The sequence below is a fragment of the Piliocolobus tephrosceles genome, chromosome 4 (genome assembly GCF_002776525.5).
Source record: "Piliocolobus tephrosceles isolate RC106 chromosome 4, ASM277652v3, whole genome shotgun sequence".
Taxonomy (NCBI): domain Eukaryota; kingdom Metazoa; phylum Chordata; class Mammalia; order Primates; family Cercopithecidae; genus Piliocolobus; species Piliocolobus tephrosceles.
The window spans coordinates 95286722-95358810 of NC_045437.1; the positions used below are offsets into that span (position 1 = coordinate 95286722).

Sequence of the window (72089 nt, forward strand, 5' to 3'; positions counted from 1 at the left end):
AACCTCACATTATTTTGTGTCTGCCTGAGACCTTAGCGATACAACTCGTGTTAGAGATGTGTCCATAGATTTCTAGTCAAATCTAAGTAGGAAATTATAAAGACAATGAACCTATTACTTATGAATAAGTGCATTTGCACAATAATTGTGTTGAGAAGGTTACATTATAGCGATATATTACTCTCTGACACTATTTGGGCCAAGGTTATTACATTACAGTCAAATGACTAGAGTAACAGTAAGATGCTGTTTGATTTTCTAATTATTATTAAAGAATGCCTCCTGAGCCCAGCCTCAGAGGCTTCTCTTTTGAATCATCTGCAACTCACGCTGCTTTGCATGCATTATACATTAAACCCATATGGCCATTTGAGTGGAGGGTCTCTAGAGGGAAGTTTCATACTGCTTTTTTCACTGCAGGAGGGAGAAAGGTAGAAAAAACAAGAAAGAGAGGAAAAGGCTGGGGCTAGTGAGAAGGAAGGAAGAACGTGACTGGGCAAAGATCAGGATTCAAGCAAAGGTGAGTCCAATTAATAAACATTAAATAGAGATGGGAGCCAATTCTAGAAGATATTGTTTACATTTTTGTTGCTAAACTTGAGGGAGCTCCTGAGCAAGGGTGCTGTTTTTAATCTGTCAGTTTTTAGTAAGCAACTCTACCCTATCATTTCCTAAGATGAGAAAGAGCTGGAGCTGTTTGTCAAAAATGTATATATACAGTTGAAGTTTGACTTTAATGGAATCATGTTAAAAATTACTATTTAAAAGGCACCTATGCAATGTGGTACATCCAAAAATATTTCCCCAAGTTTGACAAAATACATGTAATTTTACTGAAAAATAATATCCCCAATATGCTCAGAACTCCCCCACTTAAAGTTCCCCTTTGAGAGCATATAATAAAGTAGTAATTCCTCAGAAATTAGTCACAGAATTCCTTCATCCATTCTCAACAGAGTAATCCACTTGTACTTTAACTTATGCAAATCCTAAAAGTAAAACCTATTTATTAGTCATATTCATTCTTATTTCTCTGCTCTGGAACCAGTTCTATTCTTCAGCTTCAGCAGACTATGAATATCACCTAATACTATCAAATACAACTAAGCACTAATCATATGTCAGGCATTATGCTAAGTATTAAAAATCCATTATTTTATTTATTTGTTATAACAATCTTATCTGATATATATTCATATTATTGTAATTATTTTCACTTTACAGATGAGAAAACTAAGGCTCAGAAAGATTTTATATTTACATAATGTTCAGCTCTATGTTAAATTTTATAATTTAAATATTAAATTATATAAAAGGCAATTTTTAATTTTTGTTCTTGCAATGTATAGATGGATTGATGCAATTTAATCTTTAATTTGATTAGTCATCTTGCCCACAGAAATATATTTAGCCTTCAAACTCACAGGTCATTTTCTCAGATTTTCTTAAGAGAAAAACAAAACTAAATGACAAAGACAACAAAACTATGTGAGATTAATTATTAATGATATTTCAGCCAATGGGCTGTTAAATGTCCTCCAACTCACATTTTCATGATCTAAACCTTCCTATAAATGGAGTTACATTGTTTTTTGATGCAAATATTAATTTCCCGACTAAATATTTATCATTTAAAATATTTTTTAAAGAATCTGATATAGGTTAGTAGCACAGTGTTGATGGAAGAGAAGCATGCAAATAGCTCTGAACAGATTCTCTGTAGTTTTAAATGAAGCAGGACTCCAAGAAAGCATTACATTTTACTATTCCCATAAAGGTAGTGATTTTCTGTTTATAATTCTGGCATCTTTTCCCTGCCCCTATGTAGCAAGGTGCCTAAGTGAGCTCCAGATCTTATTTTCTCACCCTGGCTTCCATTAGTAGCAGACAAAGTATCTCCCTCATGGCCAATCTATGACTAATCCATACGTGGCACATCATCTATCCCTTACTAATCAGAATGAGATATGCATCTGTTTTCCCAAATTATCAAGCATGTGAATTACTACATGTGAATAAGAACTGAAAAGAACCAGTTAAAATATAAAATTGCCCATTATGCAAAATCTTGAGCACTTCCCTTTCTGAAATAATATAATCAGAAATTGTTCTATTTGTTTTCTTGAGGGCAAATGGTCCTCAGGAAATATTCATTCAATTACAATTAAAAAGGAAGTTTTAAATAAATGCCTATCAATATTCCATTGCTCCACTTTAAAAATTAGGAAAATAGGGCCTTAAAACTTCCTTTAATAAATACAATTACATGCAATGTACGTATTTGTTTCTATCTGTGTTTTCCATTGGATTGAGTCAAAACCAAGAAATATTTCATTTATCTTTGCAATTTGCCCCACTGATAAGTGCTTTCCACAACACCTGATAAATAGAAGAGTCTCAATAAAATTTATTAAATGATGACTGAATAAACAGATAAATATGTAAAAGAAAAAAATTCACAAAATAATAGAAGGGAGAGCTTTAAAGTTTATGTAGCTCAACAAATGGGAAAATTAAAGGCTTTAAGTATAAAAAGAAAATGTCTGAAATCTGGTTAGTGACAGAACCAGAACTGAGTCCCAGCTCCACTCACCATGCTTCCTGCTATTCCACACTTAAACTCTGAACTATGTCCACATAACTGTGAGATATAAAAAAAGGGATTAGTGACTAGAAATGTATTTGTGCAGACAGAAAGAAACAGACAAATGGGAAAAAACATAGGGAGAAGCACAGAAACACAGTAAAATAGACTCAAAACTACATGGAATATAAAGACTCAAACCCAGAGATAGACTTATGACCCAGTATCCCCACCTATGAAGCTCTGTTGCATTTTCGTAACTTTAAACAGTGTTGTTCACCAGTTGGTATGTCCATCAGTAGGAAGTTGGTTAAATCGTGGTGCAGGCATATAATGAAACATTATATAAATGTTAGGTGAAAGATATACATATCTGTATATGTGTGTATATATATATAGATATATATGTATCTGTATATGTGTATATATAGTATATATTTATATAAGTATACATATATGTATATGCTGTATATATACTGAGATAGACCAAGTTTTTTAAAAAGTAAATGTAAAAACAAAGTGCACAAAAGTAAGAATCAGATACTACTAAGGGGGAAAAAAGGAAGAATAAGTTACAGATATTTACATACATGATGCTTGGAGAGACTAGAATATCTCGGAATATGTATACACAAGAATCCAAAATCTGGTTGACTTCAGAGAGGAAGCTAAAGGACTAGAGATAAGAAGTGGGCATTTGTTTTGTTATATGTATTCTCTTTGGCAGTGTTATAATTTCTTACTAGATACAGATGACTTTTTAAGAGAGAAAAATGAAAATAAAGGATTCGCCTGGCTCATAATTTACTATAATACCATTATTGACATTCTTTTATGAAATTCTCAAATTTTACCATGATTTTGGAACCAATAGTTATTAATCAACAAGAATTAAAATTAAAATTAAAGGAGATTATATTAGAGGTTATAGATGGAAAGAAACTATGCATTCTAGTTCAGAGCACAGTGCTAGACATCAAATAGACAAAAAATCACAAAACCTGATGCTAATAATCAGTAAATTACAGAGAAAGATCACTTTCTTCCTTCTCCCTTCCAATCAAACCTCTCTCCAAGATCTACCTATTACTTCTTAGAGATTCCAAGCCAAAAATCCAAAAGTCTTATGACTTATTTTCAGTTTTGAAAGTACACTTTATCACCCTTTGATTAAGCCTCTGAATAGGAGACCTAGTAACACTGTTAAGCATATGGTTTGATATGGGCATTTGAATTAAACCACAAGACCAATTACACTAGACACTTTTTCTCTAAGATGGCAGGCGTAATTCTTGAGAAAATATATTTCTGACAGGGAGCAACTGGAATAATACAAATTTCATAGGTACATAGTAGGTGTATATACTTATGGGGTACATGAGATATTTTGATACAGGCACACAATGCATAAAAATCACATCAGAGTAAATGGAGTATCCATCACCTCAAGCATTTATCATTTCTTTGTGTTAAAAACATTCCAATTATTCTCATTTAGGAATCTGTAGACAATACATTTATGTTGACTTAAGTCACCTTGTTGTGTTGTCAACTATTAGATTGTATCCACTCTATCTAAATACATTTTTGCACCTATTAACATGCTCAACTACCCCACACTTCCCTTTCCTGCCTCTGGTAATCATCATTCTATTCCCTGTTCCCATGAATTCAATTGTTTTCATTTTTAGCTACCACAAATGAGAAGAATATGCAAAGAAGAAATGCCTGGTTAATTGCACTTAATATAATGTCTTCCAGATGCATCCATGTTGTTGCAGATGACATAATTTTCTTCTTTTTTATAGTTGAATAGTACTCCATTGTGTGTAGGTATCACATTTTCTTTATCCATTTGCCTGTTGATGGACATTTTGGTTGCTTCCAAAGCTTGGCTATTATAAATAGTGCTGCAATAAACATAGGGGCATAGATATGTCTTTGATTTATTTATTTTCTTTCTTATGAATATATACCTACCAGTGGGATTGCTGGGTCATATGGTAGTTATATTTTTAGTTTTTTGAGAAACCTCCATACTCTTTTCCATAGTGGCTGTACTAATTTACATTCACACCAACTGTGTTCTATGGTTACTTTTTCTCCACGTCCTTGCCATCTTTTCTTACTGCCTATCTTTTGGATAAAAACCATTTTAACTGGGATGAGATGATTTCTCACTGTAGTTCTGATTTGCATTTCTCTAATTATCAATGATGTTGAGCATCTTTTCATATATCTATTAGTCATTTGTATATCTTGAGAAAAGTCTATTCAGATCTTTTTCCCATTTTTTGATCTAATTACTGGAATTTTTTCCTATAGAGTGGTTTGAGCTCCTTATATATTCTGGTTTTTAATCCCTTGTCAGATTTATAATTTTCAAATATTTTCTTAGCTATTCGAGTTATTTTTTGGTTCCATATGAATTTTCAAATAGTTATAATCCCTTTGAATAAACTTCCTACTCCTATCTCTTTCTCTACCTCCTCTTTAAGGCCAATAAGTCTTAGATTTACCCTTTTGAGGGTATTTTCTAGGTCTTATAGATATGATTTTTTTTTTTCTTTCGTATCCTCTGTGTATTTTCAAATAATCTGTCTTCAAACTCACTAATTGTTTCTTCTGCTTAATCAATTCTGCTATTAAGGTATTTTGATGCATTATTCAGTATGTCAGTTGCATTTTTCTAGAATTTCTGTTTGATTCTTTTCAATTATTAATATTTCAATCTCTTTGTTAAAGTTATCTGAGAGAATTCTGACTCATTCTCCACACCACACACCCACTGATGGTGGACAGGAGAGTGGTAGTGTTGGCAATACAAGACTGTCTCTCCTACCCAATTCCATGCCTCTTTCAGTCATGTGAAGTTAAATCCAGGTACTGTGATTGCTGCCCCTGATATTGAGTCTTGTGATGGTGCTTTTCTCTGTGCAGATAGTTGTTGAAATTTGGTGCTCCTTTCAGGCAAACCCTGTAGGCTTCTATGGCACCATTTTGGTCTGCCACCCTCCTCTTGATACTAATTTCCAATTTTATTCCATTGTGGTTAGATAAGATACTTGATATGATTTTTTTTTTAATTTTTAAAGACTTGTTCCTTGGACTAATATACAGTCTGTCCTTAAATATGATCTGCATGCTAAGTAAAAGAATGTACATTCTGTAGTCACTGAATGAAATGTTCTGTAAATGTTAATATCTATTAGGAACATGTGGTCTATAGTGCAGATTAAGTCCAGTTTTTTTTTTATTTCTTTTCTCTCTGGACGATCTGTCCATTACTGAAAGTAGGCTGTTGAAGTCTCCAGCTATTACTTTATTGAGGTCTTTCTCTCTCCTTAACTCTAATAATATTTGGTTTATATATCTAGGTGCTCCAGTGTTGGGTGCATATATATTTACAATTGTTATACCCTCTTGTTGAAATGACTTATTTATCATATACAATGACCTTCTATGTCTCTTTTTATAGTTTCTGTCTTGAAATATATTTTATCTGATTAAGTATAGCTGCTCTGCTCTTTTATTTTTTGTTTGCATTGGCATGGAATATCTTTTTCTATCCCTTTATTTTCAGTCTATGTGTGTTTTTATAGGTAAAGTGCTTCTTGTAGGCAACAGGTCATTGGATCTTTTTAAAAATGCATTCAGCTACTCTATTTTTTAATTAGAGACTTTGGCTCATTTACATTTAATGTTATTATTGATAGGTAAGAACTTTCTATTGCCATTTCATTATTTGTTTTCTGATTGTTTTATAGTCTTCTCTTCCTCTCTTCCTTTCTTTTTCTTTTTTTTTTTTTTTTGTGAAGAGGACTTTCTCTGATCATGTGTTTTAGTTTCTTGCTTTTCATTTCTGTGTATCAGTTGTATTTTTCTTGTTTTGAAGTTGCCATGAGACTTGCAAACAACATCTTACAGCCCATTATTGTAAACTGATGACAATTTAACTCTAATTGCCAAAACAAACCAACAAGCAAATAGAAAAGTAATAACATCTTTACACTTTAATTCATCCCCCTGACTTTTTAACTTTTTGATGTTTCTATCTATATGTTATTATACTGTCTATGTCTTGAAAAGTTGTTGTAGTTATTATTTTTCATAGGTTCATATTGTAGTCTTTTAACTCAAGATATGAGTAGTTTACACACAATTACAGTGTTATACTATTCTATGTTTTTCTGTGTGCTTACCATTTCCAGTGAGTTTTGTACCTTTCAGATGATTTCTTATTGCTTGTTAATGTCCTTTTCTTTCAGATTGAAGAATTCCCTTTTGCGTTTCTTATAGGAAAGGTCTGGTATTGATGAAATCCCTCACCTTTCATTTATCTGGAGAAATATTTAATTATTTTTCACTTTTGAAATATAGTTTCACTGGATTTACTATTCTAGGACAAAATATTTTTTTTTTCTTTCAGCACTTTAAATATTTCATGCCACTCTCTCCTGGTCTGTTAGGTTTCTACTCAGAAGTCTGCTGTCAGATGAATTGGAGGTCCTTTGTATCTTATTTGTTTCTTCTCTCTTGCTGATTTTACGATTCTTTCTTTATCCTTGAACTTTGGGAGTTTGATTATTAAAAGTATTAATATAGTTTTATTTAGATTAAATTACTTGGTGTTCTATAAGCTTCTAGTGGCCAGGTTACCAATGGTTAGGGAAGTTGAGGTGAGGGATATTGTTTTAAATAATCCTCCTATTTTTCAGATGTCTTGTTCGTTATTTAGGTTGTGGATAATAGATCTGGAGCAAATGAATAATATAGCTTTAAAGAAGGCATGAGTGCAGATGTGTAGGAATGCTGAGTATGGTTGGTTGATGCCGATAGTGACTATTATTAGTCCTAGTTGGCTTGAGGTGGAGAAGGCTACGATTTTTTTAATATCATTTTATGTTAAAGCGCATACTGCTGTAAATACAGTGCTAATGGCTCCTAGGCATAGTGTAAGGCTTTGAATTAATGTATTGTTTTCTATTAAGGGGTGGAAGCGGATAGAGAATATTGATATCTTTTCTTGGATTGTGAAAGTTCTCTGTTTTCTCTTTGAATGAATTTTCTACTCCCATCTCTTTCTCTACCTTCTTGTTAAGGCCAATACTCTTAAATTGCCCTTTTGGGCCTATTTTTTAGATCTTGTAGGCATGCTTCATTTTTTTAAATCTTTTATACAATCTATGATTGTATGTTTTCAAATACCTGTCTTCAGACTCACTAGTACTTTCTTTTACTCAATCAATTCTGCTGTTGAGAGAGTCTGACGCATTCTTCACTATGCTAATTGAACATTTCAGCTATAGAATTTCTGCTTGAATTTTTAAAAATAATTTTAATTGATTTGTTAGATGTATTTTATAGGATTCTAAATTTCTCTCTGTTACTTTAAATTTTATTCAACTTCCTCAATGCAGCTATTTTGAACACTTTGGAGGATCACATACCTCTGTCAATCTGGGATTGGTCTCTGATGCCTTATTTAGTTTGTTTGGTGAGATCGTGATTTCCTGGATGGTCTTGACACTTTTGGATGCTCATCGATGTCTAGTCATTGAAGAGTTAGGTGTTTGTTATAGTCTGAGCTTGTTTTGTATCCATTCTTCTTAGGAAAGCTTTCCAAGTATTCAAAGGGAATTGAGTGCTGTGATCTAAGTCTTTGGTCATTGCAGCCGTATCTGCATTAGAGGCCTTCCCAAACCCAGTAATGCTGTGACTCTTGCATACTCATAGAGATACCCCCTTGGCTGTCTTGGGTAAGACCTGAAAGAATTACCTAGATTACCAGACAGAGACTCTTGTTTTCTTCCCTTACTTTCCCCCAAACCAACGGAGTTTCTGTCTCTCTGTTCTGAGCTGCCTGGAGCTGAGGGAGGGGTGACAGAAGCACCGCTGTGGTACCACCACTGGGAATCTGCTGGATCAGACAGAAGTCAGCACAGTGCTGGGTCTCACCCAAGGCCTGCAGTGACTATTGTCTGTTTTCCACTGATGTTTACTTAAAGCCCAAGGGCTCTTTAGTCAGCAGGTGGTGAATCAAGCCTGGATTGTGTCTTTCCCTTTAGGGTAGAGAGTTCCCTTCTAGCCCAGTGTGTGTCTAGAAATGGTGTGCAGGAGCTAGGACCTGGAGGTGAGAATGTTAGGAATCTACTTAGTACTTTATTTTACTGTGACTGAGCTGCTAGTCAGGTTGTTAGACAAAGTTCTTTTTTTTTTTTTTTCTTTCTCTTTTCCTCAAGCAGGAGTCTCTCCTCATGGCCACCACCGCCTCTGTGGTAAGTACTGACTGGCTACTACTGATATTCTTTTCAATACGCAAGGGCTCTTTAGTCTGCGCGTGGTGAATTTTGCCAGGTTTGGGTCTCTTCTTTCAGGGAAGTGGGTTCCTTTCTACCCCCGGATGGGTCTAGAAATGCTGTCCAGGAACTAAGGTCTGGAACTGGGGATTTTAGAAATTTGCTTGGTGTCTTATTTTACTGTCGCTGAGCTGCTACAAGTTGCAAGAGAAAAACATTTTTACTCTTCCTTCTTTCACGAAGCAGAAGGACTGTCTCTGTGGCCACTACAACTGGGAATCCACTGTCACACCAGAAGGCAGCACAGTACAGGGTCTCACCCAAGTAAGCACCCATGGCAAGTACTTCTTGGATACTGCTGATGTTTATTCAAGGCCCAATGGCTCCTTAATAAGCAGGTGATGAATCTTGAGGGAACTGGGTCCTTCCTTTCAAGGCAGCGTTCCCTTCTGGCCCACGGTGTGTCTAGAAATGTCATGTAGGAGCTAAAGCCTGGAATGGGTGCTTCAGGACCCTGCTTGGTGCCCTATTCCACTGTGGCTGAGCTGGTAGCCAAGTGGAAAGACAATGTCTTCTTTGCTCTCCCTTCTTCTCTCCTTAAGCAGGGGGAAGGAGTCTTTCCTGGAACTACGAGCTCTGCTGCCTGGGGTTGGGGGAGGGGTTAAGCAAGCACTCTGTTGGCTTCTCTAGCTGGTGTCTCACTAGGTCATGTGTACCCCAAGTCCACTGTCTCTGAGCCCAGAACAGCACCAGGACTTACAGTCCTTGTGGCCTAAACTGCCTTTCAAGTTTATTTAGGATTCTAGATCACTGGGATCACTTAGGATTCTAGCCCATGGTAGTGAGGCTGGCTGGAACTCAGTTCCCAAGCACTGGAATGGGTGATTTCCCTCTGTCTAGGGCTGGTCTAAATCCTCCCTCCATGGGCACCAGCTGAGTTCTGCCCTGTATTGCTTTCTGCTGTAACAGGTACTACTGAGTTCCAATGCAAAGCCCACAATCACTGCACTTCCCTCTGTCAAGCGCACAGATTCTCTCTCAGTGCTATACTGTGCACTGGGAGATGGAAGAGGGATCGTTCAGGCAATTCAAGACTGTCTTTCCAACCCTCTTTAGTGTCTCTTTCCTTAATGTGATGTTAAAACCAAGTACTGTGATAACTCACATGCTTTTTGGTTCTTATAAAGGTGCTTTCTGAGACAGGGCCTTGCTTTTTCACCAAGGCTGGAGTGTAGTGGTACAATCTCAGCTCATTGTAACCCCTACCTCTGTGATTCTCCCACCTCAACATTCCAAGTAGCAGGGACTACAGGCACACACCCGTATGCCTGGATGATTTTTTATTATTTGTAGAGATGTATTTTTGCCGTGTTGTTGCCCAGGCTGGTCTTAAACTCCTGGGCTCAAGCCATCCACCTGCCTTGGCCTCCCAAAGTGCCAGGATTACAGGTGGGAGCCACCACACCTGGCACAAAGGTGCTTTCTTTTGTGGATGGTTCCATCTGGTGTTCCTGCAAGGGGTGGGGGATGATCACTGGAGGATTCTATTTGGCCCTCTTGCTTCACCTCCAAATCTCCTAGCACATATATTGATAGCCATTCACTTCAATCATTGAAGTTAATATATTTTAAAATTGTTTTCCCATTTTTTCTTTCTCATCCCAGATTCCCTTTCTAAAAATGAATCCAATCATGCTCCTCCCTTCCTGATAAACAGCCATCAATGTTTCATATATATGTCTACAAGAAGTCTGCATTCATAAACTACTTGGCATTCCTCAGCCTCAGTATGTGAACTGTGTAATACATACATATTTTCAAAAAATATCTTCTGCTTGTTTCTATGACAAATTAGCTTACTGTCGATATACTGAATCAAGAACAGTTTATTTATAAGCTTCTTTTTATCTATTATTGAGCATTTAAAAATCAAAACCTGAACTGAGTAAAATCTTTTTAAGTGCTTGGCTGCCTCAGAAATGAGGACACTATGAACAACTTGCTATAGAAATGGGAGGAGCCTATGTGAAGATATAGATTTCTAACATGTTATATGTGGTTAGAAAATGTTGCCTGGTAGCATCATTAATCAAAGCTTAAAATTTACCTAATGGAACCCAGCAGCCCCAAACTCTAGCCATTTCCTCACTGGTTTCCTATAAAAACATACCAGTGTGAATTTGATTAACACCTATCCCTAACTTGTCTGTTCAGCCCTACCACCTGTTTTACAAATTATTATCAATCAGGGATTGGGATTGGTTTATTTGTCTTCAGGAAAGGCAGAACCAAAAAGAAGAGTTTTCTGGCCTAATTACATGTTTTTTAAACAGGCACACACACACATTCCTGTGGACTTGGCAAGCCTTTTGCCTGCAAATTGTGATGCTTTGATATGCAGTAAAATTATTTTCACTCTGATGAAAATGGCTAATTTTAGATTGAGCCATTTATCACAGAACATCAAGGACTGTCTTAAAAGATGAAATGAATTGTCCCTCAATTGCCTAGTTAATTTCCTAAAAATAAAGGTTCCTGGCTGGGCGCGGTGGCTCAAGCCTGTAATCCCAGCACTTTGGGAGGCTGAGACGGGCGGATCACGAGGTCAGGAGATCGAGACCATCCTGGCTAACACGGTGAAACCCCGTCTCTACTAAAAACTACAAAAAACTAGCCGGGCGAGGTGGCGGCGCCTGTAATCCCAGCTACTGGGAGGCTGAGGCAGGAGAATGGCGTGAACCCGGGAGGCGGAGCTTGCAGTGAGCTGAGATCCGGCCACAGCACCCCAGCCTGGGTGACAGAGCGAGACTCCGTCTCAGGAAAAAAAAATAAAATAAATAAATAAATAAAGGTTCCTTGTTTGTATTTAGCATGAGGATAACTCATGCAAACATTTAGTCTTCCTCATTGGGTGACTCTAAGTCCCTTAAGGTTAGGATTCCTGCCACACTCAAGACACACAAACACATACACACACACACACACTCTAGCCCAATGTCATGGACATAGTGAACACTCAGCATATCTGAGAAATTAATAATTCAAATTCCCTACCTTGTCTTGTTAGTATGTGCTAGATATTGTATACAATTCCAACTCCCAGTTAATTTTATCTTTCTGGTAATAGCTTGTTAGATTTGTGGAATTATATAGCCCACAGGGAGCTTCAAGGTTCACTGGATGCACCTCTTTATTTCCCAGATGAGAACATTGAGGTTATATGGAATTAATAAGAGAGTTGTCTAAAGTCATGCAACTAGGGAGTAGCAAATCTGGAACTAGTCTCATTCCTGAGTTCCGGTGATCTCTTCTCTGAATCACACTGACCTGTATCCTATCAGAGCCATCTAATTGTGTGGTTAAAATGCAACCCTATGAACCTTGCTATATCTGTTTATTTCCTTGGATACATCCTTTTTGCCTTTAAGTGGAAAATATGAATATTTGTCCAAGACATACATGGAACAATCTGAACATCCCCAAAGAATGTCCTTGATTAAAAAACGCCAACAACTTTTGGTATTATCACAATAAATAATGAAGAGAGAGAAAGTCCTTGGATTTTTTTCTTAAGTTGATTAGTGCAATGATTTCTTAGCCAAATTTACTATCTTACACATAATTTGCATTAAGTACAAAGACATGAGCAAATAAAAAATAATACATTGGATTCATCTAGTCTTTCAGATACCTTGATTGAGAATTAGCTTTGCCAGACTCTATGTGGAATAGAGATAAAGAAACCGGTTTTCATTTTCAAAGAAGTAACGTGAGATTTGATTGCTCACACTCCGTGAAGCACACGGGGACATTCATCACAGTCTACTAAATAAAGAGCGATTTTTTCATTGCCACACCTTAAATGCATAATAGCATCTGAACATTAAAAATTTCAGTGTTTAAGTAACTGATAAGCTCCTCTTACTCCTCAAAGTGTTTAACTGAGAAGATAGAAAAAAAATGTTTTCAACTATAGTTATAGTAATTATAAAAACCAAAGAGAAGCCTCCAGAGTCCCTTAAGCTGGATATCACAGACAAAGCAGACGGTCCTCTGATGAGCTATGATGTGATCTTTGTGTGGCTAATGTTTAAGAGGAATGATGGAGTTCACAAGCTAGGAAAGTTTGCCGTGAAATTCCTCAACTTAGGGAGAGAGGAATGTCAACAGGAACAATGAAGTCTCTAGGAAAACCAAGGAAATAATTTTCACTCCCAGATATGTTTCTTCTCTTGGAAATCCCAACAAACCTGAAGAGGGAGTTTCTTGTGGAATTCGGAAGAGGCGGTGATAGCAATAACCAGGTACAACTAATGCACTGCAGGTGTTAAAAATCTACCATGCCCTACTTATGTATTGATTTGAAATCAATATGACTGATTTAGTCAGTCCTCTGACCCAGTGAATTCAAGGCAATCAATATAGCAAATGCAGAGAGCTACACAAATGTGATCATTCTTATTTAAATAAGCTACACTGGAAAATAAAAATAGCAGCAACTATAAAGATGAAAATAACGATAGCTAATATTTGCTGAAACTTTGTCCCAGTTGCTCCCTGTGGATTATATGTTGCATTTAATCCTTACAATACCCTCTCTGAGATATATATTATCTGGCAAAACTCATGCTACTACCGTTTTCTGTTTGAATAAGCATTCCAACGCACTCTGTTGGTAATCTTTTCCAAGGCATTAAGCATATTCTGCCTTGATTTCTGAGTTATGTGCTTGCTTATCTCTTTTTCCTGATTATAAACACCTTGAGAGCAGGAAGCATAACAGCAAAATAACAGTGCTTGCTATTTAAGTGAGAACCAATACATATTTACTGGATTGAACTGAATTAATTTGCATTGAAATGTAGATTGTAACTGTGCAGGAAAAATCCAAGTTATATAGGAGTTAATTAGCAAGTCACTGCTCAGACTCCAGGTGTTTATATCAATTACTAGAAGATGCATATGGTTTTAAATTTAAGCCAATTTGCTCTTTCTACATTTCTATTCTACCGTAATTGAAAATATTATCAACCATTGCTATCCTGTTGAAGGATAGAATGGCTAGAAATCAGGGTATGAAATGAGGAGCAGACCCCAAAGCATATAATTCCATGTAGTCAGATATTGCTATGCAAGATTATTGATGCAGTAATTAATGCAAATATCACAGGTCATGGGAAAAATGTATTATACTGAATTCATTAAAATGTTACTCTAACATGCATTTTTGATGTTCTCTTTCTTACTATTACTTTCATTTTGTAGATATTGTCCTGGATCATAGCTTTTAATGACTTTGTGTCATAAAATATAGTTTACTTTGGACTGCATTGAAAAGGTGGATAATTAATTTGTTGGCAGAGAAACATACCTAAAGAATAAAGGTAACTTTCTCAGGAACTTAACGGAAGCATACTGCTGAGCAAGGCTAAGTATGCTGGACCCACAAGTCATTCTAGTCATTTTCTGTCACATACTGCAACAATCTTCTGAAAAGATATTTACTATTACTTTTTTCTTATATAGTTTTAGATAAAGAGACTTGCACAGGAAGTGTTGATATTGTTCTCCTAAGGTCAATAATTATATCATTTTTGGAACTAATGTTGGATTTATGAACTTTTATTTTGTACAGGTCATAGAACAATTTACAGTAGTGTGAAACTTCTTGTAGCTGCTCATATAATCTGTTTCCATTTTCTATTATCAACTATTACTAATTTGAGATAAAAATTATTCAGAAAATTACTACTAAACTGGAAAATCTTTTTTTTTTTTTTTTTTTTTTTTTTTTCTGGAAGGATTTCTGTGGTTTTTTTTTGGACAAAAAAAAAAAAAAAAAAGCCACTAAATTGTTTTGTAGCTGGAGAAATGGGTAAGGGGCCCAGGCAGTAAACTCCCTGGCAGGTGAGCTGAGGGCTAGGGCTGAGCCTCAGGTGCGTCTCCCATTCCCTGTGCTACTCCGCAAGCGGCCTCCCTCCCAGGCTCTGGGGCAGCCTTAGGAGGGGTAGGCTGGGAGGGGCTGCCACACCTGTCACTTGGGCAGGACGTCAGGACGTCAGAGGACTTGGACACCAGCTTCCCATCGCGGGTTTCAATCTTCTTCACAACCACGGTCCTGGTGGAGCTGGTGCGGCTGAAGAAGCTGGAGTCCACGCCAGAGCCAAAGCTGGAGCCCAGGCCGTACCTGGGGCCCGGGCTTGTGAGGGACCCCATAGACCGAGCTCAGACCACTTGCCGCTGGTGGTCTTCCTATGGATGAATACTCATGTTCTGCATCCCAGACTCCAGCCAGCTCTCTTCGCCCTCCAGCAGCTTCCTGTAGGTGGCAATCTCGATGTCCAGGGCCAGCTTGACTTTCATCAGCTTCTGGTACTTACGCAGCTGCCACGCTATGTCCTGCTTGGCCTGCTGCAGGGCAGCCTTCAGCTCGGACAGCTTGAATTTGGCCTCCTTAATGGAAAGCTCCCCACGCTGCTCGGCATCTGCAATGGCGGCCTCCAGGGAAACCTCTGGCCTTTGAGCCCCTCCGTCTCAACCTGAAGCTGGCTGATGTTCTAGTTCATCTCAGAGATCTGAGTCTTTGTGCTTTGCAGGTCATCCGCGTGCTTCCCAGCCCGCGTCTGCAGCTACTCATACTTGATCTGGTACATGCTGTCAGCCTCAGCCCGGCTGCGGTTGGCAATCTCCTCCTAATGTGCCTTGACCTCAGCAATGATGCTGTACATGTCCAGGGAGCGACTGTTGTCCATGGACAGCACCACAGACGTGTCCAAGATCTGGGACTGCAGCTCCTGGATCGCCTCTTCATACAGCTGCCTGAGGAAGTTATCTCCTCAGTCAGCCCTTGCAGGCGAGACTCCAGCTCTACCTTGTGCATGTAAGCTTCATCCACTTCCTTCTTGATGAGGACAAATGCATTCTCCATCTCTGTACGCTTATTGAACTCATCCTGGTACTTGTTCTTGAAGTCCTCCACCAGCCCCTGCATATTGCCAAGCTTCGCTTCCAGCTTCAGCTTCTGTGGCCTAGAGTCTCCAACTGCCACCTAAGGTTGTTGATGTAGCTCTTGAACATGTTCTCCATGTTGCTCTGAGCTGTCTTCTGCTGCTGCAGGAGGCTCCACTTGGTTTCCAGCAACTTGTTCCGCTGCTCCAGGAACCATACCTTGTCTATGAAGGAGGCAAACTTGTTGTTGAGGGTCTTGATCTGCTCCTTCTCCTGGGTGCACACAGCCTGGATGCTGGGGTCCACCTCTAGGTTAAGGGGGCTCAGCAGGCTCTGGTTGACCATGAGGGCGGTGATGCCTCCCATGCCGCTGGCCCCACCATAACGTCTACCCAGACCACCCAAGAAGCTGCTGTTGCTGCCCTCTCGGGAGAAGCTCGAGGAGCTGGTGCGGGCACTGGGCCCACTCGTGTAGGAGCAGCTACTGAAGTCCCGGGGGCCAGAGGTGGACACCTTGTAGGACTTCTGGGTCACCCTGATGGACAAGGTGGAAGCAGGAGTGGAGGCAGACAGGTGGGCCAAACCAGACGGAGATCCCAGAAGGAGCAGAGAAGCTGCTTCTTGGTGGAAAATCATTTTATATTTTAGGATTTGTATTCCAAAGTATCAGTAAGCTTTCAAAAATGGTAACTATGACCCATGATAAGAGGTAATATTACAGTGTGACCCACACAAAAACAAACATATATAAAACATGAATCAAAAGCTTTATTACATAGTACCTATCCTTGCTATACACCACTAATTTTGACATTTTCTGTTAAATACTATTTTATTTCATGTTTTAAAAATGCTTATCATAACATTAAATTAATTTCACAACCATTAATAATCACAGCCTTCAATTTTTTTTAAATGTCATGAACATTAGAACGATGATATAAATTAGAAGTGAGTTATTCTTAAATATATCCTTTTCTCTAGCAATTCCTTACAGATTTCCAAAAACTCTCACTTAGCACCTCAGCTACATGATTAGATTTGTGGTTATAGACATGAATACTTGCCTGTAAAGGTGATGTAAGTACTTCATCTTTTGGGTGTGTGGTATGTTAGTTTTGATTCAGAGCTGTAGACCCAGGCAACTGTTAGGTATGGGCAGAAATATTGATTTTTTTTTTCCTCCACAGAGATGAGAGTTCTTGAGAAAAACAATGAAGTACAGGATAGAAATAAAAAGGAAGACTATGAGATGCAGCTGAATAAAGATTAAAGTAATAATTAGTCTCTCCTTTCCCAGTCCCAGCAAATGGGATTATCTGGCCAGGTCGGTATCTATCTTGACAGAGAAAAGTGAAATTCCTTCTCAGACATCTGCTTGTAGTTTCAAAGTAGAAATTAACAAACAACAAAATCACCGAAAGAAACTATAAAGGAGAAATACTTTTCTTCATTTTCTTAAAATTTTTATCTATAAATTCAGAGGATAATGAATTATTTAAACTATTTAAATTAATAATTGCCTCCATGTTGCCGACATTGTGTAAAGAAAGATTAATAGTAATATTTGTTGAATTAAATTTATTAATATATGTCCAACTTATTAAAAAATATTTTTAATGAATGAATAAAAATCTTCTCAAAGACTTATGAGAAATGTTTAATATTACCTAGTCTTCTAAAGTAAGTTTATATTTGAAAATATGTGAAGTACAGTTTCTCTAATGTATTTTTTAGTTCATTCATATTTACCATCTGCAATTATTAAATTATTCAAACAATTTCTTCATTCCAGTGTCTTCTTACTTCTACTTCATTCAATGTCTAATCACTAGATGAGACAGTATTCTGGAAAACCAATATGTATTTCATTATCCTCTACCTCATATAGCCAGTACCTTCTAGTTTATATCCAAGGCCCTAAAATTAAAAATAAAGGTTTCCCTAACCTGTATCTAGCCAGTCTATCTCACCTAACTCCTTACTTCACTGTGTGTTCAACACTGTGGACAAATGGAAGCCAATGATAATCCCGAAAGACACACGCACAAACACCATAAATCCAAATGTTGAACTCACAAAAGATGAAAATCCCTGACACCATAACTCTGCCGAAAGTAATTTAAAAATTATTTAAAAGATATTTACATTTTTTGAAAGGAGATTTATTTGAGAAACCTACAAAAACACAGCAGAACACTCATAAGCCACTTTACCCAATAACATAGGCAGTAATAACACAGATTTAAAGTATGAACATTCAGGTATACTGATAGTCACACTGATACAACAGTTATGGGCAGACGAGCTACATTCACAAAAAATAGGTCAAGGCCCGGCGCGGTGGCTCAAGCCTGTAATCCCAGCACTTTGGGAGGCCGAGACGAGCAGATCACGAGGTCAGGAGATCGAGACCATCCTGGCTAACATGGTGAAACCCCATCTCTACTAAAAAATACAAAAAACTAGCCGGTCGAGGTGGCGGGCGCTTGCAGTCCCAGCTACTTGGGAGGCTGAGACAGGAGAATGGCGGGAACCTGGGAGGCGGAGCTTGCAGTGAGCTGAGATCAAAAAGGTCAAAAAGCTAAATGTATGAATACCTATCACTATGGTTGGTAATAGTGTGTTTTAGGACTGCCATCCTAAATACTGTGAGGAACAAACTAAGTCTTTTGACATGATTGATCGAAAACCAGGATGGGTTACAATTGCCCCAATCACCCAAGGAGCCACGATCTCAAAAAATTTTATCTTTCACAAATGCAGATGTACAAAAATTGTCTTCATTTACTGAGGAAATTCCAATGGTTTTGCATACATGCCCCAATGCTTACACTCAAAGTCAATGTTGTGATAATGCACTTTCACGGAATCATATTTGCAAAAAATGCATAAAACAAATTAGAAATTTCTAGAAGTCTCTACACAATCTATACCTCCAGTACTGGAAATGATGCAAAGATAGAATACATATCATAGAGAACTGCAAAAGAAAAAAATGCCAAGAATGTAAAATACTGGGGAAAAACTGAAAAAAGAAAAAGAAAAAAACTCCAGAAAACTGAAAAGAAAATTTAGCATTTGAAAATGTGTATTACAAGGATAGATTATGAGCAATTGCACAGAGATAGTTCATAAGAGCTGGCTGACTTTCACGACTTTAACAATATTTTGTACCCTAGCATCACAATAAGTAGCTGATTTGTTTTCTTTTACAACGTGGCTTTTCTCAAACAATATGTTCACCTTCACTTTCTACATGGTGCTGCTCTTTTTGAAATGCTTCTATGATTTGATATACACAGACATGAAGATTTTCTATTATATTTTCCCATCTTCTGTGCCATGTTTCTGTGTTGTTTTGCATACACAGAAATCTATTCCACAGGCACTTATATACAGACCACAAATTTGGCAGAAACGATAATGGTGATCAAACAGCAACACCATTGCTTAAGTGTCTTCTTATCCTACCATGCATATAATTATTTATGCAACAGTCAGCAACTTCACGCGTTCAGACAGCTTCAATTCATTAGAAGCTCCTGGAATATCATCAGCTGAAGGAAATGCCAACGCAGGCAATGACGCATTTTTAAACTGAAGTTCTCATTGTTGCTGTAACATGTGGCCAATCCTCTCCTCTGAATTTTCTGCCAAATGCATTGGCTGAATGGAAAAAAACAAACTTTATTGGTAACACCTTGAAATTCACTTTTAAAGCCTTGATTGCACCTAGTTCTAAATCCATCATTATGGCTTGGGGATTCAATTGAAATTCATTTTCTTCTGCAAAAAGACAGTAACAAGGTAACTGTTCTGCCTAACAATGCAACTATCCTGTGATTGTGATTTTCAGGATTTTAGGCGTTAGGAATTTAAACTTTAGGGATATTGATCTTTAGGAAATTGGATCTTTTGGTATCTTATGGCCTCAGGATGGTGTCTTTCAGGATTATGACCCAAACCTCAAGAAATCTGTCCCTTTAAATATAGATGTATCTGTCTTTCTGCCTTAAGTAATATTCATCCCTCTTTCAAGAAAGGCTTCTCATTGTTTCAGCATCCAGCTAAATCCCACCCTTTACTTAAGGAGAAATTCAAGTCTCACCCAAACTCTCCTCAGGTCTTTCTATCTTGTGAGTAAAAATGGGGTTCATATTTCTGCATAGCCTATTCTTCTATAACTTAGTGGTTTTTTTAAAAAAACTATTAATCACACTTATTAGTATTTCTCTTTGTTTCTCATATTAGGAATTTGGAAGAGGGTTGTCTAAGCAATTCTGGCTCAACATCTCATGAGGCTGCAGTCAGATGTGGGTCAGGACATAGTCATCTGAATACTGACTATGTGTGAAAGACACTCTTACTCACGTGGATGGCAAGTGTGGGCTTTTGGTGGGAGGTCTCAGTTATCCTCCCTGTGGGCCCTTCCATAGGGCTGCTTGGTTTTCCTCAAGACATGGAGTTTAGTTACTCCCACAATCCAAAAAAACAAGGTGGAAGTTGCAATGCCTTTTATGTCCTAACCTCAGATATCATACACCATCACTTCCACAGTATTCTATCGGTCGCATGGGTCAGCACTAATTAATGTATATGGGCTCTACCCAAGGACATGAATATCAGAAGCCAAGGACTGCTGGGAGGCCTTTGGGAGGCCAGATACCACAGCATTAATTGTAATAAATGGCCTATTTAGGGTCTGCTTCTACCCATTATTTGAAATACCTGGAGTCCCTCAAAGTTTCCCTTTATTATTTCTAAAAGTATCTCATATGGATTGAAGCACAGAGTTATCTCAGATACCACACAATCACTGCCATGTTTTTCTCTCTTTTGGCTTCAGGCTTATGAAATCCCATGAAAGCCCCTTTCTTCAATACCTGGCACAAATCCTGATTATTGTGACTGAATACACACCATGCACATGCCCCACTGGGCCAAATCCTCTCTGCTGTGCCAAACATGATGTGGTGCCCAAAGTTGCGAACCTTGGGAGGCCTCCCATATGTTTGATGCCCTCAGGTGGCAGGCACACTCTGTTGTCTGTTCCCTGCACATGTATGGTAGAATGAATCCCAGGGAGTCAGCCCTTGTGGCACTGTACATTATATGGTTATGGAGCTCCCAGTGATTTCAGATCTTTTGATAAAAGAGCCCCTTCATGTGTTACCTCAGTTTTCCTAGCACTGGACCTAAGTTGTTTTAGGCTGAAGGATGAGCTGAGTGATAGGCATTATTCTATATTAAAAACAGCTCTTCACTTCCAGTACCTATCATATTATGGCATAGCTATGTGCCAAATTTCTTTCTCCCTTGTAATAATTATTTCCCAAGAGGTTTGCTTTCTCATAAAAATCTGTCTCTATGAGTCCTAAAGTCCATTCAATTTAGGTTCAATTGGGACTCCAACTACACTCCTCCTGCTAATATTCTTAAGAGGTCGCTAGTCCCAGAAATGCACAATCTTTTTATTGGAATAAACAGAATCTTTTCCTAGGCTTGACTCTGAGGGATGCTGTTATCTAGATAACAAATAGCCAAGAGCCACCTGTGTAAAGACTTTCCAGAAGCTCTAATGACAGAAGTAGTGTAACAACGTTGATTTAACATCTCTTGTGAAAAGTTAATTTAGAATAGCTTTATCTGTTCCCTCACAGTATCACTTAAGGAGGCAAAGAGACTAGTGATATACTTCATAGGTTTTGAAGAAAAACAGGTTGAAATTAAAAGCCCAGTTTATCCACATAGCAGCAAAATATATTTGGTAAGTTACTAAGTCTAATTTTCCTCATCTGATATCATATGGTTATCATAAAAATTACCTAAGACTGTTCAAGTCTGTGTTTAAAAATAAATGATAGGAATGTTCACTATTATCATTAACATCCTAATAATTACTGATAATGTCCCATAACAAGACTTCTCATCATTCTGTAAAACTCCCTTTTGTAGCTTTGGGGCTAATAGTGGACTGAGGTCCAGCCTGTAGCTGATTTTCCAGGTCATACCATCAACAGTACCCTCTTTTTCCGCAGAGTCAAATTTTAATTTTGGATCTTCAGGGCACAAGCAAATGGGAGACTGAATCTCAACTTACTTCTAGTCTTTATTGTGGGACTTGGAATAGACAAAACTCTATTGTTAATATCAAATTTGAAATCAATTTGAAACGCAAATTCATGGAGTTTCTGACTACATTCCCTGCTCTGGACTTTCCTTCTTGGTGGTTGTCTTCCTCCCCCTGCCTTTCCTTAGAATTCATCAATCAAAATCTCCCTGGAACTATGCTTCTCAAAGTACGGTCCCTACAGTACTTATCACTTCAAGAAGGAAAGCATAATAGTTGAAGTTAAGATTCCCAGGCTCCAACCCCAAATCTCTCTCTCTCTCTCTCTCCATATATATGTATATACACATATATATACACACACATATACATACACATATATATACACATATATACACACATATACATACAAGTGTGTGTATATATATAACATGCACATAAATATATATATATATATGTGTGTGTGTGTGGTTTTTTTCTCAACACACTTCTGAGGTGATTGATGTTCAGGGAGCTTGGATCCAAATTTTGGGTAGCACCACCTGACTGCACAAAATGTTTGGGAGCCATGGTATCAAACCATCATTAATTAAGCCTCATGTTTAAAAGACCAGAAAAGCTAGGCTTGACATGGCTTACCAAGTAAAACTGGACTTTAACATTACTAAAATTTTGCTTTTGCTGTGGTTGTGTGCCACAAGAAAAAATGGTATTAATGAAACAGTAATGAAATGATTGATTCTTCCAATTCACAGTTCTATATGTTTATTACACACAATATTAGGGAAGACCTTAATGATCAGCCACTAGTTTGGGTCACCTCAAAGTTAATTCTAGGATAGTGAAATGCTGGATAACTTGGTAGCTGTTCCAATGATTAGTGCTTTCCCATCTTGGGTTTTGCCCATCTTTATGCTGTAAATGATTTTCTATTTCTCCTCCCCTATCAATTTGTATTAAGTGTGGGAATCATACTTTCTTTCCTTTTATCCTGGCCACCATTAAAATATTTTACTCTAGCAACCATTTGCTTAGAGTGAACCGCATCTCACCTACTGCTTCTATTACTGTCGATAAAAAACCTTTTTTTCCACAATTACAGGCACAAATGTCCTACAGTCTGATATATCTTTAAAAAAGGAATCCATATGGTCATGGGGCTTTTTCCTTGGTTTAAAACACCTATGTACCCATCACCAAGCATTCCCTCACAATTGTAAGACATTCTTTGCCCTGATAGAGTAGATGTTATTCCCTATGGGTCCTGTAGGGTTCGATCAACACACTGTTCTTTCTATTTTCCATCCCTACTTCCTTTTACATAATGCCTTGGTGGAAAGTTCCTGCTAGGGTCAAAACGTTCTTTGACTAATGCTGGCAGGGACCCTCTAGTCTCCAGGGAAGACCATAACTCTTCCCTTGGAAACTAAACAGCCTTTTCTACTAGCTGCAACAATATTTCTAACCCAGTTTTCTATTGCTATGCCCAGGCTTGGAGATATATAAATAATCTCTGGCAGTACACATTTTCTCTATGCTCATGCTATTATCTGTTTAATACAAGGCAGTTAGTTCTCATCTTTGGGTAGCAATTAGTCCATGCTATGAATAGATGCTATACTAGAATTACTAATTACCCAGAGAAACCCAAGGAATATAATTTCTGTTTCACAGAGCACACCAGCCTGATGATTAAGAAAAATCATAATGGCAGTATATTATTTCTCTAATTTGGCTCCATTTCATGACTGTGGAATTTGCAGGCTTCCTTTTCCTTGGTGCCCACACACAGAAACTTCCGAGCTCCCACATTGCCTCTGTCAGTCCCTCCTTTCCTACTTTGGCTCTGACACACTGTGGTAGCCTAGATGGCTTCTGTCTGTGAAACCCCTTCCAGGCCCCTCTCCATAGGCAGGGAAGGTAGTGCCATTTCACACTTATGCCCTCTGCAGTGCAAGGTACTCTTAATGCTCCAATCACCCAGGGAAGCCCCTCTTCCTCATAACAAAGTTACACCCTGGGAGCACAAAGCAGAGCTGCTTTGTGGTCAGTGTATCATCTTCCAGAAATTTTGGTAATGTTTGTCTTTTCTAGAAAACTTCATTTTTCTCAAAGCAGCTTTCTCCACATTCCTGTTTGTCCAGGATAAACAGTCCATTTAAGTACAGCATCAAGCTGTGTTCACTCCTTCTCTAACACTAGGACTTGACAAATGTAACAAATCTTTTTAGGAAGAGTTTATTCCCAGGATGCTTTTAAGTGTTCCATGCAAATGTATTCTCAGCATGTTCACTTTATCAGTGTCATAGATATACACAGTCCAACTTTTAGGGTGAACACAGTTTTGCCTTATGCTCAGCTCTCCCCTTCCTCCACCTCTGCCTTTGCTAACTTCCACGAAGTACTCAAAATCCAACACTTGGTTGAAGGTACAGTCTTGAGTAGGTTACTAATTTTTTTATGAGACTTTAAGATGCTCAAGGCTGGTGTATTAGTTATCTATTGCTGCATCACAAATTATCCCAAAATGTCATGACTGCAAACAACAAGGGTTTGTTATCTCACAGGCTCTGTGAGTCAGGCATGTGGGAGCAGCTTAGCTAGCTGGGTCTATCTCAGAACCTCCCATGAGGCTGCAATCAAGGTGTTGGCCAGGGATGCAGTTATCTCCAAAGTCAATTCAGAGACCTTTATAAAAAAAACATTTACAGTGTTATGCCAAATTAGATATTGATTACATATATCATAAAATTAATAAATCAAGCAGATTTTTCTACTTCATAATTCGTGTCAAATTTAATAGTCTCTTCACTGATTCTTTGTACTGAGAAAGGGCATTTTCATTTTCCCCCTCATTCTTAAGACTAACAAAGGACATTCTGTAATCTTCAATTTCTTGGGTACCAAGAAGCTCTTATTTATTCCTTATATTTCTCAGCAGCTTTAATTTGGATAAATGTTTTCAGAATTTTTTTTTTCAATTTGCTTCCAACCTCACGCTCAGGTCATTGTTGACTCTAGACTGAAAACACCAGTTCTTCCTCAAATGAATCTCCCCCTAAGAGTTGCTCACAACATGGTAACTGGCTTCCCTCAGAGTAAGGACTCAAAAAAACAGAGACAGAGAAAGAGGGAGAAACAGATACAGACGGAGAGAGACAGAGAGACAGAGAGACAGAGAGACAGAGACAGAAACAGAGAGACACACAAAGAGAAAGAAAAAGAAGGAAGGAGATGCTCAGAATTCCTATGCCTGGTTACATGGATTTTGTGTATGTGATTTTTTCCATTGTAATTTAACAATATTTCAGGGTAGAGTCATTTTATAGTGTTTATTAGGAAATTCTAATGAGTATTGGGCTCAAGGAGAACTCTTTAGAAATGGCATGTGACAACTATGTGAATATTAATTCATTGCCATTACACTGAACACAAAATAATAAACATATCCAAAGTAATTGGCTGTTTAAAATCACGTTTGCAAAACAGCCTGTGGCTAAACTGCTTGTTAACTTGGCAGTGGCAAAATAGGACAATTTTATACTGAAATGGTTTTTATATAAAAGGTCTCTGCCAGAACTAAGGACTTTCCTGGAAATGATTTGTAAAAGGCTTTGCATAAAGACATACTGCAAATAAGGCCACCAACTTCTTATTTCTACACTCATTCTTTATTGTTGTAAGCTGAATAATACCCACCCCCCCCAACCCCAGATATGTCACATTTTAATCCTTGGGATCTGTGGCCTTATATGGAATACCTACAATTAATAGGTGGCCTTACATGGTAAAAGAGGCTATAGACATGATCCAATTAAGGGTCTTCGGATGGGGAGATTATTCTGGATTATCTGAATAGGCCCAGTGTAATCACAAGGGTCTTTATAAGAGAAAGAGGTGTGGCTGGGCATGGTGGCTTATGACTGTAATCCCAGCACTTTGGGAGGCCAAGTTGGGCAGATCCTGGGGCCAGGAGTTCAAGACCAGACTGACCAACATGATGAGACCCCCACTCTACTAAAAATACAAAAATTAGCTGGGCGTGGTGGTATGCACCTGTAATCCCAGCTACTTGGGACACTGAGGCAGGAGAATAGCTTGAACCTGGGAGGTGGAGGTTTCAGTGAGCTGAGATCGTGCCACTGCACTCCAGCCTGGGAGACAGAGTGAGACTCCAACTCAAAAAAAAAAAAAAAATAGAAGAAGAAGAAGAGAGAGAGGTGTCTCAGAGTGAGAAAGATGACCAGGTGGTGACACAAGCAGAGGGACAGAGAGAAAGAGATTTGGAGATGATGTACTGCTGACTTTGAAGATGGAGGAAAGGAGTCACAGTCAGGAAATACTCTGGCCTCCAGAGTATTTCTACTTGCTAGAGAAGGCAAGTAGATGGATTCTCCCCTAGAGCCTCTAGAAGGAACCAGCCTTGCTAACACCCTGACTTTGGTCCAGTGAGACTGATTTTGAACTTCTGGCCTCCAAAATTGTAAGAGACTAAATTTATGTTGTTTTAAGCCTCCAGGTAATTTGTAGTAACTCATTACAGCAGTAATAGGAAACTAATATAATTATAAAAGAAATAGTGATGAGTCTGTCAGCATTTTTAGAAGTATTCCATGATAGGTTAAATGTCTTGAAGCTTTTTTAACAAACATGTAGCCAACCCAGTTCTCCAAATACAGAGAGAAGCATCATTTCCACATGATGGAAGAGCTAGACTAAGAGGGCATTCCTCCTCAAGAAGACCTTTCCCTCTTCCAAGTGGAGGTGGGGCTGGGAGCACAGCCTGAGCATCAGCTGGGGTAAAGATCCTCTACCAAGGGACACAGACGGGGAGAAACCCTGGCAGCAACTATTCCCTGGGATCCCCAGTGGGCAGAGCCCAGGGACTGCAGGCATCATTGTTTCCATAGCAACCCATGGATTTTTTTTTTTTTTTTGGAAGATTATATGGTGGCTCTATTCCTGCAGAAAATTAGGATTATTCACCCATTTCTACAAAGATATACAAATTAAGAAATATGAAGCATATCCGTGTCTCCCATGGCCCAAGTCAAGCACTCTAAACCTTCCCTGAACTTTTCATTTCATGCTGAATTGATCATGAAATGAAATTTCAAACAAGGTTCTTAGAGCTCATGTTAGAGTTACTTGTAAGACAAAAGTACTTATTTTACAAAATATGTATACCTCTCCCACAAATATTCCACATAGTTTCAGATTCAAAACTAATTTATGAGACAAAGGTTTAACATATTTCTAGCCACTGTGGCTTTGTTTTATTTAGAAGACATTTTACTATAGCATTTAAAGAACCACTTGTGCATGGGAGATGAAGAGTTGGCAGACCTCCTTCTTACAAAAAAGGAAGCCGTCAAGGGGACTTTGTAAAAATCTCAGAAATGAAAGTGTATGATAGCTCATTGGAGGAATGCCACTAACTACTGGGGAGTGATGCTGGTAGGCAGAGGGCATTTTCAGCTCATAATTGGGTTTCAGTGGCTTGGCTTGGGAGACTTCACTGAGGAAAAGACTCAGGGCTCATTAGGCAAAAAACGTATAAAAGCTAAAAGTAGTGATGTGTACAGTGCCTCCAGCTGCCTACCCCTTCTTCTAGTTGACCCCAAAGAGGGGCTCACTGGCAGGGAGGGCTGCTGTGCCTATTCTGTGGCAGGGCAGGCACTCCAAGTGAACATTCCCAGCATGAATACCACTACATAAACTAAAACAGATTTCTGTAATTTACTGCTCAACAAAGAATCTGGCAGAGCCTTGTCCTGAATCCCACGGCACTCTATTCCTTAGTCTTCAAGGGTAAGGAGAAGCCCCTGGTGACTCCACAACCTCCCACAATCAACCATATTAAACTCAAGTCTCTGCCAACAGCACCTACCTTCAGAAGGACCTGTCCCTATGTAAGTGCCCACATGAGGACTCAGGGGGCCATAATGCCTGTCCACCAAGAGTTTTCCACATTTTCCCTGGTCCTCAATATCTCCATACTAGACAACCATGACATCATCCTCACCTGAAGGACCCACAAGCTAAAATTCTTTGAGCATTGCTGTCAACACTGCCTGCAACTCTGGAGGAATGCAATCCCCAGTTCTTCTCTTCTTTGACCAGCCCATTGCAGGGCAGATGTGCTGCCTCCCAGGGGGTATGTTCACATACTCCCACTCCCCCTATATCTGGACAGTAATCACATGATAGACCTAATAGTGATACAGACTTTTTTTGTTTGTTTGTTTTTTGGCCAGATTCAAGGACATCTGAAGACACATAGCTCTACCCTCTGCAGACACAACTGGGAAGGGGTCTCAGGCACTCTGTCACTTCAGTTCTTCAAAACCTAGAGAGCTTCATCTATGCAAAATAACCACAGCCCAATGAGATAACCAAGGGAGAGTCCTCATGGTCCCCATGAGTCCCAGCACCTGAGCCTATAGAGCCCAGCGACACATGAAACAACTATATTGAATAAAACAGTTCAGACTTGCAAACCCATCAAAATAAAGAAGACACTCTTACAGATTTTTCCCATGTAGTTTGAGTAGATTTTCATACAGTTTTCATGTAACCTCCAGATAACTTTAAACGAATGAAATACTATCTTACCTCCTGGTCCATGGCCACATCTAAAACTTAAATGACATTTTAACAGAGTGGATTGATTTCACCTCCCTCAAATCCCTTGTTCAGGCCACTCACTCACTCAAGCTAGGTACTGAGACATGTATATTCAGGACTATGAAAATTGAATTTCTGCCTTGCAGTGTTAGCGTAGAGATTTACATGCTTGTGGACAAGTTACTAACAATTCTGAATGTTAAAACACCAAACAATCAAGGATATCCAGTGGTTCTTGGATTTGCATTAAGTGACCACCTTAAGCGCTCAATTTATCATGCAGCTCACAGGTTCTTCTGAAAGGAAAGAGATTTATTATGTATTTACACAAAGACAAAATATTTGAGTAACTGGAATCCCTGTCTGCCTCACCATGATTTTATTCTACTCTGATCCAATCCAGGACACACAAGATGAAACTGTTTGCCCCAACATCAGAGTGGAGGCCATCCTATCTCCTCACTGGTGGAGATAAACACTGGGCCTGCATCTTCAAGATGTTGGTCTCAGACACGGACAACTGCCTTATGAGAAAGAAAGAGTTTCTGGTCATTAGAGCTAACTTTGAGACATGAAATTCAGATGGTCTTTCATGGTGGCACAATCTTATCACTGCAGCCTTGAGTACTGAGGCAAGGGCAGACACACTGAGTCCCCTATTGGGTAAGATGGGAATGATTTTTAAATACTTCTGCTCTCAAATTATTTATGGGTCAGACTGCATAAACCATTAGGGAAAAGCAAAGTTTCACAAGAGACAAAACAGAGTGGAAGAGGTTGCCCTACAGTCCCCATTTTCTCAATATAATATCCATGGAATATTGTGGCTGCTTGCCATCCTGGCCAAGGACACAGGTGAAAGCACAAGGGCTAACAAAACTTCTTGCTGTCACTGCTTGTTCCCAGGTGATATGGTTTAGCTGTATCCCCAACCAAATCTCATCTTGAATTGTAGCTCCCATGATTCCCACGTGTCATGTGAGGGACCTGACGGGAGGTAACTGAATCATGGGGGCAGGTCTTTCTCATGCTGTTCCTGTGATAGTGAATAAGTCTCAGGAGATCTAATGGTTTTATAAAGGGGAGTTTCCCTGCACAACCTCTCTCGCCTGCTGCCATGTAAGACATGCCTTTCACCTTCTAGCATGACTGTGAGACCTCCCCAGTCATGTGGAACTGTAGTCCATTAAACCTCTTTTTTTTTTCTTTATAAATTACTCAGTCTCAGGTATGTGTTTATTAGCAGCGTGAGAACAGACTAATACAATAGGATTTGTGCGGAGAATTTGCCTCTCCTCCATGACTTGCTGGCATCTGGGTGGTGGTGAGCCACTCATCAACATGCTGCCCCTTATCCCACACCTTGCCTCCTTCTGATCTAGCCACTGCTACACTGTTCACCAAGGAAGTCTCCTTCTTCTGTGTGCCATTCAGACACCTGGGCTATTACTATGACTCTCAGTTTAAAAACTACTATTAAAAGCATTGTTTGAATTCTTTAGCTTTTGTATTCTTCTATCTGCTAACGTTTAGATACAAATCTACAGCCAGATGCAGAAAGTTAACCCAAACACGTGGCTGAAAGAGCATCCACTCAAGCTAACCCCATGGTCAGAAAGAAATGCAAACTATGTGGCTAGAAAAGCAATTATTGCAGGACTGGCTACATCATTTATGGGTCCAGTGTAAACTAACAACGTGGGGGCCCAAAACTATAAGAATGTCAAGGTGGTGACAGCAGAGCATTAAACAGAACATGGGGCACTTCTAAGCACAGGGCCCTGTGCAGCTACACAGGCTGCACACACAGGAAGCAGCCCTGATTATGGGAAATCATTTCCCACTGCCCAAATTAGGAATTTTCACCAAGAATCCACCAGAACATGAGAAGCCTTTCTTCTCAACAATCCACAAGAAGCCTTGGCACACTCCAACTGGAGAAGAGAGCCTATAGATGATGGAACCAGCATCTGTTATTCTGCTGAGCCTGACCCAATGTGGCTACACCTGGGCTGTTACATTTTTTAAAAGATCCTGATCTGGGAGGAAATTCTAGATACCTCCCTTCTATTCTCACCTTGCTTGTGCTTGTTCTAGTCTTTGTAGTTTCTGCTTTCCTGGCTCCATAGCTCAGCTTTGATATCTGATTCTGCTGCCTTGAGCTTAGTAATCATCCAGATGCCTCCTTCTGACTTCTCAGAATCTAGTTTCAGCTCTGGCTGGTTTCAGCTTTCCTGGCTCCCCAGGTTTTGATATCCCACATATCACATGAGACACTCTCTCTTTTTGTTTCCTTCCTAGTTCATTGTAATCTCACTGGCCAGACTAGCCTTCTTTTCCCTATTACATAGGGAAGGGAAAAACTAGAATCAGAAGATAGCATATGTAACCATTACCTAGTAGTTACTTTCTTAAAAAATCGTCACTACTTGACTTCAAACTATACTACAAGGCTACAGTAACCAAAACAGCATGGTACTGGTACCAAAACAGAGTTATAGACCAATGGAACACAGCAGAGTCCTCAGAAATAATACCACACATCTACAGCCATCTGATCTTTGACAAACCTGACAAAAACAAGAAATGGGGAAAGGATTCCCTATTTAATAAATGGTGCTGGGAAAATTGGCTAGCCATAAGTAGAAAGCTGAAACTGGATCCTTTCCTTACTCCTTATATGAAGATTAATTCAAGATGGATTACAGACTTAAATGTTAGACCTAATACCATAAAAACCCTAGAAGAAAACCTAGGTAATACCATTCAGGACATAGGCATGGGTCAAGACTTCATGTCTAAAACACCAAAAGCAACGGCAACAAAAGCCAAAATTGACAAATGGGATCTAATTAAACTAAAAAGCTTCTGCACAGCAAAAGAAACTACCATCAGAGTGAACAGGCAACCTACAGAATGGGAGAAAATTTTTGCAATCTACTCATCTGACAAAGGGTTAATATCCAGAATCTACAAAAAACTCAAATTTACAAGAAAAAAACAACCCCATCAAAAAGTGGGCAAAGGATATGAACAGACATTTCTCAAAAGAAGACATTCATACAGCCAACAGACACATGAAAAAATGCTCATCATTACTGGCCATCAGAGAAATGCAAATCAAAACCACAATGAGATACCATCTCACACCAGTTAGAATGGCAATCATTGAAAAGTCAGAAAACAATAGGTGGCTGGAGAGGATGTGGAGAAATATGAACACTTTTACACTGTTGGTGGAATTGTAAACTAGTTCAACCATTGTGGAAAACAGTATGGCAATTCCTCAAGGATCTAGAACTAGAAATACCATTTGACCCAGCCATCCCATTACTGAGGATATACCCAAAGGATTATAAGTCATGCTGCTATAAAGACACATACACACGTATGTTTATTGCGGCACTATTCACAATAGCAAAGACTTGGAATCAACCCAAATGTCCATGAGTGACAGACTGGGTTAAGAAAATGTGGCACATATACACCATGGAATACTATGCAGCCATAAAAAAGGATGAGTCTGTGTCCTTTGTAGGGACATGGATGCAGCTGGAAACCATCATTCTCAGCAAACTATCACAAGAACAGAAAACTAAACACCGCATGTTCTCACTCATAGGTGGGAATTGAACAACGAGATCACTTGGACACGGGAAGGGGAACATCACACACCGGGGCCTATTGTGGGGAGGGGGAGGGGGAAAGATAGCATTAGGAGATATACCTAATGTAAATGATGAGTTAACGGGTGCAGCACACCAACATGGCACATGTATACATATGTAACAAACCTGCACATTGTGCACATGTGCCCTAGAAGTTAAAGTATAATAATAAAAAAAAAAGAAAGAAAAAAAATTAGTCACTAAAAAACCTTTGCATGAATCAGGGAACACTTTGGTATTCTCTGAGATCTCTTCTCCTTTCTATGGCATTTTCCCTAAGTGTCACATACTTTCTATAAATTAATGATCCCCATCTCTGACTTCATCGAAAATTTCAAACCCCTACATGGGTTCTTAATGACTATTTTTTAAGAAAGTAACTACTAGGTCATTGTTACATATGCTGCTTTCTGATTGTAGTTTCTTTCTTTACTTGCCTGTTAACCTCCTTCTTGTAATGCTGTCTTTTAACTTTACCATTGTACTCTCCTCTCCTTCCTCATACCCAGCTGAAGTTCCTTCTCTTTTTTCTTTTCTAATTAGTCTTCCTCTTTCTACTTTGCTTCCTCCATCTCTAGCACCACAACTACCATGATCTTACTTTACTTTGCTGTAAATGTTGACATGGCACAGTGTACATTCCTGTGCTCTCTTCTCTTTTGTACGACGTTTTCCCTAAGTGTCACCACATACTTTCTACAAATTAATGACCTCCATCTCTGGCTTCATCTCAAATTTCAGGCTTGCATATTTTACTGCTTTCTTATATTCATGTATTTTGCTTACCAAACTGGCATATAGATTCCAAAAAGACTATTATTCCCTCAGTCTTTCCCATCTTGGTAAGAGTGAATGTCAAATGTATTAAGCTAAAAACCAAGCAGGCATTAGTTATCCTGTTCTCTTCTTCACTCATTTATTACTATCAGTAAGGATTAATGTAGAGTACTACTGAATATACCTTCTGTCAATACACTTCCCTCCAAAGCCTCTGCTATCTCCTTTATCTGAACAATTATAAAAGAATAAACCTTATTCTTATAAGGTTATCAACTGCAAAGAGTTGAAATTCTCCTGGCTTTAAGTCTGCTGTTGGAATCATATAAGAATAGAAGCCTAAATCTTCATAGTCTGTATGTTGATAGTTTCAATACCATTTGTGGCCAATTGCTTTGACGGTAAGAGAAGGGTTGTTAACCTCATCTGTTATGTACAGAATACATAGATGGGAGGGCAATTAAAATTAAGATAATGGCGGGTAAAATAGTTCACACAGTCTCCATTTTGGGGGCATCTATGGTGCTAATATGAGTTAATTTTGTCGTGAGCATTAGGGAAATAATGTATAGGACTAGGGAACTAATTAGGAAAATAATTACAAGAGTGTGGTCATGGAAAGTGAGTAGTTCTTCTATCATAGGGGATGTAGCATCTTGAAGGCCTAATTGAACTGGATGAGCCAATAAGTCATATAAGGTTTAACCTATAAATTTACTTTGACAAAGTTATGTAAAAATCTTACTAATATCTTATCAAGAGAGCCACAGAGGTTATGGGATTGGCTTGAAACCAGTTTCAGGGAGTTCAATTCCTTCCTTTCTCATTTAGGTTGTCACATAGGCTGGCTCTTCGAATGTGTGGTAAGGTGGTGGACACTCTAAATTAGTAGATGGTTGTTCAATTGTTAGTACTTTTTGTTTTGAAACAAAGGCTTCTCAGATCATAAAGATTATTAGCATAACTGCTGTTAGTGAGATAAATGGGCCTATAGATGAGATAATATTTCACGTAGTGTATGCATCGGCATAATCAGAATAATGTCGAGGCATACTGGATAAGCAGAGGAAGTGCTGTGAAAAAAAGGTTAAATTAACACCTACGAATATAAAGGTGAAGTGGATTTTCGCATAGGTCTGATTAAGTGTATAAACTGAAAATAGGGGAATCAGTGGACAAAGCCTCCTATAATGGTGAATACCACGCCTACTGATAGAACATAGTGGAAATGGGCTACAACATAGTATGTGTCATGTAAGACAATATCTAATGATGAATTAGCTAATACAATGCTGGTTAAACCTCCTGCTGTGAAAAGGAAAATGAATCCTAGGGCTCAGAATATTGCAGAAGATCATTTGATGTTACTGCCTTTCAGGGTAGCTAATCAGCTAAAGACCTTGATGCCAGTAGGGATAACAATAATTATGGTAGCAGAAGTGAAGTATGCTTGCGTGTCTACGTCTGTTCCTACTGTAAATATATGGTGAGCCCAAGTGATAAACCCTAAGAAGGCAATAGATATCATGGCTCATACTAAGCCCATGTATTAAAATTGTTCCTTTTTTTCCAGACGAATATGTTATGATGTGGGAGATTATCCCAGAGCCTGGTAGGATAAGGACATAGACTTCAGGGTGACCAAAAAATCAGAATAAATGTTGGTACAAAATAGGGTCACCCCCACCAGCAGGGTAAAAAAAAAGTAGTGTTGAGGTTACGATCAGTTAGTAGTGTAGCAACAGTGTAGTAATGCCGGCGGCTAGGACTGGGAGGGAAAGGCGTAGAAGGACTGCTGTAATGAAAATTGATCGAATGAAAAGGGGTGTTTGATACTGGGATACAGCTGGGGGTTTTATGTTAATAATTGTGGTAATAAAGTTAATGGCCCTTAAAATAGAAGAGACACCTGCCAAGTGGAGTGAGAAGATGGTCAGGTCCACAGAGTGTCTTGCATGTGCTGGGTTTCCTGCTAAAGGGGGATAAACTGTCCAGCCTGTCCCAGCGCCAGGTTCTACTATGGAAGACGCAAGTAGGAGTAGAAACGATGGAGAGAGGAATCAGAAACTCATATTATTTATCTGGGGGAATGCCATATCGGGTGCACCAATTATAAGAGGGACTAGCCAGTTGCCAAAACCCCCAATTATGATTGGTATCACGGTAAAGATTATAACGAATGAGTGGGCGGTAACAACAACATTATAGATCTGATCGTCTCCTAGCAGAGTTTGGCCTAGTTCTGCTTGAATTAGAAGGCTTAAGGCGGTGCCAACTATCCCCAACCATGTGCCGAATAACAGGTACGGTATTCCCTTATCTTTGTGGTTAGTTGAAAACAATCAACGATTGATGAAGATAGGTGGGTGGTGGGGGTTATCTTATAAAACAATAAGGTTTGTAGGCTTATAAAGAAAAGGCTTATAAACTTATTCTTTATTATAAAGAATCACTTGAATGATATCACTTGAATTATATCACAAGTGGTATCGCTTGAATTCTGTGTATAATAATTCTTAAAATGTCCAGGCATGACCCTTTCTCCCGTGTGAAGGCACCCAGGTGATCATAGGCCCTTTGGAAGTTGAACTGGGAGGGTCAACAATAGGTTTATAAGCCTATTCTTATAAAAGAGTAAATCAATTCTTTCCAGAATTACAGCAATAGCCTTCTAAATGCTCTCCCATCTTAGTTTTCCCCCAAAATCCACCCTTCAAATAGAACCAGAGTTATCTATTTAAAAACATAAATCAGAAATGTAATTTCTCACTTAGAACTCTCCAGTGTCTTCTCATTGAATTTAAAATAAAATTAAAATGCCTTACAATTCTCACACTTTCCTCTCCCACTTCAAGTCCTACCGCTCTCTCTTTAAGTCAATTTGTTTGACAACACTGCACTTCACTCTCTTCTCAATCACACCACAGAGACTTTGAATTTGCTTTGTCCCATTATTGGAATATTTTTCCCAGATGTTGAAACATTCTCAATTATTATTGAATGTGGAAAAGTATTTGCTGGCAACGCTATCAAATGTGGCCTATCCTACCATCTGATTTCTCTATCTCATCCCCCCACGACTGCTGCCTTTTATTTCTTATTATTTTTTCTTGCTTATTTGCTTGTACATTTTTTGCATTCCCTATTTCTTTTTCTTTTTTCTGTTCTTTCTCTTTTCTTTCTTTTTATGTGCACTTATTTATTGTTTGTTTGTTTATCAAGGAAGAAAGCTTTCTTTGATTGTCTATTTTCTCCACCAATGTGTCCCTACAGGAGTTGACACACAGTATGTATTCAATATATATTTGCTGAACAAAAAGTTCAAAAAGTTATGAAGGATAATGTGATTTAACAATATATTGGACAACAGATCACAACCCATAGGCCAAATGTGGCCACCACTTGTTTTGATAGATAAAATTTTATTGGAATACAACTATGTGTATTTGTTTACAAATTGTCTATAATGCCTTTCGAACTATGACAGCAGAACTGTGTAGGTGCAAATAAGACCGTATAGCTCACAAAGCTGAAAGGTTTACTATCTGGCCTTTTACAGAAAAAGTTTTCTAACCTCTGCAATAACATAGGCCAAGTTAACATTCAATTTAAAAGAAACACAAACATTGTCAGGTACTGTTTCTGAAAAGGTATATAATTTTCTGTTGCCGATGACTTGTCCCTGGATCTTACACGACTTGTCTCCCTTCCTCTGGAGTTCATGTATCTTACCAAGGCCTCCAGGGCACTAACCATTCCTGCTTACCTAGTCCAGTCAGCATGATGTCATCAATGTAATGGATCAATGTGACATTCTGTGAGATGTCAGAGAATCCATATCTCTTTGGAATATATTATGTCACAGAGGACAAGCACTGACATAACTCTGGAGCAAACCTATAAGTAAATATTGGTGTTCATTCTACACAAAATTGAACTTTTTCTAATCCTTCTTTCTAGTAGAAATAAAAAGGAAGGCATTCCTCAAGTCAATGGCTGAATTCCATATACTTAATACTTATTAATCTGTTCTAGCAATAATACCACAGTCAGCATGGAAGCTGTAAATGGAATATTACTTTATTGAGTTTGTGATAGTCTACAACAAGTTGAACAAAGTAAATCACCATTTAATTTGACTATCAGACCCCTACATAAAATGGATAAGTGCTGGGAAATTAAATGGTGATATAATAAGGACCACCATCTCAATAACTTCTATATCTGTAACTGAAGCACTAATCCCAACCATTTCCTGCAAGGTGTTATAATATTTTTCAATTTAATATCTTGGTCAGGGGGCTGTGAATAGCATTTTCAAAGTTTTCCACTTGGCACTGGTATTCACTGTGATAATTCTTACTCCACAGGTCAAAGACTCTGATGGATGTTATCCAACTGCCAAGAATATCATTTCCTATTATGCACTCAAAGACCAGGGAAATAGTAATTAGGTGCTTCTACCCAGGAACCTAATAGCTTAACTTTTAGCCAGGACTCCATTTATTACTTGGCCCTTGTTACTCCCTACTCTCTCAGGGGACCATAATGATCTTTGAGTCTCCTAGTATGAATATCAACTTGAATTCTCTGTAAAATAATTCTAAAAAAGTCCAGGTGTGACCCCTTCTCCAGTGCGAAGGCACTCAAGTGATCATGGGCTCTTTTGAAGTTGAACTGGGAGAGTCATTGCAGTACATACTGGCAGCTCTTTCCTCTAGAAAATCCAGCTGCTTCTGTCAGTAGCTGCTATATTTGAAAATTGGCTTAGATCTGGAAACTGAGCAAGGAATTATGATTGCTTATTGAAGTGTCTCCCCGCAGCCTCCTGCTCTTCCATTCCTACCATGTTCTGGTTCTAGATATTAGGCAACACCCTTGTTGGCTGCCCATCTATTTTTCCTCTATAGCCATCCTCTGTTAACTGTCTCCCTGAATCTTGACTGCCTGCTGAACTTTCTGATTGTTATAGTAATTGTAACCTCCTGGTTTCTGATTTTAAATGGCACCCCCTGGTGTTTATTATTTTGGTGCCTCATCATCCACATGGTTATTAAAGAGCCCAGCTCTGTGGGCCCCTCACCTGCTATCAGCCCTAACCTAAAGAGAAGATACACTGCTGAACTTCTCAGTGATGCCAGTGACCCTCCCACCAGAACATTCCTCATGGCCTTAGTGATGGAATGTAATCATCTGGTGGGCCTTCTGGCCTTGCACAATATATCCATTCCAGTATGTCCACATCCCTGACACATTTTATTCCTTTTTCTACAATATAGCAAGAAAATTCATGAATTTCTACTTTACTCAGCATAACCCTTTGATTTTCCATACACTGAATGGTCACCTCAGCAGTAAGTTTTCCTCATTCTCTTCAGTCCTTGCAAGCTACTAAATCACATCTCCTGAGAAAGTACCACCAAGTAAATGAATTTTCAATTATCCTGCCTTATATTCTGCTCCCCTTGATCAAAAAAACCTCTAATCTAATCTAAAATTAATCTCTGACCATGCAGAGAGGGAAGGCCATGTGAGGACACAGAAAAAAAGTGGTTGGTCATCTGTAGGCCAAGAAGAGAGCTCTCATCAGACACCAATTCCACTGGCACCCTGAACTTGAACTTCCAGTCATTAGAATTTGAGAAATAAATTTCTGTTGTTTAAGTCATGCAGCCTGTGGCATTCTATTATGACAGTCTTGAATGATTAATACATGACTCCAGGCTGGTCTTTCCACAGAAGAGGAGGGGATTTTTATAAGCTACCAAAGTATTTAACTGTCTGTTAATTACCCTCAGTGTTAATACAAGCTAGTAGTAACTAGGCAACTCCACAGTCCTTAAAAAGGAGTTGTTCTCCACATATCCCTTAAATACCTGAAACATTGCACCAGCAAAATTATTTCTCTATACCAGGACATTTTCCCAGGGCTCTTCAGGAATTAGGCCATTATTTTGTGATGGGGATTATCCATGCTGCACATTCCCCTTAAAGCAAGCTCATCTTTGTTAGCCAGGTAGGGAGTGACTCATTCTCAAAACTCATCTTGTCTTATTTTCTAAATAAATCAATCCTAGCTCCATTTGTGTCAGTTTAGGTCCTCCAGTAAGGAAAAATCAAAATAGAATTAGACAGTCAAGAGGTTTATTGTGGTGGTTCTGTGAAAGATAAAAGTGGGAGTAACAGTGACAAGAAGAGCCTTTAGACCATCCTATAGGTCTGACACTTATGAAAGAAGAGAGGGAAGAAAAAAATGGTTAGAAGCAATCTCTGAAAACAGTGCGGTTCCAAGAACATCTTGGCCAGGCCAGGTCAATGGTGGACTCTAAGAACCAGTTGCTCTTGGAGAAATCTCACTTTGAGCATTAATGGTCTGTTTCTTACATTCCCACTAAGCTCAATCATTGACTCACCGCAGGTTGATGTATTGACTCAAATGTGTAATGGCTGGGGCTGTAAACCAACTATGCTCCCCTCATCAGGTCCTCTTGAAGGAGATTTGAGTGGCCTACTTCCATGGACAACATAGTGTGAGTATTACTACTTTGACTTAATTAAAGAGTGAAACTGAGATGCTGCTATTTTCTTACTAAACCCATTTCTTTTTCCTGCCTCTCCTGAGCACTATATTTCCCATCCTCCTTAACGGTGGTGGGGCCATAAGACTTCACTTTGGTCGATAGAATAGGTGCCATTTCAATGCCTGGTCCCTTAAATCTCCCACAAGCAATCCTCCACTCTCTTTCCATTTCTGAGGCAAGCATGAAGGTCATGTGTTGAACAGGCACCAAAAGATGAAGGGAGAGGATGAGCTTCTGCATCACTATTTTGAAGAGAGATGCCAGACTGTCATGGACTATGTGATGTGAACAAGCAACAAATCTTCACTGAAATAAGATTCTGACATTTAAGAACTGCTTATTTCAATAATTAGCCAACTTTTTTAATGTTCTAGGAGGTAGCCTACTATTTTGATAGAAATATTGCTAAATAGGAAACTTTTAAAATTGACTTTTGGTTACTTAGCTAGAACCATTATGTTCAATGTGTTTGAGAGGCTTGAATGAAGATGGAACATAGAAACTAACAGTTATTTATTATTATTATTATTATCTACTCTATCTTTTATAATGATATTCTATAAAACACAGACAACTCTACTAAATAATCAAATAAAGTTCTAAATAACCAATGTAATATATACTTTTTAGTCTCTTAGACAAATTCTTTGAGATCAACTTGCAAAAATATGACTCACTAGTATTCTTTAAAAATGAGAATGACCACAATTTCTAACAACTAAGTCACTCTTGTTCAGATCATGCCTGAACAAGAGTAGCATTTTAAAGCAATTTTCATGTTTTCTCCAATAATGTATTAATGAAATAAGCCTTTACCTTATATTTTCACAATAACTTATTAAAATTGTGTGTAATGTTGCAGGACGGTGTGAAGAGTTATAGAAAATCTTTTTCAACTCAGTGAAATACATACAATTAACTTTATCTCCAAGCTTTTAATATGCAATGGTTGAATCATTTTTACATGATTTGTTAATCTGAGAAGTAAGTGCCAAATCACAAGTGAGATGATTTGTAATCATCTAAACTCTATTATACTTCACCTACCCATGAAACTAGCATCTTAATACTTTGCAAGTTGCCAGGATGGTGTGTGTTCAGCATATCATAAAAGTACAAAAGTTATTATTTCATTTCATGTTTTAAAAATTCACGGTCTGTCTCACCTATCACCTTAAAGGTACAAATGTCTGCTAATTGTAGTTATTTTTCAGTGGTTCTACTTTTAGCAGTTTCCTCCAATAATTACATCTAGATTGACTAACCAATTACTTTGCTATATGATTTCTTCATTTTTTCCTGGAACTAATCCCCCATAGATACTGAGGAACTACTGTACACAAATGTTTACTGCTGCTTTATTTGTAATGAGACCAAACTGGAAATAAATACACTTCAGTGGGTGAATGGATAAACAAATTGTGGTACATTCATACAACAGAATACTACTCAGCAATAAAAGGAGCAAAGTTTTGTTAGATACAATAACTTGGATAGATCTCAATGGGATTATGCTGAGTAAAAAAAAGCCTATCCCAAAAGATTACATAATTTATGATTCTATTTATATAGCATTCTTGATATGACAAAACTATGGAACTAGACAAGAGATTAGTGGCCACCAAGGATTAGTGGCCACCAAGGAGAATAGAGTGTAAGTATAAAAGCTAACACAAGGGAGTTTTGGGGGTTGATGAAACCATTCTGTTTCTTGATTGTGGTGGTAGTTACAAAAATCTACAAATGTGATAAAATTTTATAAAATAATACGTGAAAAATGCCTCCAGTAAAAACTCCTGAAATCCAAATTAAGGTCTGTAGTTAATAGTATTACACCATTGTCAGTTTTCTGTATTAGATTATTCTATTAAAGTTATTAGGACATTATCATTGGGTAAAGCTGGAAGACTGGAATGAAGGAACTCTCTATACTATTTTTGAAACTTCCATGTTAGTCTAAATTATTTCAAGATAAAAAGTTTAAGAACAAAATACTAATCTCCAGGACTACTCCCAGAGATTCTAATTCAGCAGATCTAAAGTGGAGCATGGGGATCTCCCCAAGTGGTTGTCATGAGCAGTCATATTTGAAATCCCCCCATCTTGGCAGTCAAGATGACAGCAGGTTCTACACAACAATTTTCTACAATGCCTCTTATTGCAAGCTGAAGGAATCATGCCAAAGCACAAGATAACAAATCTATGAGGGCCTAAAACAGCATCCAAGGGGGTCCTGGAACTAATACCCCACAGATACTGTACACAGATGTTCACTGCTGCTTTATTTGTAATAACCCCAAATTGGAAATAACACAGCATCCCAGTAGCATGGCTTGATTCCCAGTTAGCATCTAAACTAAGACTAGATGACTTCAAATATTTCAAGCAGCACTCCATAAGCATTAGTTCTTACCCCTAAATGTTTCATAAGATGTTTCACATTGCTAGTTAGGGGCAGATGAATACAATCTGATTTTATGCCAAGTTGGAAGTAATGGTGACATCCTTTTAAGAATATTACAAAAGATTACTATTTGAAGAGTAGACCTCCCACCTTCAAATGGAGGTGGGCTAAAGGAAGACCTGTGAAAAGGGTCAAGATTTTACTAGGAAATCTGCATAGAATTTAAAAAGTAATTGAGCCCTAAGGCATTATCTTTTAATTAAAGTCCAAAATGTGATTTATCTTAATGAATATCACTTGTATTCAGTGAATAAGGTCTACAATATGGTAAAGAGCTCAACACTTCCGTATTGCTTGCATAACATCAACTTCTACCATATGATAATTCTACTATCATGAAGAAAATCACTATGTCAAAATATTATCTCTCAATTGTTTTAATTATTAACATTAATATAAAAATTAGATGGGTAATATTGGTAATAAACACTTGAAACTTTATTTAAGCATATACATAATAAGAAGAAAATGGTTCATTTAACAGATACATTTTTTAGTATGTCTACTATATGGAAGTTATTATACTAGATACTGACATTGAAACATATAATATATTGTTTCTTTCCTCAAGAAGCCAGTGTCTATTGGAGTAAATAACTCAACAATTACTATGTAGTCCATTGATTATAGTATGGGTGTCTCTTAATTTGAATCTTGAACGCTGAGTAGAATTTAGCTAGATGAAGAAAAGGTACATGTGCATTGCAGGGAGAGGAAACAGTTTGAATGCATGGAAGAATGCAATTAAATGACGTATTCAAGTAGCAGTGACTATATCTGAAATCAATAAACAATGAGGTATTTGAGTATAGGTTTGTGGGTGGAAGAATAACTATCTGAAGGCAGGTGACAATGGGTGTGTGGGTGTCTTCAGCACAACACTCTGGCATGCAAGGCCATCCTGAAAGTATTCAAGCATTTTGGAAACAGCATTCATACAGTAGTGTTGACAATGGACTGGAATATGATTAAACTGAAGGCAAAGAGAAAAATAAAATTATTGAACCAATAAAATGGGGTGCAGAATTATGCAGTATGATGATTTTCATTGTCATTATAACTTATACTAGTCTTTGCACATTGGAAAGCCACATCTTTGTTAAAGCAGTGAAATTAATTAGCAAAAATCCCAAAAGTCAGTTGGGTTATGCCTGTAGTCAAACCATCTGTACACAATAATTTTAAGGAAATTAAAAAAAAAAATACATGTGTAGCGAAGTCTCTGTTAAAAGAAAAACAAGTGTCCTTTGGGTTGAAAATACCATCTGGATCATTTCAAACTTACCAGGTACAAAACATAGCACTGAAAAGCCTAAGGTCTGAAATATATAAACAAAAAAAAAATCTTGAAAGAGATCTTAAATCTTTAAAACATTCCCTCCAGAAAGCAGGTTAGCATTTTTCACACTGCACCTGGATTTTCTTACATTAAAATGTCATGTTACTTCCTAGAAGGGATATTGTGAAGATTAACACAATCACGTTTTAAAGCTCTTTGAGTTTGTCAGAGTGAAGTTCTGTAAGTACAAGGTGTAACATTTACTATTCACTGCACAGTTATTTGAACCCTAGTTATGTGGGATATCAGAGTGAAGCAGATAAACTTCTTTTTACCCACATGAAGTAGAAAAATGAAATTCAGTAGAGAATTAGAATTGGTAATGTTTGAAAAACCATGCAAAAATTGCTGCATTCTTTTTACTTTTAGGTGTCTTGACAGACCCTTCATAATATAGAAAAAGATTTATACCCAAGTCAAGTAATAAAGGAATTTACTCATTGATTTTTAAGGTTCTGGGAGTGAAAGAATGTTCTTGCAAGTTAAAAAAAAAAAAGTGTAGATTAAAAATTTTTTTAATATGGGAAAATCAAATTTACTTATTTTAATCTATTTTAGCCAGTAACAATACACATTCAATAGTCCTTGATGCTAGGCATTTCAAAAAATTATAAAAAGCAGTAAACTCAACCAAATAATCAAAGTCTTTTTTATCTTTTAAAATACTTAAATTTACAGAGATAGATTCATACACAAACAATGAAAATATTATCTGGTGTTTGCTAATAACATAGTCCAGGAAATCTGTGCCAAACACTGTTAAAAATGAAGATCTGCTTTTTTTTCCTTCCATTCACTCATTTAAACAACTTTTATTGATTACTTCATGCAAATGAAAACAGGGTCATATGGCTCGCACTGTAATTCATTTGTTCATTCAAACATTTATTGAGACCCAGACACTAGAGCAAATAGGAAATACAGTAAGCTCTATTTTATGTCTTAAGATTATTTTTCTATAGTGGTGGAGTCAGATACGTAAATATATCATAAGGTCATATTTTAAGGTGGAATAGTAACTACAATGTATAAATAATACAATGATGCTTAAGTACTTAGACAGGAGTTCTCAAGCATAGCTGCATTTTAGAATCATCAGAAGCATTTTCATTTAAATCAAATGCACAGGCCTCATCCATCCCGCCTCAATTCTGATTTAATTGGACTACAACGGAAAACTAGAGTGTTGTTTTTTTTGTTTTTTTTTTTCTCAAAACTTTCATTGAGTGTAATATGTGCCCAGGGTTGAAGCTTCCCTACGCCCATGCTAAATGGTTTGTTTAAAAAACTAATGAAGAGAGAGTTTTAAAATTGTGTTGAAACTGAGGACACCCTTCAGAAAATCTGTAGGTGAAAAGAGAGATAGCTTAAGACAGCTATCACTAAAATGGAATACAATATGGTACATATATTCTAACAATTCAGAAAAATTTAGCAGAGCTTTAAATGAAATCCACTAAACCCATGAACCCAAACCTAGGACTAAGTATATTATGTAAATATTTATCCTTGGGCCCTCAATCTCCAAATTCTTCCAATTACCCAATTAAATTCAAACTAGTCAAAACCTCTAAGTCAGGTTGTGCCATGTTTTATATTTGGAATAAATGAGTGATGATGTAAAGATGTTACATTCAAGAAGCCTGCATTTCAAAACAAAACTGAAATTCCAGGCATCATCAAGAACAGTGGAGAATCTCATGGAATGACCAGATCTATGATCATCTGAAATGTCAGAAGGCAGTAGTCTATTCAATCAGCAGGGTATTCAATCAGGAATTACGGTTCTGGGATTTCGGGTTCTTGCTCAGTTTTCCTTGGTAATAAACAAAAAAAATAGATTTAAAAACCCAAGAGTGTCTTCATTTAAGAGTTTTCCAAGAAGTTCAACTTCCAGGTGTTTCTGACCACGAGATTAACCATGTCACACAACTATAATGAGACTACAAAGCAGACAAGAGGTGATCATTTATTAAGCCGGGCAAAGGGAGGCTTAATAGAAATAAAAACTCAGGACCAAAAAGCAGTATATTGAAATTTTCAACCATGAAGTATCCAAAAAATCCAAAGTTTATAGCCTTTTAAAAGTATTTATTCTGTAACATCACACCTCCATGTAATGTTTTAAAGCATGCCTAGCAAGTTGAACTCAACACAGTTAGAGAAAAAGAATCATATAAATGAGTAGGTAAGTTTCTTCACAAGGGGATTTAGAACATAGTCACACATTCTCTCCACTTCACCACTCTTTTGGCGGCTTATTGTCTTACATTTAAAAACAGGGTTCTGTTTTGGTTTCTCTGATTGATATATGTAAATACACCTTTGAAATACATCAGTAAGTTATAGACCTAGAATTGTTATCAAATACTCATAATAGAATTTTTCAAATCTAAATTGTCTATGTACCTATAACCTATTGACATGGTGCTTTCTTGATGTTTGAATTGTTAGAACACAATACAGGATTATGTAAACACGTATACGTAAAATTTATGGTGACTTTTTTATAGCTAACAGAAATGAGTGGTCAAAAGCAACCTTTTAACTATTAGCATTATTCACAGAGGAAATAAAGACCCTTTTTTATTTCTTTGGGTATTCTAAAATAGCAAGCTGGATGATTGAATAAGTAAGCTTCTTGTTGGGTATTGGCTCCCATGAGGTATTTGCTTTTTATTCCTGATCTATTCCTATAAAGCTTTCTGTTGTTTTTTTTGTTTGTTTGTTTGTTTTTTCCTATCACTCATACAACCCATACCCATACTTACTACTGAGACAAGATCACTACCAAAAGAGATATTGGGAGGCTGGAAGTCCATTGGCCAAGCAGTTATGATCACAGAAATCTCCACGTTAACTCACAGCCCCTGCATAAGGAGTTGTACTAGATTAGTAGTCCCCAACCTTTTTAGCACCAGGGACTGCTTTCGTGGAAGATAATTTTTCCATGGTTTGTGGGGAGTGCAGAGGGATGGTTTCAGGATGGATTCAAGCATACTACATTTACTGTGCACTTTATTTCTACTATTATTACATTGTAATATATAATTAAATAATTATGCACAAAATGTAGAATCAGTGGGAGCCCTGAGCTTGTTCTTCTGCAACTAGACAGTTCCTTCCGGGGGTGACAGGAGACAGTGACAGATCATCAGACATTAGATTCTCATAAGGAGTGTGCAACCTAGATGCTGCACATATACAGTTCACAATAGGATTCATGCTACTATAAAAGTCTAATGCTGCCACTGATCTGACAGGAGGCCGAGCTCAGGCTGTAATGTGAGGGATGGGAAGCAGCTTCAAATACAGATGAAGCTTCGCTTGCTCACCTGACACTTCCCTCCTGCTGTACAGTCCAGTTCTTAACAGGCCACGCACTGATACTTGTCCATGGCCTCGGGGTTGGGACCCCTGTATTAGATGAACTGAGACATTGTTTATCATTTTTAGCAAAAGTGTTAATTCCTTGAAATACTCAGAATACAGGTAATGAGTAAGACACAGAGCAATCGGAAATGCAGAGGCTCTTTTTTGTTAGGCTACATGTAAGCTACAGACAACCTCTAACTGCTGCCAAAAAAAGACAGTCTTTTCCCCGGATATGGCAAGGACACTCAGCCTCACTTTAGTGTTTTAAAGTTCACCCTACACAAAGACAGAGATTACCATCAGTGGTGGTATCTTCTGAAACAAAGGGCAGAAATTGACATTTCTCTTAGCGGGAGATAATGTCAATAATAATAACCCAACCCCTTCTGAAGATGACAAAAATGTTTTTTCAAGCTGCTAGTAAAATCTATTTTACTTAATTTTCACAAATAACATGACGGTTTTGTTTCCCTGACAACACTCTTGAATGTGACTGGCCTTCATGCTTTGTCCTCTAGTCTGTGTCCAGGTAACAGTCCAACACCTTAAATTAATATTTGAATCCAATGAGAAGTCCCAAGGAAGACTGGACAGATGTTCCTGTGATTATCACTGTCATATATTCTATTAAAGATTGCACAGGTAAGAAAAGCTATGACTTCTCAGGAGTTTTGGGTTTTCTGTGGCTTTAGTAATAGAAGATGTCTAATTCTTTTGGAAATAACAGATACAAGATAATTTGTATATACAGGGTTTTTTTTTTAAGTTTTTAAAAATATATTGGTCAAGAATATTGCCTTGGATAAATATGTAGAATATGTATGTATAAGTATAAGAAATGGACTAGAAACCAAGTGCATTAACCTCATGATAGATGTTGTCTCTGGGAAGACAACATAAATAATAGAATGGTGAAACATGGTTATGGAGACTTTGGCTAAACCTGTAATGTTTGTCTCTTTAAAAAATGATAAGGCAAATATGACTAAGTGGTAAGTTTTAAATATTATGCTATTATGGGTGTCTTTATGTTGTTATTTAATCTTTTCTGCATTTGAAGATCTCCAAAATTTAAGGAAACAAGACTATTAGCTAATCACATGCCCATTGTGCTTTCTCTTTCTGAAGAAAATGATTGCAATTAGAACACCCTTCCTTGTTGTCCAATTAGTAGCTTGCATCAAAGAAATCTTCATTGGGCATTAATCAATTCAAAATCATGATTTTAGTGGTACTAGTCACCCTGCTTTTAAAAACACATTAATATTCAAATTCATGTGTAAGTGCCCCATATATCTGATTAACTGGAAGTAAGAAAAGCCTTAATAAATTCAGAACACCATGCACGTGCTCTAAAAGGCAAATGAAGGCGCTCAGCTATATTATGAATTATATGTGTCTATCTTTTATGAAAATGAAGAAAAATTCCCTTGAGAAGAACCCAGATATTTGGCCGTTTTGATATTTTACAAGGTATAGAGCAAAGCACTCAACCTGGCAAGCATCGGTAAGGAATAAAAATGAGTGCATTCACTTATAATAATAAATTCAAAATAACACTTATATCATGTACATGCATCACACATAGCAACTGTGTAATTATGTAGAAGAACTTTCAAAAAGAGATCCTAAAATTATTGATGACCATTTACTTTTGGCCCATGAATCATTTCCTGAATATATTTTACAATTGTGATTCAGCTTGGTTTTTTATTAATTTATTTTTTTGTTTCTTTTTTAACAAAATCACCATTTATCTTTTCAGATTATCCACAGGTTTGGCCTATCTCCTGAGGTAACACCAGGGACATCTGTTGATCTCCCCAAATACCAAGACAGCAACAATAATGGGTTTACAAAATAAAAGCTAGAGAGAGAGTCTTTTCAAAACACAACAGGAAAAATAACTCAAAATGAGATAACCAGCAGATGCTCCAGAATATGGAAGTCATCTGTAAGCGTTTAGTGGAATGGAGAATGCTGAAACAGTTCTCCATTTGCCAGATGCCTGAAATAGAGACAGATGAGCTATTCCTCTGAACTTCAAGAACAGCGCCAGCTGAAAAAGCAGACCCTTTCTGCCAAGGGTCACTTGCTGGAGCTGTTGACTGTAAATCAGAGTTCTCCTTTTGGACTTATGGTACCCAGAAAATGCAACCAAAATGTTCATATGTGCACCTTACCTTGGGTACAAAGACCATCATCCTTAGTTGCTGAAGGTCTGTGGGGGTAGGCACAAATTGTTTAGATATTTTGAACAAAGGTACCTTTTTATAAAAACCACATGTTGTACACAGCATTTCTTACCTTTTCTTGATGAGCAAGAAAGGTTCCCAAATAAAATAACCCACATTTCAACTTCATTGGTAAATAGTGGTAAAATATTTAGGTCTGAAAATCTTTATGAAAAGGCCCTTTATGTCTTTTTTCCCTCGCTAAAATAATTGCTGCTATATTACAGTGTCTTCTAACCTGCATTAGTGGGAAAAAAATGCCTTTGTGTGAAATGTACTATGTGGAATCCTTTTTCTCATATTGTTTAGATCAGGAGTCTGTTTTTTTGCACTCTCTCCCAGGGTGTCTGAAACATTTAAAAATAACAGTGGGTAGTCAGAACTGCTCGTGCTGGCAGTTGGTGCCTTACGGTTTGCCATCACATAAATGTCAACTTTGCTTTCTTTTATAGAGCTAAGCAGAGATAAATCTCAGTAGCAAAGAAAGAGGTCTTTAGATTTTATAGTTTCCTTCATTTCTGTGTGTGGCCTACCAATCAGCCCAGAGCATCTCTGCACCTCTTCATCCTGTTTAACTCTATCACCCATTTCTTTCAACTTTTCCAAATCTGCCAGGAGACTGGGAGGAATCTTTAGTGGGGTTAGAATATACTGGGGTATAGTGGGATATAGACCAATGGGTCTCACAGTGCAGTCCAAGACCAGCAGCAGCAGCAACACCTGGGAACTTGTTAGAAACACAGATTCTTTAGACCTTGCCTTCTGAATCAGATACTATGAGATTGAGATTTATTAATCTGTTTTAATAAGCTTTTCAGAACACTCAGACCTACACTAAAGTTTGAGAAACTCTAGTCTTGACCACTGTGCCAAAATTTCCTGTAGGAACTCCATAAACATCACCTTTAGATTTCTCCACCTGGTATTTCCCAATTGTGAAAGCCCAAATATTTTTAGATGCCCATTTAGTATCTATACTACAGTGACCCCAAGATACAAAAAGGACCCCATCTAAATTAAACCTGGTGTCAGCTTTTGGAATGTGTAGTGGTGAATTAATTTGCATTAAAAATTTGTCTTGGATCAGCAAAACAGATTGGCTAAGCTATAGCCCCAGTGCCTTCTGAAAATCACACCCCTTTGATTTTTCTACCAACAAAAGAGAGATTTAAGAACCTTGCAGAACAACACTGCCAGCTGTGCATAAGACAAGCACTTGGGTTGGTTGATGAATGGATTACACCTATCAGTGCAGCTGTCCTTATTCATGGATAAAAACAACAGATTCATTCTCTCTCTTAATTAGCTTTGAATGTACTATTGCACTGTACTCACTGAGTGAGGCTTTGCTGAATATTTTAGGTTACATTCCAAAAGTAGGAACTGTGCAAATATGAAATTGAGGAACTGCAAAGTGTTTTATGACATTTAATGTAAAAGCTGATGACACTAGAAACATAAAATATCGGCCAGGTGCAGGGCATGTGCCTGTAATCTCAACACTTTGAGAGGCCAAGGCAGGAGGATAGCTTGGGCCCAGGAGTTTGAGACCAGGCTAGGCAACATAGGGAGACCCTGTCCCTACAAAACATTTTTTAAAAAATTAGCAGAACATGGTGGTGTACACATGCTGTCCCAGCTTTTTGGGAGGCTGAGGCAGGAGGATCACTTGACCCCAGGAGCTTGAGGCTGCAGTGAGCCTTGATTGAGCCACGGCATGTCAGTCTGGGAGACAGGAAGACCCTGTTCTGATGGATGGATGGAAGGAAGGAAGGAAGGAAGAAAGGAAGGAAGGAAGGAAGGAAGGAAGGAAGGAAGGAAGGAAGGAAGGAAGGAAGGAAGGAAGGGAGAAATATCAACAGACATTTTTTAAATTGATGAAGTTGTTTATGAATCACCTGTGGAAAAAATATCTTGAACTTACATTAAGAAAATAGATGATTCTATCTACTTTTTAATGTACTTTGCAAAGGTATTCTTATGAAGAGCCTTTGAGAAAATTTCCTCAATGTCATTTACATGTAATCTTCACCAGGACCTCTCCACACCCCCAATTAGAAATTGCATGCTTTTCTCTTTTCCACCACCCAGCTTGAAGTCCAAGAAAGGGCCTTCCCTCTCCGCATTCGTTAAGTCTGTTAACCCAGGTCAGAGACAGCTTGCTTTACAGGTGAGAAGCCAGAGGACATGCTGGAGCTAAGAAGTGCTCTATTGTCAAATACACCAGGAGTTTGTTTGCTTTTAAAACGGGAACAAGATAATTCTTTCTTCAAGACTTCACCCATGAAGTGTTGTGGGAAATGCATTTTAAAATCAAAATGTCATTTTTCTAGCATTTTTCTTTTTTTTTTTTTAAGGGTTAAGAAGACCAAATTCATTGGTTTTCACTGGGTTGCTGAATTCTGGGGTTGGCAGTCCAAAAATGTGTTCAGCTAGTCTCACGGCTAAGTGCCACAGGATAGAGCTGTCTCCTCCAGGACCTAGTGGAATGTGAGGGCCCCAAGCACCCAGAAGCCTTTTTAGCAGGAGCCAGCCAAGCAAACAAAAGAATTTCCAGCCTTCCACAATGATTGGATTATAATATTTACTGTAGAACACTGAAAATATGTTCTTAATTATTAAGCATATACTTCAATGTATACTGTGTGCAGATATCCTGAGTGCTATGAAAAAGTATGGAAGAGATAAAAAACAAAAGACAAAAAAACAAGTTCATCACAGGAATAATCTGCAACTCAGCTGAGAAGAGCAAACCTATAGTAATGAAATGGCACAAGGGTGCTACGAAGGAGTCCCACCTCAAATCAGGGTGTTAAGTTCCATTACTTTGCACTGAAGCTCCTCTCTCCAAACTCAATGCTCCGAAAAAGCGCAAAAAAGGCAATCATGTTAAGTATATTGCTGAGAATCTGCTATAGTAGGTCTGGGAGACATTAATAATACATGGACAAATGTATCAGGTATTAAAAAACTAGAGACTACATCATTTCAATTATTTTTGATAAAATATTCATGTTATTCTCTGAGCTCAGAAATACAGGCTTTGTTGCAAACATAGGGGCATTTCATGCAGATTGATCTCAATAATTATAGCAGGAGGAAGAATTCACCAAGAGCAATCCATACTCTTCTCTCCTACTCTAGAGGTAAATTAGGTCTTCAGAGAAATCCACCTCTAAATAAAAAGCGAAGGAATTTAGCTTTCTAGTTCTGTGGCTGTTTAAGATGCTATCTTTTCACATCTTTAAATAAAAACTTTAGAGTATTTTCGTGTACATGTAATGTAAACACACGCATGCACACACACACACATACACATATAGTATTTGGTTGCATTTTAGCAACTAACATTCCCTTTGTGAAATAAATGGTCCTCAGTGTGACATTACATCCTATAACAATACACTATGGCATTTCTAGAGCATAACATTAGGTTCTGAACTTAGAGCTATGTGAACAAACTCACACCCAAAGCAAAACCAGCAAAGTGCCTGGCTTGCTTCCAGTTTCACTTTCCATGTTGTTTTGCAGAAATGAAGAGCAATTTTGCGGTTGAAAATGAAAATGTCTTTTCCCAACTGTGATCAACCCTTTGACCTGGCAGAAAATGGCTTGAAGCCTGTGCCTTTGAGGCCCTGAAGGCTTCTACCCTAAAACAATTTCTGCTCAAGAAGACAGTTTCTGGAAGTTTTAAAGCATTTCAAGTGCTATTCTACACTTACCTACCTGCTTGGTCTTGCCCTGCTTTCCTCTATATGTAACTCTTGCCAGGGTACAATAAGTTCTCTTTTTTCCCATAGTCTCTCAAAAGGGAAATGTATTATTTGAAGATATGACTCAGGGGCATATTTAAGAGTTAAGCTAAATCAGATCTTTAAGTTAAAGTGCCTACAGGGCCAAATACAGTACAAAGTGGACCCCATACAGTATGAAATGAAGGGAGTTAAACTTAAGAGCAAGATTTCCAAATGGTGTCAAACTTGTTCATTTGGTCCTATTACATGCTTTTTTTTTTTTTGACACAAAATAGAGTGTTCTATAAGGAAAAGCTACTCCTGGATTGAAGTAAAATTATTCAATGTTACAAATTATACACTTTGACAAATTTTTTATGAGGGATTTATGGAGCAAAATGGTGGTAATGTAAAACAATGGAACTAAACTTTGAAAAATTGTGTACCAAAGAGTTTTAGGTTGGTATCATATAAGCAAGCACATATAGAGAAAAATAAACAATAGGTAAAACGTACTAGGTGATTCTTTTTTTCTTTTAACTTGTGGAAATGGAGAAACGAATGGATTAAGAGCTCTACAAAAAGTGTCTAAATTAGTAAATGGAAATTAATTATTTAATCTCTGGTGTTATGAAAAAAATCAACATCATTTCAGTTTTAGTATTTACATATGGAATTAAATATATATTTTAAATTGAATTCTGCTTAACAGAATTGAAATTTGAAATCTTCTAAAAGCTTTAAAATTTAAAATTACTCAAAATGAGATGCTATATTTTAAAGACTCAATAAAATCACCTACTTTGCAAAACAAAATTCAATGTACTTATTTTCAAAAATTTTAAGAGAACAATACTAAGAAACGTCTCTCTCATCTTCATCCTTTTTAAAAAATTTCTCTCTCCACTTGTTCACCCACTCTTAGTGCCTAAAAGGTTTTCTATAAGCAGTAGAGAGTGGGTTTTCTTTTTTTTTTTTTTTTTTTAATTATACTTTAAGTTCTAGGGTACATGTGCATAACGTGCAGGTTTGTTACATATGTACACTTGTGCCACGTTGGTGTGCTGCACCCATCAACTCGTCAGCACCCATCAATTCGTCATTTATATCAGGTATAACTCCCAATGCAATCCCTCCCCTCTCCCCCTTCCCCATGATAGGCCCCGGTGTGTGATGTTCCCCTTCCCGAGTCCAGGTGATCTCATTGTTCAGTTCCCACCTATGAGTGAGAACATGCGGTGTTTGGTTTTCTGTTCTTGTGATAGTTTGCTAAGAATGATGGCTTCCAGCTGCATCCATGTCCCTACAAAGGATGCAAACTCATCCTTTTTTATGGCTGCATAGTATTCCATGGTGTATATGTGCCACATTTTCTTAATCCAGTCTGTCACTGATGGACATTTGGGTTGATTCCAAGTCTTTGCTATTGTGAAAAGTGCTGCAATAAACATACGTGTGCATGTGTCTTTATAGCAGCATGATTTATAATCCTTTGGGTATATACCCAGTAGTGGGATGGCTGGGTCATATGGTACATCTAGTTCTAGATCCTTGAGGAATTGCCATACTCTTTTCCATAATGGTTGAACTAGTTTACAATCTCACCAACAGTGTAAAAGTGTTTCTATTTCTCCACATCCTCTCCAACACCTGTTGTTTCCTGACTTTTTAATGATTGCCATTCTAACTGGTGTGAGATGGTATCTCATTGTGGTTTTGATTTGCATTTCTCTGATGGCCAGTGATGATGAGCATTTTTTCATGTGTCTGTTGGCTGTATGAATGTCTTCTTTTGAGAAATGTCTGTTCATATCCTTTGCCCACTTTTGGATGGGGTTGTTTGTTTTTTTCTTGTAAATTTGTTTGAGTTCTTTGTAGGTTCTGGATATCAGCCCTTTGTCAGATAGGTAGATTGCAAAAATTTTCTCCCATTCTGTAGGTTGCCTGTTCACTCTGATGGTAGTTTCTTTTGCTGTGCAGAAGCTCTTTAGTTTAATGAGATCCCATTTGTCAATTTTGGCTTTTGCTGCTGTTGCTTTTGGTGTTTTAGACATGAAGTCCTTGCCCATGCCTATGTCCTGAATGGTACCACCTAGGTTTTCTTCTAGGGTTTTTATGGTATTAGGTCTACCATTTAAGTCTCTAATCCATCTTGAATTAATTTTCGTATAAGGAGTAAGGAAAGGATCCAGTTTCAGCTTTCTACTTATGGCTAGCCAATTTTCCCAGCACCATTTATTAAATAGGGAATCTTTTCCCCATTTCTTGTTTCTCTCAGGTTTGTCAAAGATCAGATGGCTGCAGTTGTGTGGTATTTTTTCTGAGGACTCTGTTCTGTTCCATTGGTCTATATCTCTGTCTTGGTACTGGTACCATGCTGTTTTGGTTACTGTAGCCTTGTAGTATAGTTTGAAGTCAGGTAGCACGATGCCTCCAACTTTGTTCTTTTGACTTAGGATTGTCTTGGCAATGCAGGCTCTTTTTTGGTTCCATATGAACTTTAAAACAGTTTTTTCCAATTCTGTGAAGAATCTCATTGGTAGCTTGATGGGAATGGCATTGAATCTATAAATAACCTTGGGCAGTATGGCCATTTTCACGATATTGATTCTTCCTATCCATGAGCATGGTATGTTCTTCCATTTGTTTGTGTCCTCTTTGATTTCACTGAGCAGTGGTTTGTAGTTCTCCTTGAAGAGGTCCTTTCCATCCCTTGTAAGTTGGATTCCTAGGTATTTTATTCTCTTGGAAGCAATTGTGAATGGAAGTTCATTCACGATTTGGCTCTCTGTTGGTCTGTTACTGGTGTATAAGAATGCTTGTGATTTTTGCACATTAATTTTGTATCCTGAGACTTTGCTGAAGTTGCTTATCAGCTTAAGGAGATTTTGGGCTGAGACAATGGGGTTTTCTAAATATACAATCATGTCATCTGCAAACAGGGACAATTTGACTTCTTTTCCTAACTGAATACACTTGATTTCTTTCTCTTGCCTGATTGCCCTAGCCAGAACTTCCAACACTATGTTGAATAGGAGTGGTGAGAGAGGGCATCCCTGTCTTGTGCCAGTTTTCAAAGGGAACTTTTCCAGTTTTTGCCCATTCAGTATGATATTGGCTGTGGGTTTGTCATAAATAGCTCTTATTATTTTGAGGTACGTTCCATCAATACCGAATTTATTGAGCGTTTTTAGCATGAAGGGCTGTTGAATTTTGTCAAAAGCCTTTTCTGCATCTATTGAGATAATCATGTGGTTCTTGTCTTTGGTTCTGTTTATATGCTGGATTACGTTTATTGATTTGCGAATATTGAACCAGCCTTGCATTCCAGGGATGAAGTCCACTTGATCATGGTGGATAAGCTTTTTGATGTGCTGCTGAATCCGGTTTGCCAGTATTTTATTGAGGATTTTTGCATTGATGTTCATCAGGGATATTAGTCAAAAAGTCTCTTTTTTTGTTGTGTCTCTGCCAGGCTTTGGTATCAGGATGATGTTGGCCTCATAAAATGAGTTAGGGAGGATTCCCTCTTTTTCTATTGATTGAAATAGTTTCAGAAGGAATGGTACCAGCTCCTCCTTGTACCTCTGGTAGAATTCAGCTGTGAATCCATCTGGTCCTGGACTTTTTTTTGGTTGGTAGGCTATTAATATTACCTCAATTTCAGAGCCTGCTATTGGTCTATTTAGGGATTCAACTTCTTCCTGGTTTAGTGTTGGAAGAGTGTAAGTATCCAGGAAATTATCCATTTCTTCTAGATTTTCTAGTTGATTTGCGTAGAGGTGTTTATAGTATTCTCTGATGGTAGTTTGTATTTCTGTGGGGTCGGTGGTGATATCCCCTTTATCATTTTTTGTTGCATCTATTTGATTCTTCTCTCTTTTCTTCTTTATTAGTCTTGCTAGTGGTCTGTCAATTTTGTTGATCTTTTCAAAAAACCAACTCCTGGATTTATTGATTTTTTGGAGGGTTTTTTTTGTCTCTATCTCCTTCAGTTCTGCTCTGATCTTAGTTATTTCTTGCCTTCTGCTAGCTTTTGAATGTGTTTGCTCTTGCCTCTCTAGTTCTTTTAATTGTGATGTTAGAGTGTCAATTTTAGATCTTTCCTGCTTTCTCTTGTGGGCATTTAGTGCTATAAATTTCCCTCTACACACTGCTTTAAATGTGTCCCAGAGATTCTGGTATGTTGTATCTTTGTTCTCATTGGTTTCTTACCTGTTCTTTCTCATTTCCCTACCTCTGTGTCTTTGTGTATGAGTTTATTCTTCTGAAATACCTACCCCCATCTCTTTGCCCCCACATCTCCCTCATTGTTTATTTGTGGAACAGATAAATATTATGAGCTGTACAGCTCCAGACATACCAATAACTACTTGCAAAAAATTGAACCCATGTTTTTGCTTTTAGTGGATTTCCCCAATGGAGCCTGACAAAGTGTCACACACATAATAGTTTATCAATATTCATTTGTTCAGTACTTACTAAACATGAGGCACTGTGTTAGCAGGTTGAGGATATAAATAAATTTAATGTAATCTTTAAGTCTATGGAGTTTACAGAAATTTAAATAAGCGATTGCAGCAATGTGATGAGCCTTATGATGGTAGAAGCACAGGATGCTGTGGTAGTGCAAGGCAAAGATACCTGCCCAAGTTAGAAGGGTCAAGGAAGTGTCTCAACTAAAACAACTTAATTTTTCAACAATGGTTATAAGTTAGCAGGTGCCATCATACACTGGAAATATGAAACTGCTGCCACACTAGGAAGCCTGTGGCTTCATATGAAGGCAGCAATAACTAGGAGCAGCCAGCAAATTGACTGTTACCAAACATTTTGAAGTGAAAAGCTAACCATTTCAGGCAAATTATGAGGCCACTGACCAAAGGTCAAAAGAAGGGGAAAGGGAGCTGAGGATTTCCTAGAGTCAGTGAAAGGTAGGACTACCATTGAGGTTAACAGCAAGGAATGTATCAGATAAAGGGAATGGAGCCTAAGATAAAGGATGGGGTATTGCAGCCTTTTGAAGCTTCCCCATCAATAATTACGACCGGAGGTCAATCCATCAGAAGTTCAGACAGCTAAAGCTTCAAATGAAGATGACTTGTTCTCATGCAAATGTCTCTTAAAATGCAAACTAAGGAGAAAAAAGGTAAGAGAATGTGGCATGAAAGACAGGAGAGTGTCTTATTCAGCAGCAATTTCTTTAAATTAAAAACAACAACTTGCAAATGGATGGGTAAAACATCTCTTTACAGCAGCAGGTGGCTAAGTATGTTCCATGTAGATGGCATTCAGCTACAACTCTCTAAATTCCATCTTTTGAAACATTACTCTAAATTCTTTCATTTAAAACATTGATTTACCAAATAGAATAAGCCTTAAGAACATTTCACTCTCTAATTTCAACAGAGTAGGCACTTGGGGTCCACCAATGCAAAAGAAATATTCTTTAAATAACAGAATGACTGTTCTGTGACCACATTGGATGAGGTCTCCTGCTTAGGGGTTTTGACAAAAAAGAGTAGATTTAAAGATAGTGTACTTGACTCCAAAAATGGTGCTGCAAAACTGAATATTACTTCACTGTGGGCTGTAGGAAATGTGTTTTGTCTGTTCTGTTTAATTCTGGGGTTAAAAGCAGTAGTCAAATCATGACAGCAAGGAGCTTTCTGCTCTGTTATATTACAGCTCACTTATTTCCCTCCAAATATTAAACAATGCCAAAAAAACTTTTAGTTATTTGGGATGGGATCCATTTTCATTTTACTCTTGTCCTTTTTTGGTTGTGAGATGACAGTTTAATATTCCAGGCTCCAAAGCAGAGCTTCGCAAATGGATTTTTTAAAAAAAATAAAGTTCAATTCCGTAGGGAAGAAAAAAGGTGTGCAATTAATTTTCCATAAGAAATTGTATAACTGGTATTATACAAAGATGACTATGTTTATCATCTATTTATCTCATACAATTCTTTGAATTTTCTGAGATAACATAGCACATTCATAATTTTACTACCATTGATTCATCTTTGGTTTTATTATATAAAAATTGACTGTTATTTTGTTCTATTTGAGGTTTTTTCAGTTGTTTTATCATCTGGATTCGCTGTAAGATAATATAGGAATTACAAATACAAATTTGAGAATTAAATTCAAATTTGAATCTTCACTGAACTCTACCCTTAGAAATGGTGAAGGTGGTAAATTTTATAAGTATAATGCACCTCAATTTTAAAAAGGTAAAAAAAAAAACTAAGAAGAAAATAAATAAAGCAAGTTAATACTCAAAAAAATAGTTTGAGTCTCACTCATGACTCATAAATTGTGTCACCTTAGGAATGTTATTTAACCTCTCTTAGCATTAGTCATCTTTAGAAATGATAATACTAATAATTCCAAATTCCCTGTGCTGTTCACAGGATTAAATAACATAAAACATATGAAGGAGCTGATATATAATAAGCTTTCAGTAAGTTAAAATTTTGTAAAATTTCAGTAAATTAAAATTGTCATTAAATGAATGGACTGTTCTGAAGATTTGGAAAGCCCTCCTTGGCCAGGGTCACCATTTTGTTCACACAGAATACAATATTTTTCTACGTATTTCTGTATTTTATTATTTCATTTCGAAAAACAATGTCACTCCAAATATGTAGAAAACATCAGAGCTAGCTCAAAAAAAAATGAAATAAAGCCATTTACTCAAATGAGTATACCTAATCTGATTAAGAGCTAAAAGTTGACCACTAAGATGATCTCAGAAACTCCTTCACCACAAGAGAAATCAAAAAAAGAAAGACTCATGTGCCCAGTTGCCTTGTTTACTACCAAACATAGTATAAAAAACAGTCTGTTTTGGCTTACTAGCTTCAAGGCTTTCTTTTAAATCCAAGTTTAAAAAACGAATATAACTGAGAAAAAGTGCAGTTCTGAAAATGCCAGGTGCTGTGAAGAAATGCTACCAAAATAATGAGAGGATAAGAGGTTGAAAATATTTGATATCATAATTGTCAGGCCTCTGAGTCCAAGCTAAGCCATCATATCCCCTGTGACCTGCAGGTACAAATCCAGATGGCCTGAAGCAACTGAAGAACCACGAAAGAAGTGAAAATAGCCAATTCCTGTCCTAACTGATGACATTCCACCTTTGTGATTTGTTCCTGCCCCACCCTAACTGATTAATTAACCTTGTGACATTCCTTCTCCTGGACAATGAATCTCAGGAGCTCCCCCACCAAACACCTTGTGAGCCCCACCCCTGCCCACAAAAGAACAACCCCCTTTAACTGTAATTTTCCACTACCTACCCAAATCCTATAAAACTACCCCACCCCTATCTCCCTTTGCTGACTCTCTTTTCAGACTAAGTCTGCCTGCACCCAGGTGATTAAAAAGCTTTATTGATCACACAAAGCCTATTTGGTGGTCTCTTCACATGGAGGCACGTGACAGTTGGTGCGGAAGACCCAGGACAGGGTCTCCTTTTGGGAGACCAATCCCCTGTCCTCACCCTCACTCCATGAGGAGATCCACCTATGACCTTGGGTCCTCAGACCAGCCCAAGGAACATCTCACCAATTTCAAATTGGGTAAGCCATTTATTCACTCCAGTCTCTCTCGCTACCCTTCAATCTCCCTGTCCTTCCAATTCCAGTTCTTTTTCTCTCTAGCAGAGACAAAGGAGACACATTTTATCCATGGACCCAAAACTCTGGTGCCAGTCACAGACTCACCAAGACAGTCTTTCCTTGGTGTCTGATTGTTGCGGGGATGCCTGCCCTGATCATTCACCCACATTGCATTGGTGTCTGATCACCGCGGGGATACCTGCCTTGGTCATTCACCCACATTCCCTTGGTGGCAAGTCAATTGTGAGGATGCCTGCTTTGGCTGCTCACCCACATTACTGCCCAGGGCTGCTCACCACCCCCTTCTCCCTGTCTCTACCTTTCTTTTAAAACTCACCTCCTTCACTATGTGCAATCTTCCACCCTCCATTCCCCCATCTTCTCCCTTAGCTTGTGTTGTCAAGAACTTAAAAATTCTTCAACTCACACCTGACCTAAACTCTAAACAACTTATTTTCTTCTGCAATGTCTCTTGGCCCCAATACAAACTCGACCATGATTCTAAATGGCCAGAAAACAGCACTTTTGATTTCTCCATCTTACAAGACCTGGATGATTTTTGTCGAAAAATGGGCAAATGGTTTGAGGTGCCTGATGTCCAGGCATTCTTTTACACATTGGTCCCTCCCTAGTCTCTGCTCCCAATGTAACTTGTAATCTTTCTTCTTTCTCTCCTGGCTGTTCCTTCAGTCTCCACCCCAAGCTCTGAGTCCTATGAATCCTTCTTTTCTACGGACTCATCTGACCTCTCCCTCCTCCCCGGGCTGCTCCTCACCAGGCCAGCCAGGTCCCAATTCTTCCTCAGTCTCTGCTCCCACACCCTATAATCCTTCTATCACCTCCCCTCCTCACACCTGGTCTGGCTTACAATTTCATTCTGTGATTAGCTCTCCCTCACCTGCCCAACAATTTCCTATTAGAGAGTTGGTTGGAGTTGAAGACATATTCAAGGTTAATGCTCCTCCTCCTCCTCCTCCTCCTCCTCCTCCTCATTCTTCTTCTTCTTTTTTGAGACAGAGTCTCATTCTGTCACCCAGGCTGGAGTGCAGTAGCGCAATCTCGGGTCACTGCAAGTTCTGCCTCCCAGGTTCACGCCATTCTCTTGCCTCAGGCTCCCAAGTAGCTGGGGCTACAGGCACCCACCACCACACCTGGCTAATTTTTTTTTTTTTTTTTTTTTTTGTATTTTTAGTAGAGGCAGGGTTTCACCATGTTAGCCAGGATGGTCTTGATCTCCTGTCCTCATGATCCACCCACCTCAGCCTCCCAAAGCACTGGAATTACAGGCATGAGCCACCGCGCCTGCCCAATGATCCTTTTTCTTTATCCATCCTCTCCCAAATCAGCTAGCGTTTAGGCTCTTTTTCATCAAATATAAAAACCCAGCCCAGTTCATGGCCCATTTGGCAAAACCCTTAAATGCTTTATCATCCTAGACCCAGAGGGGCCAGAAAGCCATTTTATTCTCAATATGCATTTTATTACCCAGTCTGCTCCTGACATTAGAAAAAGCTCCAAAAATTGGATTCTGGCCCTCAAACCCCACAACAGGACTTAACCCTACCTTCAAACAATAATAGAGAAGAGGCAGCCAAGCGACAATGTATTTCTGAGTTGTAGTTACTTGCCTCTACTGTAAGAGAAACCCCAGCCACATCTCCAGCACATAAGAACTTCAAAACGCTTAACCGCAGCAGTCAGGCATTCCTCCAGGACCTCCTCCCCCAGAATCTTGCTTCAAGTGCCAGAAATCTGGCTACTGGGCCAAGGAATGCCCACAGCCCAGGATTCTTCCTATGCCAAGTCCCATCTGTGCAGGACCCCACTGGATATTGGACTGTCCAACTTGCTCAGTAGCCACTCCCAGAGCCCCCAGAACTCTGGCCCAAGGCTCTCTGACTGACTCCTTCCCAGATCTTCTCAGCTTAGCAGCTGAAGACGGACAATGCCCAGTCACCTCAGAAGCCTCCTGGACCATCACAGATGCTTTGGGTAACTCTTACAGTGGAGGGTAAGTCCGTCCCTTTCTTAATCAGTACGGAGGCTGCCCACTCCACATTCCCTTCTTTTCAAGGGTCTGTTTTCCTTGACTCCATAACTGTTGTGGGTATTGAGGGCCAGGCTTCTAAACATCTTAAAACACTCCAACTCTGGTGCCAACTTGGACAACATTCTTTTATGCACTTATTTTTAGTTATCTACACCTGCCCAGCTCCCTTATTAGGTTGAGACATTTTAACTAAATTACCTGCTTCCCTGACTATTCCTAGACTATAGCCACACCTCATTGCCACCGTTTTCCCCAGTTCAAAGCCTTCTTCACATCTTCCTCTTGTATCCCCCGACTTTAACTCAGAAGTGGGGGACACCTCTCCTCCCTCCCTAGCAACCGATTACTATCCCATTAAAATGCCCATTACTATCCCATTAAAACTTAATCACCGTTACCCCACTCAAAGCTAATACCCCATCCCACAGCACACTTTAAAAGGGTTAAAGCCTGTTATCACCCACCTGTTACAACAGGGCCTTTTAAAGCCTACAAACTCTCCTTACAACTCTCCCATCCTACCTGTCCAAAAACTGGACAAGTCTTACAGGTTGGTCTAGGATCTTTGCCTTATCAACCAAATTGTCCTGCCTATCTACCCCGTGGTGCCAAATCCATATGCTCTCCTATCCTCAATACCTCCCTCCACAACCCATTATTTCGTTCTGGATCTCAAAGATGTTTTCTCTGCTATTCATTTATACCCTTCATCCCAGTCTCTCTTTGCTTTCACTTGGACTGATCCTGACACCCGTTGGTCTCAGCAACTTACCTGGGCTGTACTGCTGTAAGGCTTCAGGGACAGCCCCCATTACTTCAGTCAAGCCCTTTCTCATGATTTACTTTATTTCCATCCATCTTCTTCTCATCTTATTCAATATTTTAATGACCTTCTATTTTATAGTCCCTCCTACAAATCTTCCCAACAGGACACCCTCCTGCTCCTCCAACATCTATTCTCAAAAGGATATCACATATCGCCCTCCAAAGCCCAAATTTCTTCCTCACCCACTACTTATCTCAGCACAATTCTTCATAAAAACACACATGCTCTCCCTGCTGATCATGTCCAGCTAATCTCCCAAACCCCAATTCCTTCTACAAAGCAACAACTCCTTTGCTTCCTTGGCATGGTTAGGTACTTTTGCCTTTGAAAACTTGGTTTTACCATCCTGACTAAACCATTATATAAACTCACAAAAGAAACCTAGCTGACCCCACAGGTCCTAGATCCTTTCCCCACTCCTCTTTCCATTCTTTAAAAACAGCCCTAGAAGTTGCTCCCACACTAGCTCTCTCTAACTCATCCCAACCCTTTTCATTACACACAGCCCAAGTACAGAGCTGTGCAGTCAGAATTTTTACACAAGAGTTGGGACCGTGCCGTCTCCAAACAACTTGACCTTACTGTTTTAGGCTGGCCCTCATATCTGTGTGCAGCAGCTGCTGCCACTTTAATACTTCTAAAGGCCCTCCAAATCACAAGCTATGCTCCACTTACTCTCTACAGTTCTCATAACTTTCAAAATCTATTTTCCTTCTCATACTTGATGCATATACTTTCTGTCCCCTGGCTCCTTCAACTGTACTCACTATTTGTTAAATCTTCCACAATTGCCACTGTTCCTGGCCCAGACTTCAATCCGTTCTCTCATCTTATTCCTGATACTACATCTAAACCCCATGACTGCATCACTCTAATCCACATGGCATTCTCCCCATTTCCCCATGTTTCCCTCTTTCCTGTTCCCCACCCAGACCACACTTGGTTTATTGATGATGGTTCTTCCAGGCCCAATCGCCAATCACCGGCAAACACAGGCTATGTTATAGTGTCTTCCACATCTATCATTGAGGCTACTACTCTGTCCCCCTCCACTACCTCTCAGCAAGCCGAACTTATTGCCTTAACTGAAGCCCTTATTCTTGCAAAAGGACTATGTGTCAATATTTATACCAATTCCAAGTATGCCTTCCACATCCTTCACCACCATGCTGTTATATGGGCCGAAAGAGGTTTCTTCATTACACAAGAATCCTCCATCATTAATGCCCCCTTAATAAAACTCTACTTAAAGCTGCTCTAGTTCCAAGGAAGCTGGGGTCATTCACTGCAAGGGCAATCAAAAGGCATCAGATCCTATTGCTCAGGGCAACACTTATGCTGATAAGGTAGCTAAAGAAGCAGCTAGTGTTCCAACTTCTGTCCCTTATGGCCAGTTTTTCTCATTCTCATCAGTCACTCCCACCTATTCTCCCACTGAAACTTCCACCTATCGATCTCTTCCCACACAAGGCAAATGGTTCTTGAACCAAGAAATATTCCTCCTTCCAGCATCACAGGTTCATTCCATTCTATTGTCCTTTCATAACCTCTTCCATGTGGGTTACAAGTCACTAGTCTGCTTCTTAGAACCTCTCATTTCCTTTAAGACATTTGCCCCTTGTTCTTCAGACTCTCCTCCAAGACCCCCTTCTTGTTTACTTATACCCAACCCCATGAATAGCAATGAAAGGTTGCTTGTAGACACTATGTGCTTTCTCATACACCATAAAAATCAAACTTCCCTCTCTATCCAGCTGCCCCATCAATCCCTGCTGCAACGTCTAATGGCTGCTGCCCCCACTATATCCCTAAGAGTCTGGGTGCAGGACACCTCTTTTGGTGCTCCCTCTCATCTTTTCACTTTACATTTCCAGTTTTGCCTTACAAAGGTCTATTCTTCCTCTGTGGCTCCTCCACCTACATGTATCTACCTATTAATTGGACAGGCACGTGTACACTAGTTTTCATTACCTCCCAAAATCAATTTGCAAATAAGACCGAACAGCTTCCTGTTCTCTTCATGACACCAACACTTCACCACTATTTTGTTTTATTTTTCTTATTAATATAAGAAGGCAGGAATAGGCCTCAACTTATTCACTGCTGAAAAAGGAGGACTTTGTATATTTTTAAATGAAGAGTGTTGTTTTACCTAAATCAATCTGGCCTGGTATATGACAACATAAAAACTCAAAGATAGAGCCCCAAAACTCGCCAACCAAGCAAATAATTATGATGGACCTCCCTGGGCACTTTCTAATTGGATGTCCTGGCTCCTCCCAATTCTTAGTCCTCTAATATCTGTTTTTTTTTTTCCCCTTTTCTTATTTGGACCTCGTGTCTTCCGTTTACTCAATTCATACAAAACCACATCCAGGCCATCACCAATCATTCTATATGACAAATGCTCCTTCTAACAACCCCAAAATATCACCCCTTATCCCAAAATCTTTCTTCAATTTAATCTCTTCCACCCTAGGTTCCCACGCCGCCTCTAATCCTGCTTGAAGCAGCCCTGAGAAACATCGCCCATTATCTCTCCATACCACCTTCAAAAATTTTCGCTACCCCAACACTTCACCACTATTTTGTTTTGTCTTCTTATTAATATAAGAAGACAGGGGCTGGGCACGGTGGCTTGCGCCTGTAATCCCAGCACTTCGGGAGGCCAAGGCAGGTGAATCACGAGGTCAGGAGATCGTGACCATCCTGACTAATACAGTGAAACCCCGTTGCTACTAAAAATACAAAAAATTAGCAAGTGTGGTGGTGGGCACCTGTAGTCCCAGCTACTCAGGGCGCTGAGGCAGGAGAATGGCGTGAACCCGGGAGGTGGAGCTTGCAGTGAGCTGAGATCACACAACTGCACTCCAGCCTGGGTGACAGAGCAAGGCTACATCTCAAAATAAAAAAAGAAAAAAAAAGACAGGAATGTCAGGCCTCTGTGACATTCCCTCATATCCCCTGTGACCTGCACATATACATCCAGATGGCCTGAAGCAACTGAAGAACCACAAAAGAAGTGAAAATAGCCAGTTCCTGCCTTAACTGATGATATTCCACTATTGTGATTTATTCCTGCCCCACCCTAATTGATCAATTAACCTTGTGACATTCCTTCTCCTGGACAATGAATCTCAGGAGCTCCCCCATCAAGTACCTTGTGACCCCCACCCCTGCCTGCAAGAGAACAACCCCCTTTAACTATAATTTTCAACTACCTACCCAAATCCTATACAACTGCCCCACCCCTATCTCTCTTTGCTGACTCCTTTTTCGGACTCAGTTCACCTGCAGCCAGGTGATTAAAAAGCTTTATTGCTCACACAAAGCCTGTTTGGTGGTCTCTTCACAGGGACATGCATGACACTAGTGAGTTTGAGCTAATACCTTTATAAAGATGTATCATACATAAGTGTAAATAGTACTGTATTAGTCCATTTTCACACTGCTGATAAAGACATACCCAAGATTGAGCAACTTACAAAAGAAAGAGGTTTAATGGACTTACAGTTCCACCTGGCTAGGGATGCCTCACAATCATGGCAGAAGGTGAAACGCATGTCTCACATGGTGGTAGACAAGAGAAAGAAAGCTTGTTTGGGGAAACTCCCCTTTTTAAAACCATCGGATCTTCTGAGACTTATTCTCTATCACATCTGTTTCCAGTACGGGAAAGGCCTGCCTCCATGATTCAGTTACACTCTAGTGGGTCCCTCCCACAACACATGGGAATTCAAGATGAGATTTGGGTGGAGACACAGGCAAACTATATCATTTCATCCCATCTCCTCCCAAATCTCATGTCCTCACATATCAAAACCAATCATGCCTTCCCAATGGTCCAGGAAAGCCTTAACTCATTTTAGTGTTAACTCAAAAGTCCATAGTCCAATGTCTCATCTGAGACAAGGCAAGTCCCTTCCACCTATGAGCCTATAACATCAAAAGCAAGTTAGTTACTTCCTAGATACAATGGGTGTATAGGCATTAGGTAAATACAGCCATTCCAGATGGGAGAATTTGGCCAAAATGAAAGGGCTACAGGCCCCATCCAAGTCTGAAATCCATCATGGCAGTCAAGTCTTAAAGCTCCAAAATGATCTCCTTTGTCTCACATGAAGGTCACATTGATGCAAGAAGTGGGTTCCCATGGTCTTGGGCAGCTCCACCCCTGTGGCTTTGCAGGGTGCAGCCTCCCTCCTGGCTGCTTTCACATGTTGGTGTTGAGTGTCTGTGGCTTTTCCAGGTGCACGGTGCAAGCTGGCAGTGGAAATTCCATTCTGGGGTCTGGAAGACGGTGGTCCTCTTTTCACAGCTCCACTAGGCAGTGCTCCAGTAGGGACTCTGTGTCGGGGCTTGAATCCCACATTTCCCTTCCCCACTGCCCTAGCAGAGGTTCTCCATAAGGGCCCCACCACTGCAGAAAACTTCTATCTGGATACCCAGGCATTTCTATACATCCTCTGAAATCTAGGCAGAAGTTCCCAAACCTCAAGTCTTGACTTCTGTGCACTTGCAGGTTCAATACCATGTGTAAGCTACCAAGACTTAGGACTTGCACCCTCTGAAACCACAGCTGAGCTGTACCTTGGTCCCTTTTAGACATGGCTAGACTGGATGGGACACAGGGGACCAAGTCCCTAGACTGCACACAACATGGGGACTCTGGGCCCAACCCATGAAAATATTTTTCCTTCTAAGCCTCAGGGCCTATGACGGGAGGAGCTGCCATGGAAACCTCTGACATGCCCTAGAGACATTTTCCCTATTGTTTTGGGGATTAACATTCGGCTCCTAGTTACTTATGCAAATTTCCACAGCCAGCTTGAATTTCTCCTCAGAAAATGGGATTTTTTTTCCTATCACATTGTCCAGCTGCAAATTTTCCAAACTTTTATGTTCTGCTTTCCTTGTAAAGTTAAATGCCTTTAACAGCACCCAAATCACCTCTTGAATGCTTTGCTGCTTAGAAATTTCTTCCACCTATTTTCCAGATTAAGTCTTGGATAGTGTGAGTACCTTTATCTGGTTGAAAGCCCGGTTCTATGGTATTGCATAAATAAGTACCCTCATGTAAAATTGCATATTACTTGACAGATCTGTGACAGCATATTGCTGCAAAGAGCTGCAAAGTCTTCAAGAAAAATAAAAGACATAAACTTTTATTGACCAATTATTATGCTCTAGATATTTTTTCAGATGTAAACAAAATGCCATTTGTCTTCACTCCAAATCCGTGAACTATTCCCTGTCTTATAAATAACCTTTCCATGTTTCAGTTTCCCAAATAACTTGCCCAATATTGTACAATCTATAAGGAATAGAACTAGGATTCATCAAATGATTAAATGGTTTATTGATTCTTTCATTAATTTAACCTATAAGGAATATAGCAAGGCTTCATTAAATGACTGAATGATTGATTTTTTCATTAATTCAACATATATTATTAAATATCTGATTTTTGCATTATTGAAACCCAAATCTACTTGGTTACAAAGCCCATATTTTAAAATTTTTATTTATATGAGAATTTTATTTTTATGCATTATTGTATTATAAAAACAAAAGCCAAACCACTCAAGAAGACTTTCTAAGATAGTAATTCAAGTTGTACCTGAGTGGAATGACTGAGGTGGATACTACTGTTCCTCAGGGGGAAGTTGTTCCATAGCATGCACATCAGTAGACACCAAGAACAGTGCCTGTAACTGGTGAAGAATAATAAATATTGCTTTTCAAAAAATTTATATATTATAAAATAGCAACTTTTTATTGAACACCATGGATAGCTTTTTCCTCTTTTTTAAATCCATTTTTTCAATCTAAAAATCAGAAAATAAATGGTTGAATCATGGCATGTTTCAAAAAAATAAACAAAGAGAAAGCAGAGATATTTCTCTCATTTTCCTATATATTCACTATAGAACTTATGTGAACAGGAAAAAAAGTATTTTAGTGCTGAATATCTACATTTCATTCTTGTTTAAACTACTGGAGAATTTATATGAGGTCAATGGTTTCAAATTAAATCTTCTTTTATATTTACATGCTGAGTAACTGAGGTGCCTTCTTATTTTGATATCTATGTAGTAAAACTATGTAACTATCTATATAATTATGGTTTTTTTTTTTTTTTCTCTTTTTTTGAGACAGTCTCACTCTGTTGCCTAGGCCAGAGTGCAATGACGTGATCTTGGCTCACTGCAACCTCCGCCTCCCACGTTCAAGCAATTCTCCTGCCTCAGCCTCTCAAGTAGCTGGGATTACAGGTGCCTGCCACCACAGTTGGCTACTTTTTAAAATTTTCAGTAGAGATGGGGTTTCACCATATTGGCCAGGCTGGTTTCGAACTCCTGACCTCAAGTTATTCACTCACCGTGGCCTCTCAAAGTGCTAGGATCATAAGCATGAGCCACCATGCCCAGCCTATATAATTATGCTTTTTGAGACATATAATTCTGAAGTAAATCTGAAGAATGAATTGCTGAAGGGAAATATGCTATATTTTCACAACAGTATTTTAGTATTGGTTGTTGCAGGTGGAAATGAGTTAGCAAAGTCTATACTTAATGAGCTTTAAGTAGCAAATTTTATCTCATTAAACTTGTCTGGGTATTTCTATAGTGGAAAAACATTTATAAATTAATAAAATATCTATTTTTGGACGATATTTGGTATATTATACTCTGTCACTTGCCAATGGCCTTTTCAGTTGCACCTGAACACATACAAGATAATTCCAATAATTGAAAATATTCTTATATAAAAAATGAATGTGTACTTCTGCATAAAACTGAATTATTGCACGCCTGTAATCCCAGCTACTCAAGAGGCTGAGGTAGGACAATCACTTGAACTCAGGAGGCAGAGGTTGCAGTGAGCCGAGATTGTGCCACTGCACTCCAGCCTGAGTGACAGAGTGAGACTCCATTCCCCTCAACAGAAAAAACAAAAATTATTACAGACATTTATATGCACGTTCTTTTGGATACTATATAAGAACTGGCTAATGTCAATCAGTGATTTAACAAATTAATAGCTTGTGCTTATGTTATCACTCTATCTTCTGATTATCTGTTTCCTTTACAAATGCCTTTTTTAAAAGCAGCCATTAAAAATGTTTTAGTGCTTCCTAAAGGCAAAACAGGAGTAATTAAGGCAGATATAGATTAAAGGTTACACTTACAGACTAACAGGTGTAATTATGATCAATAAATAACTCAACATTTTTCCCCAGGGAATGAGACACATTTGCAGAAATTGAGGATAGGATGTTCTTGAATCTGCCCAATTTGATACAAGACTATCTGTCTCCAGTACTTTCCCCGGAAGACTTAGCTGATCTAACTGGTAAACCTGGTCTCCTTTCATTGTTCCTTGTGCATCCTTCTCAAACCCTCTACTCATTGAAAACTGACAAGTAGAGGAGAAGCATTACGCAGCTAACAATTTTGAAATGGTTGCACTCTCCTAGTAGAAATATCTGCAAATGAAATCCATTGAATAAACAAACTTTATTTTTTTAATTTAGCATCTTTAATAAATATGTAAATGTTTTACAAGGTATAGAAAATAAAATATATATTATTTCCTAGGTATAGAAAGTAAAGTGAAGTTGGTCTAAACAAGATAAAATCATTGGCACAAATGGTTTAAGATAAACATCTGATGAGCTTCTCACTGTTTCTTACAGATCTCTAAAGACAAGTTTTCGAAATTTACTGGCTCATTTGAAGAAATTGGAGAAAACCTTTTTGCCTGATTGTACATATCTGTATATCTATAACTATTTATTATGGCTTATCTCCAGTCTACAAGTGTATGTCTGCATTATAATTCTGAGAAATAGTCAAATGGTTCTAACAAGAAAACTAAGGCATTGATGGTGAGACTGTTAAAATTGTGGGCCAAAAAAAAAAAAAAAAAAAGCTAAAATACATTTAATTTTATATCATTGTTTCAATATTTTTAAGAAAAGCTTTTAAGTTTTTTTTTTTCACTTTAAAATTTTAACAGTTTAAAACACTACACTTTCAAAGATGGAAGAAATCCTTAAAATCATCTAGTTTATTTCTTTTTGAAATTATGCATATGGACGTTCTCTGGGCTCTGTGTAAGCCTCCCAGGACAAAAGAAAGAATGATCAAGAAGGAAAGGAGGGAAAAGATTCAGGCTTGCCTCCCTGGCTTAATATAAAGATAGGCTGTTAGGATGGGGCAAGATGGCAGAATAGGACTCTTTGGCAATCATGTCCCCACAGAAAGATCAATTTTAAAAACTACTCACACACAAAAATACCTCCACAAGGGCTAAGAAAACCAGGTAAGAAATCACAGTACCTAGTTCTAGTGCAATGATTTTTAAAAGATGCATTAAACAGGGTAAGAAGGTTAGTTTTACATTACCCACACATCACCCTTTCACAACCCCAGGGAGCACAGCATAATGAAAGATACTATCCACACAGGGAAAGAGAGAGAAGTGAGCACAGGACTTTGCCTTGACTCCAACACTGGGCCTGTTACAGTAAAAATCAGCATCATGCAGACCTCCAGAGCCCCATATTCCAGGCTGGTACCCAGGACTAAGCCTCTAGACTTGCTCTGGCATCAGTGGGACAACATAGCTCCAGACTTCAGGCTTGTGTGGTGGACTTCATCTATGTCTTGTACCAACACTAGGCTGACTTCAGTGGCCCTGGGCTTCTGACAGCCTTGAATGACAAGTAGCCCTCCGTGGTCCTAAGCTTCTGTCATGCCCCAGCTCCATGCCCTGCTGCATCTGCCCAAAGCTTCTGGCCTGCCACAGTGTTGCACCTGTCATAGTAACAGTAAGTACCTTAAAGTATTTAAAGTAAGAATAAAGACAAAGTCAAATTCA

At 38.4% G+C, this 72089-nt stretch overlaps 1 pseudogene; it reads right to left on the bottom strand.

Annotated features, from left to right (window-relative positions):
* Window positions 1-14802: 14802 nt before the first annotated feature.
* Window positions 14803-30658, bottom strand: LOC111542705 (annotated as a pseudogene).
* Between the last annotated feature and the right edge of the window lie 41431 nt (window positions 30659-72089).